At 50.8% G+C, this 68,989-nt stretch overlaps 5 protein-coding genes and 2 long non-coding RNA genes across 14 annotated transcripts in view; 3 read left to right on the forward strand and 4 right to left on the reverse strand.

Annotated features, from left to right (window-relative positions):
* A1BG (alpha-1-B glycoprotein) overlaps positions 1-2,043 on the reverse strand; it is a 6,681-nt gene extending 4,638 nt beyond the window's left edge. Inside the window, exons 1-4 of one of the 2 annotated variants that reach the window (XM_081031888.1) lie at positions 1,629-2,043; positions 1,101-1,165; positions 608-724; positions 352-418 (exon numbers count right to left, since the gene is read on the reverse strand). The gene's annotated coding sequence lies outside the window, so the exon portion shown is untranslated. Of the gene's footprint in view, positions 38-351; positions 419-607; positions 725-1,100; positions 1,166-1,628 lie in introns of those variants that run through there. The other variant, XM_081031887.1, reaches the window with a different exon arrangement.
* A 3,327-nt stretch (positions 2,044-5,370) lies between these two features.
* Positions 5,371-18,557, reverse strand: LOC308490288. Its single transcript, XR_013992189.1, has 3 exons — positions 16,473-18,557; positions 5,873-5,998; positions 5,371-5,533 (listed from the first exon to the last, which is right to left on the reverse strand). It is a non-coding gene; the product is annotated as an uncharacterized lncRNA (long non-coding RNA).
* Positions 18,558-18,789: 232 nt separating this feature from the next.
* On the forward strand, positions 18,790-22,875 carry RPS5 (ribosomal protein S5). Its single transcript, XM_081032282.1, has 6 exons — positions 18,790-18,878; positions 19,663-19,771; positions 21,432-21,641; positions 21,763-21,891; positions 22,579-22,677; positions 22,754-22,875. Exons 2-6 carry the CDS (start codon positions 19,664-19,666, stop codon positions 22,820-22,822), a joined length of 615 nt encoding a protein of 204 aa, XP_080888408.1. The 5' UTR covers positions 18,790-18,878; position 19,663; the 3' UTR covers positions 22,823-22,875.
* Positions 22,876-24,266: 1,391 nt separating this feature from the next.
* RNF225 (ring finger protein 225) lies at positions 24,267-25,241 on the forward strand (the record flags this gene model as incomplete). Its single annotated transcript, XM_081032276.1, has 1 exon — positions 24,267-25,241. One exon carries the CDS (start codon positions 24,267-24,269, stop codon positions 25,239-25,241), a length of 975 nt encoding a protein of 324 aa, XP_080888402.1.
* A 6,641-nt stretch (positions 25,242-31,882) lies between these two features.
* Positions 31,883-39,775, forward strand: LOC308490287. Of its 2 annotated transcripts, none has more exons than XR_013992187.1 (4): positions 31,883-31,989; positions 35,140-35,208; positions 36,488-36,573; positions 37,527-39,775. It is a non-coding gene; the product is annotated as an uncharacterized lncRNA (long non-coding RNA). The 2 variants fall into 2 exon arrangements; XR_013992188.1 differs by having other exon boundaries at positions 31,946-32,350; positions 37,527-39,774.
* Positions 39,776-41,908: 2,133 nt separating this feature from the next.
* Positions 41,909-48,157, reverse strand: LOC308490276 (uncharacterized protein). The gene is made up of 3 exons (XM_081032262.1): positions 47,651-48,157; positions 45,955-46,123; positions 41,909-44,559 (listed from the first exon to the last, which is right to left on the reverse strand). The coding sequence occupies exons 1-3, from the start codon at positions 47,714-47,716 to the stop codon at positions 43,202-43,204; spliced, it is 1,593 nt and encodes a 530-aa protein (XP_080888388.1). The 5' UTR covers positions 47,717-48,157; the 3' UTR covers positions 41,909-43,201.
* A 4,450-nt stretch (positions 48,158-52,607) lies between these two features.
* LOC308490274 (uncharacterized protein) lies at positions 52,608-58,563 on the reverse strand. Of its 6 annotated transcripts, none has more exons than XM_081032257.1 (5): positions 58,492-58,563; positions 58,101-58,393; positions 56,581-56,707; positions 55,476-55,598; positions 52,608-54,836 (listed from the first exon to the last, which is right to left on the reverse strand). In XM_081032257.1, the coding sequence occupies exons 2-5, from the start codon at positions 58,134-58,136 to the stop codon at positions 53,260-53,262; spliced, it is 1,863 nt and encodes a 620-aa protein (XP_080888383.1). In that variant the 5' UTR covers positions 58,137-58,393; positions 58,492-58,563; the 3' UTR covers positions 52,608-53,259. The 6 variants fall into 6 exon arrangements, with proteins under 6 accessions (XP_080888383.1, XP_080888384.1, XP_080888385.1 ...); XM_081032258.1 differs by having other exon boundaries at positions 56,581-56,665; positions 58,492-58,516; XM_081032259.1 differs by lacking the exon at positions 58,492-58,563 and adding an exon at positions 56,081-56,164 and having other exon boundaries at positions 58,101-58,485.
* Between the last annotated feature and the right edge of the window lie 10,426 nt (positions 58,564-68,989).

Below are 68,989 nucleotides of genomic sequence, written 5' to 3' on the forward strand. Positions count from 1 at the left end.
ATAAATAGTAAAATGATTTAAATGAAAAAATGAAAAGTACAACTTAAAAAATAAAATAAATATTAGAACAAATAATGTAATAACATAAATTGAAATAAATAAAATATAATGGAATAATAAACACAATAAGTAAAATCATTAAAGTGAAAAGGTAACACTAAATATTAAAAATAAATAATACAATAAATGAAACAAATTAATAACAAAATACTAAATATTAAAAATAAATGACATAATGAATATGTTAAATAATAAGTGAATATTAAAATTAATGGCTTTCTTATGGATAATAATTAATAATGATAAGATGACAAGCAATGAATAAAAATAACTGATACAATTCCAACGTACCTTCTGCCACATGTCCGCCATGTTCTGGATGGACAGACTTAGGGAGTAAGTGGTGTGGCCATCACACCTGTGTTAGATGGGAAGGAAATGAGGCCCGGTATGCGCCTTCTTTGCATACTCCCTCATCTCCTGAACAGCGCTGGGACCCTTTGTCCAAGGAGACTCTGAGCCCCACAAGTCACGGGGTGGCTGAGGTCACATGGGCAGAGAGCCCACCTCATTCATATCTCACATGTAACAGCCAAGTGGGATTCACCTAGTCTGGGTTTCCTATAGTTGGCATGTCACAGCTTTCTGGAGGTGTATCCTGGCCCTTCTGGGAGCTGTAGTTCCTTCTTCTCCATCACTGGTTAGTTCTGCACTGTGTGACCCGCTGTGGATTTGTAGTCGATTTTGCACCCAGGATACTCAGTTCAGACCTGTGCTTCTGGCCCTGACACTGGACAAGCGCTCAGGCTGTGGACAGTGGCTGAGTTGCCTGTGATCACTTGTGTAGGTGTAGCCTTGGGGAGAGGCCAGGCCTCCTCTCACCCTGGCCTCCCCTTCTTGCTATCTAACCATGGCCTCCTCATCTCCCAAAAGCACAGCCCAATAGGATACAATGGGAGGGGTGAAAACATGGTTTCCTCACACTGGACCCCTGAGGAAGCCCTGTCATCCCACCCCTGAAGGTCTGGTTTCCACCATGGGTGTCTAGGCTCCAGCTCTCCAGCCAGGTCCAGGGCCCGTGGAAACTTCCCAGCTCTCACCTCCCACCTGAACTTCCTAGTTGCCCAGTCATTCCACAAGCATTTATTAAGCATCTCCTGTGTGCCTGAAACAGAGAAGACAGTAGGACAGTGTCAACCCAGCCCTGCCCACATGTAGCCCAGACTGGTCGGGGAGATGGAGAAAGCAGAGGGTCTGCATTGGGAGGAACACAAATCCCCAGGACATGGGGCTGAGGGGCCAATGTGGCATTGGAGGGCCAGGGAAGGCATCTCAGGAAGCAGAGAGCTGAGGAGGCAAGGAGGATGAGCCCTGTGGATAACTGGGGGAGGAGCATTCGGGCAGAAGCATTCGGCCAGTGCAAAGGGTGTGGGGCAGGATGCTGGGACTGGGGGAGGCAAGGGACAGAGGGCAGGAAGAGAGCTGAGATATGTAATGGAGAGCAGTCACATTGGGCTTGGTAGGCACGGCAGGGCCTTTGGCTCTGCTGAGTGAGACAGGGATCAGGAAGACTTCCGATAATGTCTGGTTTCCTTTCCACATTTGCTAAGCACCTGCTGCACACTCACCAACCACAGCTCTGAGCCAGTGCCTAGAAGAAGGCTGCATGTTCCAGGCAGGAGCTGAGGAAGTCAAGGGCATTCCTTGCAGAAGGGACCACTGAGTGCCAAGGCCTGAGGCACCCAGACAAGGACTGGTGGCCAGGCCAGAGTAGCAGAGCGGAGACCATCAAACACTGGCTGAAACTCAGGCCGTGGGCACAGGACCGCTCAGGTGGGTAGGGCGTGGGCAGGTCAGAGGTTTGCAGAGATGAGGCTGGTCGCCGAGAGCGGGAGCCTGTGAGTTTCTTTCAGCGCTCCCAACACCAGCCTCGCTGCACACTCCTGTTGGCCTCTTGATTCTGGTGTCACCACGTCTTCCCTTGGGGTCCCCCTTATGGGTGGCGGGGACTCCCTGAAAGGATTGATCTCTGAGTTTCAGCAACATCTCACATCTTCTGAGCCTTGCAAATCCTGCATAACCAACTCCCTGACTTAGTCCTGTTTGAAATATCTAGTGCAGTTTGTTTCCTGCCTAGACCCCAACTGATGTAATGCTTGGTGTCAAGAGGGATTCCAAGAAACAGACCCTCAAAGTTGGGATTCTGGGTTTGACTTGGTTCTGGAGCACAGCACTGAACTCCTTGCCAACAGAATGGGGTGCTGGCAATCCATGGTAGGTGGGGGTGTCATTTAATTAAACTGTCACCTGTGGTGGCTTGAAATGAAGTGTCAGTTGAAGCCTGTGCCTTGAGAAACCGAGTGGCCACTGCACGGGGGAGTTGATGGCAGCATGGATGACTTCATGACTGCTGCAGAAATTACAGAAAGAAAATGGCATGTTCAGGGCTCTAAATCCTTAGCAGGGAGAATCAGAGAGCTTCTAGACCCTAAAAGAACTTATGACTGATTGTAGCCAAAGGGAATACCTAGCTGAAACTTAAATACAAAATTTAATTGCACGTATTTCAGAATTACAACCTGGATTACATCGAATTGTCATATATGAAAATTAGGGCACTTCGGGGAAAGGAAGGGAACCCTGAGGCTTGGAACAGGGTTGACTAGGTGGATCAGATGAAGCCTGATACCTTATGACACTTGTACCCGGAACTGAATTGACTTGCCAGATGACATATGAGGTACAGCTCAACATCTGGAATCGGCACCTAGTAAACTTACGCTAACCCACTGTCCATGCTCCAGGGCCCGCCGACCTTCTGCGCAGGCGGAGCAGGAGGGTTGACTGACGGGGGTACAGTGGGAATCACTACCTCTGTGGCTTTCCGGTCCTCGATGGGGGCACTGATCTCTGCAGCTCTCCCGGGGATGTGGTGTTGCGTCTGCTTTGCCATCTTGGCAGGGAGGGAATGTTCCAAGGGGCTTCTGCTTGGTCCTTCCTACCTTAAGGATCCTCGCAGAGCCGCTGTGGGGATTCTGCCATTGCAGAATATGTCTCTTCCAATTATTTACCCAGGAACTGGGGACATGACCACATGGGTGTGCACAGGGAGACAACGAGCCCAAACTCACTTTGTCATCTGACCACAATGCAACCCTGCTCTGTCCAGTGAACCACAAAGTGCTTGAGGATTAGCCTCAAGACACCAAGTCTCTCTCCATCCCTGATATGGGTATTTCCTCCCCCCACGAAAAATGGCACAGGCCCTTTGAGGAAAGCCTGTTTATCCTTGTGGCAGGGCTGGTCCTTCCTTAAGGTCTCCCTTCAGTACAGAGACATTGCATCTGGAAACAACCTAGGTCTGGAATCTGGGTGACAAAATGAATGTTTATTGTCACATTTCAAGTCAGGCTTCTGAACACCAGATCTGGACAATTTGCCACGTAGGTCAAATAGCTTTTTAGTAAGTTGACCATCAGTTTCATTGCTAAGGACATCCTGATTAGTCGGCCACCACTTGGAGACATGTCTGTGCAGGGATGCACCGCTCTCAGGACAGCGAACCGCCTCCCGGCCACACCTGTCCCCAGCATGGCCCGGGGTCACCAGCGGGACTGCCATCGGAGGAAGTTTCTCCAGCCGTGGTCCTCTGCACCGGTTGTAGTGGCCCCTGCGCTCCCAGCACGTGCAGCCCCCGAGGGGCCGGGTCCTAAGCCCATCGCCTCCCAATACAACCTCTCACTCAGGGGCGTCCCCAGGTCAGGGCACAGTAGGATGCCCCTTCTGGTGCTGGTTGAGGTTAGAGCACTCGCTGAAGGCGCGGCTGTACTGGGAGAGCGTGTAGGGCCACTCGCTGGTGTGTGTGCGCCAGTGGCACACAAGGATGCAGTTGCGCACGAAGGCTTTGTCGCACTTGTCACACATGTACAGCCGCTGGGACAAGGACCCGAGGCCAGGCCGCATGGAGGACACACCAAGGGGCCCTCACCCATCTGCTGCTGCTCGTCAAGGCCTAGGGGCTCCTCTGCTGCCTGCCCCAGGTCCTGCGGAGCCAGCGGGGCCCTCCAAGCAAAGGCCTCACTACACCGTCCGGCGCCAACTACACCATCCCGCGCCAGACAGCCCTACCAGGGGGCTCTGCTGGAGGACAGTCGGATGCAGGTCCTCGGGAATCTCTGGGCTCCTGTGCCCTGTTTGCCAGATGGATAGTCTGTGTAGACCTGGCACAGGTGAGCCCAGGAGCAGCTCAAGAGCAGCACCTGGCCCCAGATTGGTCACACATGGGAGGCTTCTCCCCAGGGGGTGCTCTGTGATGCTGAGCCCAGCAAGAACTATGGCTGGAAGCCCTGGCACCCGCTGGGCTCCGCAGGGGCCCTTCCCAGCCTTCCGCCCCTAGGGGGTGACCAGGTAAGGTTCCTGAGAGGAGGTGGAGCCATGTCGCTCCTGCATGATGGGTCCAGCTCCTGCAGTCTGATGGGTTTCTGAGCTGGGACTCACACCAAGGCCCCAGCTCCCGGAGCCCCCACCTGGGGAACTCATCCTGCCGCCTGCTGTTCTTCCACGCAGGTCTCCCTCCTGAGAGAGGCGTCTCTTAGCTAGGTCCTCTGCCAGAGGCTTCAGCTGTGTCTTGAGTCTCTCCTCTTGGCCCCTGGGTATCTGCCTTGGGAATGCCTCCCTGCCCAGAGTTCTGAGCCCAAGTCTCCATCCTGGGGCCAGCCCCCAACATGGTGTCCTGCTGTAGGATCTGGCAGAGCAGAGAAAGGGAGGTAGACAGTTCCCAGAAGGGGAGAGGTGGAGAACTGGGCCAAAGAATGAGGACCCCAGGACCGATGCTTGCTGGGTGACCCCCAGCTCTCCACAACCTAGGGAAAGGGAGAAGGAATGAAACCAGGAGATGGGAACCCTGGAGCCTCCAACCCCTAGTCTCGGGTTGGCCATGCCCGAAACTGCCACCAAGGCACCAGCTTCCCTGCCTCTTTCTGGTCACCAGCATCATCCCTCCTCTTCACCAGCTGCTGAACCACCATCACCCCTCGCTTGGGACTTCAGCAGTCCCCTCTTTCAAGCAACAGGGACATCCCAGTTACTCAGCCACGCACCCCCAAAATCCCCCTCCACTGCTGACCTCCAGCCTCCTGAAAGCGTGCTCTTCTGGGAGGTGAGCCAGATCCACCCCTTCCTACCTGTGCCCAGGAACCTGGGCTCTCAGGTCTGGTGACCTCACTGCAAATGCAAACAGCTGAGTGTGGGGCCCTGATCATTCCAGCGAGAGCCAACACCAGTAAGGCCTGATAGCTACCAGCTCAATTTCCATATTTCACTGTGACTGTTAGTTTCCTATAGCTGCTATAACAAACTACCACAACTTTAGCGGCTTAAAGCAATGCAAGTTTACTGTCTTACAGCACTGGAGCTGAGTCCTAAACCAAGGTTTCAGCAGCATCGCTTCCTTCTGGAGGCAGGACCCACATCTGCCAGCTTTAGATGCCACCTCTTTTCCTTGTCTCCTGGCCCAGTCTTCCATCTTTGAAGCCTGCAGCAAAACATCAAATCTATTACTCTCTGCGTCTTTGTCACATCTCCTTGGACTGAGCCTCCTCCCTCTTCTTGTATGGACCCTGGGATTACACAGCGCCATCATGACTAACCCAGGATGACTTCCCACATTGAGATCCTTAATCATACCACATAACCCCTTTTGCCATGTGAGGTGACATACACACAGGGCTGGGGATAAGGGGAAGGGTGGGTACTACTCTGCCTGCCACAGTGGCTTTTTCTGGCTTGTTGGGAAAACAAATTATGTGTGCCAAGATACCATTTAGGTGAAACAAAACTATAAATATTCAGCCTGGGATTGTGAAGGACATACATTCGGCTCAGAATCGTTCCTTCTGGGTGGGGCTTGCTCGGTGGGGGACGGCTGTACCACGCAGACCAGGGACAGTGATTCTCATGTGTAATCAACACACATGCAGGCGTCAGACAGAAGGCCCGCCTAGTGGTAGGAAAATGGAAAGGAAGAAGAAGACAGAACTTGCATGTGAGTCACGTTACTGATCAGTGACAGTCATTGATTTCAGAGAGCTGACCTACCATGTTTCCCCAAAAATAAGACCAAGCCGGACAATCAGCTCTAATGCTTCTTTTGGAGCGAAAATTAATATAAGACCCGGTCTTATGTTAGATAAGACCGGGTCTTATAATAAGTAAAATAAGACCAGATCTTATACTAATTTTTGCTCCAAAGATGCATTAGAGCTGGTTGTCCAGCTAGGTCTTATTTTTGGGGAAACACGGTATTAAGGGGATCATGGGTAAGAATGAGAATTTTCCCTTGGTTCTTGTTACTTCCAGAGCGAAGTTGGATCTGTCCAGCACAGCCTGTGGGACATGAATATGCGACCACAGAAAATCACCATCTCACTGAGCACAAGGGTGCAGGTTCTACTCCTTCTCTGTACAGACAGATATCCTTTTATAAAAAAATTCCACAAATCTGGGCATATTTAGTGAAATTGCTTGCTCCAAATCTCCCGACTCATTGTCCCTTGTCCGTCAGTTTTGCAAATTTCTAATAAACAGTTCCCCTGGATCCCAAGTGGCCTGAAATAACATGACCAGGAACTAAAAGAATCAGGAAGCATTTAACCAAGACCCTCTACACGTTTTCAGCAAGGACACTTCAGAGCAGGTGGACGGGGTGCTTTCCAAGTTGCTGCTACTAACCATCTCTGGTGGATTCTTTTACCCTTGGACATCACAACCACAATGGCAGAAATGCACCAATGGTCAGTGCTCTGGGGGCAAATGTTTTTGAGTGGAAATGAGACACACTGGATTGTTTAAAGGTGAAATGCAAAGGTAGACACGATCCACAGATTGTGACAAGCCATAGAAGCAGCTCAGCTGTTGCTGCCATACTCTTAGAAGGCTGTTTTTCTGAGTGTGGGAGGTGAGGCTGTGACCTGAGGTTTCTCAAACAGCTCTCACTCCAGTCACACATGTGATAATTGCACAACCTGCCTGTCCCCTCCGAGCCCGCGGGAAGCTGGCCTTCAACTATGGCAGGTGCGGCCCGCCCTCCCCACCCCACCCCCACCCCACCTGCACCTCAAAGTCGCTCTCAGGGTCTGGGTTGACTAAGACTTCATGGAGCCACGAGGGTATGGGTCCCTGCTGGCTCCTTCCCTGTGGGTGGCACTGATCAGGACTTACTCCTTGAAAAGCCAACCCCTTCCCACACTGTGGCAATGGCCACTTTGTGCCTTGGTTTCTCCACCTGACAAATTAGCAGCTGGAGCTTAAGACCCAAGGAGAGGGGTGCTTAGAGCCACTAGAGTTAGGAACTTCTCCCAGCAAGTGTGAGCACATCTGAGTGACAATGAACACTAGCATGTCAACCGATGCCAGACTGTCCACGGGACCCTTAGAGAGTGACCCATCACTGTGTGGGCCTGTGGGAGGATACGAGAGAGAAGCAAACATTGTGGATTAGAGTTCAAGGACATTCTTTCCAAGTAGGAAGTGGGCTGGCTGCTATCCTCACCTGTTTGTTTGCTGTCCACCCTGAGGTGCTGACGGTGCAGCTTCCGAGAACAGGGGTGGGGATGACAGGGTGTACTGGGTAGCTAGCAGCTGAGGGCCCCACCCCTACCAAAGCTGGCCAGCCCAATAGTAGGTGTATATAAATCTAACCTACAGTGGAAATCATGCCCAGGGCTGATGGGCAGGCTCAGGGGCATGACTCCTGAGGGGTCCTCGTGAGCCACACCTGGCGGAGGTCAAAGGAGGTGTTTGCTCTAGAATATGGGGCATGGCAATTCCATTCCTAGGTTCTACCCAAGAGAAATGAAATTTGAGCAAAACTTGTACACAAATTTTCGTAGCAGCCGTTTTTATAATGGCCAAAAATGTGGAAACAACACAAATGTCCATCAACGATGAACAGATAAACAGAATGTGGTCCATCCATATAATGGACTACTTACTCAGCAAAAAAAAAGGAATGAAGTACTGATACATGGTTTGACCTCAGAAAACATATTCAATGAAAGAAACCAGACACAAAAAGACCACATATTGTATAATTCCATTTATATGAGAAATCTAGAATAGGCAAATCCAAAAACAAAGAGTGGATTAGTGGTTGCCAGGGGCTGAGAGGGGAGGAAGAATGGGGAATAACTGTTTAGTGAGTACGGAGTTTAATTTTGGGGTGCTGAAAATGTTCTGGAATTAGATAATGGTTATGGTTGTACACTTAGTAAATATATTAAAACTAAAAAAATACACTAAGAGCTGACCTGAATTGTACACTTTAAAATGGTTCATTTATGTTATGTGAATTGTACCTTTAAAAAAAATGGGATGCAGCCATGGCACAGAGTTCCTGCCATAAGCGTGCCCTGGTGTGTGTCCTAGGGCAGCCTGGGTGAGCCCATCCAGGATGTCATGTGGTCCCCGGCCACAGCAACAGCACTGCTAGGGTGAACGGGTGTGTGTGTGTGTGTGTGTGTGTGTGTGTGTGTGTGTGAACAACACTTTCATAATAAGAAAAACACGGTCTTTAAAAATGCTAGGTAAAAATAAAACATTATCTTGGCCAAGAGGACTGCACACCAACCAAGCAGAGTTTTCACATCAGAAGCTTAAACTCTAGGTTGACAGCATTCTCCCCCCAGGACACAGACTTTTCTTCAACCAGGTATCTCTTAAACCACTCATCTCAAGAAGGAAACTCTTCATAGGGAGCTGGACACGCCTACTGGGAATAACAGGCAGCATGCAGGGGCACAGGGCGATACCTTACAGTGTCCCGAGCCCCAGGGCACTGCTAGTACTGACTTACAGATAGGAAGCTGTGACTTGGCAAGGGCAAGACTCAGGCAGGACACGGGGCGTGGGTACTCATGCCCCATTCCGTGTGACCATGGAACCCTGTCCTCCACCCTCAGGTTGCCCACTGGTTCCACAGAGAGCTGTGCAGAACAGGCCCATCCCACACACCTCCCCAGTCTGCCCTGCACCCCAAGCCTCTGCTTCTGGGCATGGGAGGTTTTGCAGAGGCCAGGCTGACCCTGCGGGGGGGGGGCAACTGCAGAGCTGCTGGGGAGACCCCCACAACTCTCTACTAAGGGGATCAGTCCAGGGACACGACCAGGCTGGGATCCAAGATCCCCACACATGGAAAGGGGCTCCCTAGCCATGAGCACTGATGTGGGGATTCTGTCACTCCCTTCCTCCTTGTATAACTGTAACTCCAGGGCAAATTCGGGCCCCTCACACAGAGGAAGGGGCCCCACAGTGAGTGCTAAGCAGTAGGACAGCAGGCACCCGGGTTTCTGTGCATCATCCCTAGGGAAGGAGCAGGGCTTCTACAGTTGTGCATCCCAGAAGCCCCACAGTTGGGATCCGGGTCCCTCTGAGAGCACACAGGGTGCTCTGTGCCAGGTGTGAGGGACAATGGAACCTGGGTGCCTGCCATGCTCCTGTCCCAGGGCTTCTTGTGAATGCAGGGTCATGGCTGCTGGCCTCATGCCCTGGTTTGCATAGTAGTTGGCAGCCAGAGCAGGGCCCCAGGCCAACACTCAGCATGACCTCCTGGACCCCTAGGGGTCTGGAGGCCAAGGACTTGTCGGGGTGGGAGAAGACACCCAGGATGGCCAATCACCATGGACTCTGAGGACGGGCCACAGGATGGTGTTCTGGGCATGAGGTCACCCACAATTGAGCAGGCTCCTCTGAAGGAGGTGGTAGTGGCTTGAGTGGTACCCCCACCCCTCAAAAGATACCTACACACCCTAATCTCCAGAACCTTTGAATGTGACCCCATTTGGGACAAGTTTGTAGATGTAAGTAAGGATCTTGACCTGAGGTCTTCCTGAATTCCCCGGTGGGCCCTAAATCCAATGACAGGTATGTTTATAAAAGGGAGGCAGAGACGAGGAGGAAGCAAGGACTGGAGGGCAGCAGCCATACGCCACGGAACACCTGGAACCACCTGAAGTTAGGACACGGCATGCTTTCTGCCTCAGAGCTTCAGAGTGTCACCCTGTCAACACCATCATTGCAGATCTGGCCTCCAGAGCTGAGAGAATCCATTTCTGTTATTTTAAGCCACCCAGTTGGTAGTAATTTGTTACAGCAGCCACCAGAAAGTGAGGAAGAGACTGGTCCAGACACTCAACAGGATGGTTTGGTTGAGAGGGACCTCCTGGGCCCTGGTGAGGTGGAGACAGATGCCTAGGCAGAGTGTCAGAGAAGACTGGACAGTCCCAGGAAGAAAAACCAGCCCCCACCTGGCAGGAAGCGATAGGGCCGAGGGATAACCGTTAGCTATGTACACAGGGCATCTCCAGAACTGTCACCAGACACCGCATGCCCACAGGGAGCTCCTCTGCTCATCTGCTGGGACAAAAACCTGCCTCCCAGCACTAGACACAGCAGGTGGAAGCCTCCAATGATGGCTGCGGCTCTGTCCCTCCCCCACCCCGCCCCAGCCTGCTTCCAACCTGCACAGTCACACTACCTACCTGTACCTGGATGATCTGGAGCCATTGGAGCAGAGCATGGCAAGGGACCCCGAGGGCATGTCCCAACCCTGCACTGCATCTGTCCCAGGTGTTCTGACAGTGACCTCTCATCTGCTCTGTACCCTGAGCGTTCACCCAGGCTTTCTAAGTGCTGCCCGGGCTGCTAGGAATGGGACACAGAGCAGCCACCTTCCAGCAGACAGGAGGGCTGAGAAGTTAACGTGTCCCGGACTGCGCCCTGCAGAACCACAGGGCAACAGCACACAGGAAAGCGGCCAGTGAGGCTGACCGTCCTCATAGCTTGGACTCAGCCTGCTGAAGCTGATAAGAGGATGTTGGCCGAGGTCAACATAGGCAGCTTTGAGGTGTGGAGGATGGACTCCATGCCAAGCCCAGGGTGGCTCCACCTCTCTGGGTCACAGACCAACCTTCACCCCCACTGACAGCCCCAGGCGACACAGACCCTAGCCGGTCTGTCCTCTTTTACAGTAGGACACGCAGTAGGGCAGGAGTGCCCTGAGTGCCGGCACAACTCCTTTCTGTGGCTGTCCTCCCCATGGTGCCTCCTCCCGCGTGGGCCCATCTGACGAGCTTCAGCAGTCGCAGGACGTCGACTGTGTCAGGGTTGGTCAGGGTCGGGCGACACAGCGGAGCCAAACCAGGCGCTTACAGGGAGTGACTAAGATAAGCACAGGCAAGAGAGGAACAGGAGAAAATTAAAGAAAGTGATGTGAGAGCATGAGAGAGGGAGGCAGCGGCTTCTTCGGCCTCTTCGAGGAGGGGACATTGGGACTGAGGAGGAGTCACCGGGTCTGGAGACAAGGGAATGGCAAGTGCAAAGGCCGGGAGGCCAAACGAGAGGCAGCGGGGAGGCCAGTGTCAGCCACAGGAGAAGATGGTCTTGATTCCGAGAGTCGCCACGAGGGGTCCTGGGCCTGGTGCCTCCCATCGTGGGCCTCATCTCCACACTCAAGATGCGGGACATGGGAGCCAGAACCAGAGCGATCACACCCGCCCGACGCGCCACGGCCAGCCGGAACCCTGAGCATGAGGACCGGAGTGCGCGCGCGTCAGGCCTGGGCTCCGGTCCCCGAGCGAGCGCGGGGCTGGGGAGGGAACGAGCGGACGCGCCCAACGGGCTGGGGTCGCGGGTCAAGCAGAACGCCACTTACTCGCCGGGGGCGGCCGTACGTGTCCTGGTCCCCGCCCCTCAGGCCACGCGGAGCCTTCCTCGCTCCTCCTCCCAGCTGCCGCCGCACTGATTTGGTCCCGCCTCAAGCGTAGGCGGCAGCCCTCGCCCGGACTGCTGGGAAGCGCAGTCCCTTTGCGCTCCGAAATCCTGTCAAGGCCACTGAGGCAGTCTACACCCAATTTACGAGGCACAAACCTGTGTCATCGCCAAGGAGACGGATGAGGACAGTCCCGCCCACCGGGAGCCTGGCAAACCGGGTGATTGGCCATTACGATGATTGCTAGCCCTTGCTTCCAGTCAGACTTCTGGGAGATTCGGCCCTTCTCAGCCTCGCTGGGGTGGAAAAAACCTGGAGGGCTTGGAAATGTCCCGGCGAGCATGTTACTTGCCACACCGCTGGGAGTGGAGCTCAAGCATCTCGGTGTCAAAGCTCCACTGTTGATTCTGATATCCCTGTTTGAGAACTACAGCCCCCCACCCCAAAGTGATGTTAACTACGTTTGTTCATCTGGGTAGAATAAGCTGGTCAGGTTTCCCACCCACTTATCTTGTGCCCATCTATTCCTTGGCTCCTGCCCCACATAGACACACTGAGTTTTGTTAGCCAGTTTAGCTCAGCAACCCAGTGTGTGACACCACCCAACTGCTCCCATTGTATGTCTCAGAGGCGCTGGGACTGTCCGGCTCCCTCTCTTGATTGAATGCTCTGTCTTGGGGTTTGTCTCCCTGTCCAAGGACAAAGTAAGGGCTTGGTTTGAAACTCTTGAGTGGAGCTTGCCATGCTCAATGAGGTTGGAGGGAGTGGTGGCTGAAGGGCACTCAGAAGGCCGCTTGCCCGTGTGCCTACCCTGGTGGCTAATGAGGGCCTTGCCACAGTTGCCGCAGAGAAACGAATGCAAATTGCTGGCTCTCAGTGTGGGTGTGTGGCATGCAGGTGGTCCCGCTCCCCGCACAAGAACGCAGGATACGGTGATGCCAAAAAGGGACACCAATGGAGCCACGGATAGAGGGTTCATGCCACTACTTCTCGCTGGCAGCTGGGTTGGAGACACAGGAAGTAGGAGCCACACAATCCACAATCTGTCATCCACTTCTCTGCCAACCAACCAACCAACCTGTTGGTGTAGCCACGGCAGTTATATCAGTGGCTAATGGCTAACCAGTAACAGCTGATGGCCCTCTACTACCCGAGCCAGCACCTTTTCACGTGAGGCCAACAGCCTGGAAACTGCTCTCTGGGACTCTGTCCCCACACTCCACCCCTCCAGGGTCTTGCCTCACAATCTATATGACAAGAGTCTTCCGCAACAGGCCCTGTATCACTAACCCAGCTCATGAGAAAAAGTTTCAGTCCACTTCAAGTAATGTCTCAGGGAGTGTCTCTCGATGTCCACCTACTTTCTGGGCACAGCCAGGGTTCTCAGGGTACCACCAGACTTCCTGGGCACAGTAAGGGTTTCTCAGGGTACTGTGCTGGAACAATAGTGGCTCACAGCCAAGGTGTTTACATATTTTCGATGGCAGCCAGTTGCAAACATCCTCCTGCACCCCAACAAGGGGTCTTCCTGCACCACAGTCTTGCTGACAGCCAGGTGAAACACAGGAAGAAAACATCCGCCAGTTCCACTACATGATGGTATGTTCCCAAACAATCAAGTGGTCCATCAAATCAGGGATGGAAGGCAATTCCCCACAGTCCACAGTTATTTACAAAGGCTGTGCATTGGCCTCACAGTGTGTGCCCTATCCACAGGATGAGGGCTCCAAGTCCTCCCCAACCTGGGGTGAGGGACTACCTTGACCTCACCCGCATCCTCCACCGAGGACTCAGCAAGCATTTATTCCTGGGACTACAAGTCCCGCATCCGAGCTGCCTCAGCAAGCACTTCCCAGCCCACAGGGCCGCAACGACCTTTGCTTTCTCCAGCCTATACTGGCTGGAGAACCATCCACATCTTCCCACTCCTCTACGGGGGTCCAGCTCATGAGAACAGCGGCCACCGGGCACCACACACTGTGTGGGGGCCACAAGTCCTCCTGGCCAGGGGCAGATGACTCCGTTACCTGACCAAGAGAACCCTGCTCACTGTGCCATGTGTCATGCAGGGACTCTGGTACCACTCCCTGCACGAGAACGCAGGATATGGTAAGGTCAAAAAGGAACAACAACAGAGCCATCGATAGGAGAGTCATACCACTATTCTCGATGGTGGCTAGTCGAGACACAAAAGCAAACATCGGCCAGTAACCCAACAAGAGGTCTTCCTGCACCCCATTCTCGCTGGTGGCTGGGCAAGACATAGGAAGTAGGATCAACACGATCCGCAATCCACAATCCGCTTCTCTGCCAACCAACCAACTCCCTAGCGTAGCCATGGCAGTTATATTAGTGGCTAAGGGCTAACTGGTAACAGCTGATGGCCAGCTAGTGACAGCTGATGGCCATCTACTACCCAAGCCAGCACCTTTCCACGTGAGGTCGAGAGCCCGGAAACTGCTATCTGGGACCCTGTACCCACAGTGTGCCAGCATGTGAGTAGGTTCCACCACTGGCTGAAGGTTCAGTGTACTACCTGGGGCTTCTCACTGCTGGGTCCTCTGGTGCACAAGGCTCACCAAAACTGGCACTTCTCATGCCTGTGCGTGCCCTGCTGCTGGAGAAGCACTGAGCTCTTCCAAAAGGAAGAGCTCTCTGGGTGCATACAAGGGGCCTCTCCCTGGAGTGAATTATCTGGTGCTGCCACAGGGCTGCCCACTACACAAAAGCCTTATTCTGTCCAGGCAGGCGTGAGGTTGCTTGCACTCAAGGAGGTTGGAGGTCCAATTGAAGGCAGGCACTGGTGTGGGGGACATGTCTGGGTGGGGGCTGGCTGCAAGGTCTGTGGAAGGTCTGCATACCCTCCCCACTTTTATTGAAGTCTGTTCACTAAGTGGATCCTCCTCCCTCCCCAAGGCTAATGCTGGGAGCAGCAACAAAAACACCCCCACTATACTCACTGGTCACACACAGGGGGCTTCAGGAGTGAAACCCTTGGTCACACACGTACTGGAAAGGAAGTGGGGCTCTCACATGAGGAATCCAGCTCCTGCAAATTGTCAGGTACCTGGACTGGAGCTCATGCCAAGGCCACAACCCTGGATGCCTGTGCCCTGGGGAAGTTGTCCTGCTGCCTGCTGTCCCTCCACACAGGTCCCCCTCCTGAGAGGGGGGTTTCCCAGCTCTGTCCTCTGTGGAGGGTGCTCAGTTCCACCTCAGGCCTCTCCTGAGGGCAAAGGACAACTCAGTGGGAATCAGCCTAGGTACTCTTCCGTGGTCAGCGTCCTGGGCTGCTGGAACTTCGAAGTTGAGGCTGGCCTCCAACTCAGAGAACTGGTTGCAGGATCTGGACAAGCTGAGTAAAAATAGAGAGGCCAGTAGTTTCCAGGAGGGGAAAAGGTAGCAGGAGCCATGAAAGCAAACCCCAGCAGCTGAGGCATTCTGGATGGCTTAGCCAAATTTGCTCAAGAGTCTTGAAAGCTGTAAAAAGGGCAGAGGCATAAAGGAATTTCAGCAGGAACTGAAGGCAGCCAGCTAGCTCAGTGGGTGAGGTGGTCAGGGAGTGACCTCCTTGCCTCTCCAGGTTTGGTTCCTCCCCTCTCCTCTACTGTCCTCTACCATACTGTCCTCTATCATCTGGAGTGGGGCAGGGGTTTAGGACAAAGTCCAACACTTGACCTTGCTGTTGAATGTGGCTCTGAGTCTGGCTGCATGGATTCAGCCTGGGATGCATGGTTTTCCTGCCTACACCTGTTTCCCCACCTGTAAAGTGGGGAAACATGGGCAACCATCTCATGAGGGGGTTGTGAGCTCTAGTTCTTTCCAGGTGGCCCCAATCTGCATTTGAAGCCCTGCAGTGTCTCTGGGCGGTAAAATGTTCAGATTCCTGAAGATCTGAAGGCTTCCTCTCTTTGAACCCTCATTCCCCATCTGTAAAATGGACAGGATGCTGCCACCTTCCTAGACTTGGAGTGAGGACAAAATGAATCAATCTGTTTAACAGTCTTGACCCCGGGCTGGATAGTGCCTAGCAGGCACTCAGAAAACTGTAGCTGCTTTTAGCTAATGTATAAAATGGTTGTCCATTGAGCAGGCATTTATGGAAAGCTACTGTGTGCCAAGGCTCCAGACACTGCCTCAGCCATCTCCAGCTTTTGGAGATACCCCAGCTGATTCTCTTGTGAGTGTAGAGCTTTCTACAAATCCTGATCTCTGCACACTGGGCCGCGAAAGCGGCCTCGAACCGGAGGTCCATACACAGCAAGTGTCCCAGGCCCGTCGCCCCCTCTAAACCGCTGCCCATCCCAGGCCAGCCATAGTCCTACCCCCCTCCTCGGATCCAAAACAACTCCTCCCGAACCTGAAGTGCAGGGGCCCAGCCGCTCGCTCAATAGCGTCACCCCTAGTGTGCTGCTCTGGAGGAGGACTTCGTCTCACTGGTTCTCCAGTGGTTCTCGGTGGTTCCTCGGCACGGTGTCCAGGGTACCTTTCCACCCCCTCCACCCCACCAAGAGACCTCCAGAGGAAGCCAGGATGCAGACTTCCTCCCGCCTTCTTTCAGGCCTAAAGGAACCTGTAGCAAAGGCTTGTAGGAGCCAGCTCAGAGGCTTGAGGGAAATGTAGTTCCGCCTGGAAGCCGATGCAGTGGAAAAACGGACAGAAAAATAATGAGCAAACTTGTCCAGGCATGACTGAGCACCATGCTTACCGTGGCGACCGCCAAGCCTACCGGGAAGGGTGGAGACGTCCGCTTCGGAGGAAAACTGGAGGTTTCCTGCGACTCGCTGTTGCCTTGGAGACGCCTCACATCATTCCGCCAATTACTTGCATGCTGGTGATTGGTCACTCCCAGAGGAGGGGCAGGACTTCCAGCCTGGGTCCACTGGTCTGCACGTCCCTTGGGCGGGAGTGAGGAGTGCCTGAGTGCTCCGCGAAGATTTAGGCCGTGTCCTTAGACTCCCCCCTCCCAAATCCCGAAGGTCGGGTCCTCCCGGCTCTGTGACCTATAATTTTCTAAATTCCCATCTCAGGTTACGCCAAATTCTGATGCCTGGTTCTTCCCCAATATTCGTCTCTAGTCGTTCTCCAATTCCTGCCTCTGGGTCTTCCCAAATCCAGGTCCCTGCTTTTCCAGTTAAGGCCTTAGATTTTCCCCTCAAGTCTAGGTCCCCGTTGTCCCCCAATTTGTGGCTTGTACCCCCAAATCGCAGCCATCATTAATCTGTGAGACTGTTCTAAATTCATATCCCTCCAAAGCACGGCGGGTCACCTTGTGATGTCTATAAAGATGTCCATTATCAAGTGACCACCAATGGCCAGGCCACAAGCTCCAAACTAACCTTGTCTGATTCCGTTCTCATTTCCATGCTGAAGGGAGAAACTGAGGTTCAGAGGGGTGGGTCCCTGTTAGCTTTTGAAGAGAAAGAAGCAGGAGGAGCCCTTCTGGATCCTGTTCAGTGTGAGGGTAAATGGTGCCACTAACTTTGCCCAGCCTTCCTGCTTTCCCCGAGTCAGCACCTCCCGGAGGGGCAGCCCCCAGGAAGAGGCAGGGCCCCCAACGATCAGAGAGGATCCCTCCAGGACCAGGAAGGAACCCATTTATCCCCTCTCCATCCCCACAAACCCCAGTGGGAGGCCCAAGGCTGCTGCTCTGCATATACCACGGTGGAGAGCAGAGGTAAGGGCCTCGGCTTCTGGGAGCAGCTCCTGTGGCCCTGCCAGAGCCTGAGGTCTAACCCCCAAACCAGGCCAGCTTCAGGGCCTGAGTCCTCCTGAGCTGTTACTAATGGCATTCCTGTTATTAATGACAGTCCAAAGGTACCCAGTCCCTGGTCTGAGACGCTCCTGGAATTGGGATAGGGCTGGTGCGAACCCTTACAATCCGTCAGTAAACAAACAATGCGGCTGAGCACCCGCTATGTGTATACCCAGGGGTGGGCAAGTGGGGTTGGTAGGGACAAATGGACGCCCTCCTAAGTCAATTTGCAGGGCCCCTTGGTGTCTGGCACCCCTTTGGAGGCTCAGGTGGGCACCGGGAGGTGGGGAGCCCCATAGTCCGCCAGATACAGCCCCATGCCATCTTGCCGGCCAGCATGAGTGTATAGCTATTGTGGTCGCTGCCTCTGAGAAGCCCACCAGGATGGAGTCCACGTTCCAGCTCAGATAGTGTCTAGGTTTGGAAGGTGCCAAACAGGCAGGGCGTGTGTGTGTGTGTGTGTGTGTGTGTGTGTGTGTGTGTGTAAGGGCTGGCATGTGCTCTTCATTCTGGCCTCCGGGGTCAATGGGGATGGCTGCAGAGTGGGCAGTGCACCCACCAAGGAGAGTGGGGGCTGTCCCTCAGGCCATCTGCTGGGCAAAGCCCTAGGCCCCTCGTCCAGCGATCCTCCCCGACCTCGGCCCGCACGCGATGAATGCGGATCGAGGAGACAATAGGGGGGAAATCAACATGGGGTGAAGGGAAGGGTCAAGCCAGAAAATGTCCCTTCACCAAGACTCATGCCCGCTGCGGCCCCGAGCGCACCATTGTGGGAGAGGGCGGACTCATGAGTGATGCGCACGTGGGGACCGGAACCAGCGGGGGGCAGTCGTGGCCCCCGGACCCACTCCGCAGCCCGAGACCGCGGCGCGCGCTGCCTGAGAAGCTGTCGTGACCGGACCGAGAATTGTGGAGGCTCCGAACGGGCTACCCGCGCTCGAAACCTGCGGTAGGTGGGATGTGAAGACAATGGCCGAACAAAGCGGCGAGCCCGAGCCGGACTTCATTAGACAAGGCGGCGCTGGCCTCATGGAGTCCTCCGCGCTTGTGCTGCGGTCCCCAAGTCCGGACAAATACTGGATGTCAGACTTCCGCCAGGCACGCTGGTGGGGACACTTTTGCAAATGCTCATGCGCTCTGCATTTAAGTATTCCGTCTGGCGCAGAGGACGTTCTTACATTCTTGTTCCAGATTGGTCCATGAATACACTGTACCTATTGCGCGCGGGTAGCCTCTCTGACCCGGAAGTTTTCGCTCCCGTTAAAAGCGTAGGCGGGCAGACGGCGGCCTTTTCCTGTCTGTGCCCAGACGGCGCGTGGTGCACTCCGAGTGGTAGAGACGCACCCTCTGCGCGCTGAGGTGAGGCCGCCGTAGGGTCGGGGATCTGAGGGACGATCCGGAATCTTACAGGGAGCCCTGTGGTGGGTCCCGAAGCCCCGGACTTCCCCTGTGGGGCCTCACCTCTCCCTCCGGAAAACGCGCCGAGGAACCAGGTGGAGACGCAGGGTGTGTGCGTCTTGCCGCGTTGCTGGTTCCCGGCTGCCTCCGTAGCTCTGTCCGAAGCGGAGTTCCGGATTGTGGGTTTTTCCTCTGTAACTGCACATTGAGATAGGAAGTTTGCGTTGTTCTGAGATGCACGATACACTCTCGGCTTGTGCAGTTTTTCCCTGAATAACAACCCCGAGTGCCTCGTTGGTATCAGCCACGAACCGCAGCCTTTGCCTTGATAACATGCAGAGTTCGTGCAATAGTCTTTGATGGCCGGTAACGTTTCTGTATTCCTGAGGAAGATGAGTCCAAAGCCGTTAGTTGGCTTTGCCAGCGTCGCAGACAGAGCTCGTTAATGACATGCCCGGGATTTGAACTCCAGTGGAATGCCTTTTCAGGGCATTTGGCATCACCTGTCCAGCTGTGGTCCATGCTATCGCTGTGGACCCGATGCCTGCCAGTTCTTGGCCCCAGGGGTCCTGGGGGAGAGACAGGTGCATCTTGCTGACAGCTAAGTGGTTTCTCTAGGGCTCAGAAAAGTGGACCCAGAATTTCACAGCCGCTTTGGTTCCTCAACATCCGAATTCACGGTATGTGGACAGGTTTTGGAGTCAGTGGTCGGGGTGCCTGGGCTCTTAACAATTGCTATCCCTAGGATGACGGAGTGGGAGACTGCTGCACCTGCAGTAGCAGAGACCCCTGACATCAAGCTCTTTGGGAAGTGGAGCACCGATGATGTGCAGATCAATGACATTTCCCTGCAGGTGAGGAGGGATGTGGTGGTTGTACTTACCACCTGGGGGTGGGAACACTTGAAACTTGTAGCTGTCCTACTAAGTCAGGAGTTGAAGACATGACAGGAGAAAGGGTGATCCCTGGACCACCACGTCCATTTTTCCTCGTGTCCTATTCAGAGGTTGCTACAGTTTTTGTCACAAGATGGTTCTTTAGGAGCATCACATCTCATGGGTTGTTTTTTGTTTTGTAGCAACATACACATAAAATCACGATTGTTAACACTTTAAAGTGTAAGGGTCCAACATCATTTTTTTGCATGTAAAATCCAGTTGCCCAGCACCGTCTCGTTTTGTTTTTGTTTTGATCTTTTACACTTGTCCTTATTAGCACTTTCGTGGGCCCTTTATAAACCAACAGTTATATTTTGTGACTGTATTAGTACAAAGATGAATAAAATTAAGGTTGGATTATATTCATTGTTGTCCCTTTTTTGTTATAGAAGAAATTAAAACATTTCGTTGCTTCTCAGAGCAGAGAGACTGAGTACCCTGAGACTGTCATTAGTAACAGCCCTGTTTTTCACTCTCAATGTCTTGTAGACATTCATGGGTTTGTTGGGGGTTCTGCAACTTAAAGCACCACACGGTAAATGTTTTAGTTTTTGTGGATCACATGTAGTTTTTGTCATATATATGTTTACTTCCTGGTTTTCTCTTTTTGTACAACCCTTGAAAAATGTAAAAACTATTTTTCACTTTTCCTTAGTGCTGTCTTAGGGGCTGGGGAAGCAGAAGTCCGCAGTACCAGTGGTCTCCCTGTTTTGAAAGCTGTGCAGGGCTCTAGTGTGGGACAGACAGTTGGTGCTTGCATTTTTTTCCTGCATGAAAACTCATGGCTTACTTGCCTGTTTGTGCAGGTGGTTCTCTAGCATAGGTAACAGTCAATCCAGTATCAGAATCTCCTGTCCTTTTCCTGTTGTTGGTTGTATTTCTAGCAAAACGTGGCTTGTATATATCCTCACGTGTAAATAATAGGATGACCTTGGGTATGTTTCATAGTGGACTATCCTTTAAACATACACATAGTTCCTCTGATCCACCCCCCACCATCACCATTTTGGTGTTTTCCAAACATTTTCTTAAGAAATGTATGTATGTGTAGGAAGAATTGTTGTATGATTCTTTTAAAAAACAAGTGTTCTCTGGAGTGATTCCTGCCCCACCCCTGATCCCTGTGGGACATTTGGCAATGTCAGTGACATTTTTCGGTGTCCAAACTGAGGGGTGTTCCTGGCATACTGCGTGCTGTTAAATATCTTGCAGTGCACAGGACAGCCCGCCCACCCTCCACCCCTCCCCAATGATCTAAGACATCCATTGTGTGGAGTTTGAGGAACCCAGTAGTTCTCGAGCCCACTCCCATTAAGAAGGAAGTGCTGGGGTGGCCAGTTAGCTCAGTTGGTTGGAGCGTGGTGCTGATAACATCAAGGTTGCCCATTTAATCCCCACATGGTCCACTGAGCTGTGCCCTTTTTTAAAAAAATAAACAAAAACCTCTTTTTAGTGATTGTCACTTGTTTAACTCTTATTTTTTCATGATAGCAGAGGCTCACAGCTAAGCCCACACAGGTGGGTGGGGACTGCCCTGAGTGGGTGCTCCTGACCGCAGTCCTCTCTCTTGCCCCAGGATTATATCGCGGTGAAGGAAAAGTATGCCAAATACCTGCCCCACAGTGCAGGGCGCTATGCAGCCAAGCGCTTCCGCAAGGCACAGTGCCCCATTGTGGAGCGCCTCACCAACTCCATGATGATGCATGGCCGCAACAACGGCAAGAAGCTCATGACCGTGCGCATCGTCAAGCATGCCTTTGAGATCATCCACCTGCTCACCGGCGAGGTAGGCCCGAAGTCCTGGGGGCCGAGCACCCCAGTGCATGCTGGGTTCCTCCAGATCACAGGGCTGAGCAGCGGCAGGGATGCGGGCTGGCTGTCAGGCTTATGGCCGTCCTGTCTCCTAGAATCCCCTGCAGGTCCTGGTGAATGCCATCATCAATAGTGGCCCTCGGGAGGACTCCACCCGCATTGGGCGAGCTGGAACAGTGAGGCGACAGGCTGTGGATGTGTCTCCTCTGCGCCGTGTAAATCAGGTGGGCTTAGGGCTTTGGGCATATGCGGCTGGGTTGGAGCAGCAATCAGGCCCTGGTGGAGTCCTTCCCAGGCCAGAGCTGGCAAGTGGGAAGGCTCATCCCTGTCTGCATGTTTTACCTGGAGTGTCATTTCCTCCAGGAAGCCTTCCTGGATTCCCATTAGTGCAGGGCAGGTCTTAGCTCTAAGCCTTTTTCTGGGTCATATTGGCTGAGGTGCAGTTTCATTTGGGTATGTATTTTTACACACACTGTGTGTGTGTGTGTGTGTGTGTTTCTTGGACCATTTGAGAATCAATTGCAGACATTATAACCATTTCCCCCCGAACACTTCGTGGGTGTCTCTAGGAACATGGATGTTTTATCCTCACCATCACTCCCTCCTGAGGAATTTAATAGCAGTCAAATAGCCAGTATTCCCTCAGTGTCCCATTTATGCAGCTGTCTCCAGCATACCCTTTGCAACTGTTCGTTTTCAGTCAAGGGTCCAGGCCAAGAGCACTATCATGGCAGGTCTCAAGTCTGTCATCGGGCACCTAACCTCAGCCTCTGTATCTACACTTATTTTTGAGGGCTCCGGCTGTGCCTTGTCTCAGTAGGCAACAGCATGGTAGCCGACATTTGTTGGGAGCCCTGCCTGGTTTGGGGACATCCCCTGCCCCAGGCTTAGCTGAGTCCTGTACTCCCTAGGCCATCTGGCTGCTGTGCACAGGTGCTCGTGAGGCTGCCTTCCGGAACATCAAGACCATCGCTGAGTGCCTGGCAGATGAGCTCATTAATGCGGCCAAGGTAGGTGACGACACGGCCAGAAGTCGGGGTGGGGGATTCCTCCAGTACCCAGCACTGACTGTGTGCTTCCTTGCAGGGCTCCTCCAACTCCTACGCTATCAAGAAGAAAGACGAGCTGGAGCGTGTGGCCAAGTCCAACCGCTGATCGCCTGGCTATAGCCCCAATAAATCTGTTTGCCCTTTGGGGTAGTGCCACCCGCCAGTGCCACTGTCTGTCCTTGAGGGGCTCGGAGCTGGGAAGGGGGGCAAGATGGCCCTGGTGTCCTGAGGACCTGCTCACATTCCTGGCATGTCTTGGCCTGTGGAGACCTGGATTCCCCGGGGAGCACAACTGACTCGGAACCATGGCACTCTGGGGTACAGGCCTATCCACCTAGAGTGTTCCAGCAGGTGTTGGAAATGAGCGGGGTGGGATCATCCTGCTGGAGATGTCACTCTGGCCTGGGGAGGGTACCCATGTGGCAGTTCACCATCTTGAGAGGCCTGTTACATAGAAGCCAAGGGAGAGGAAGCCAAGACCTGGGGTCTAGGCCATGACTGGTTCCTGCCCCTTTGTTGGCTGGCAGGGGCCAGCCCTGTTCAGTCCACGGTGGGGTCTGCCCACCCTCCGTCCCAAGGACTACGTAAGTCCCACCCATTCTGGTCACTGGACAGTTTGGCCAGGGATGGAGGCTGCCTCCCCAGCCACTTTGTGTGGTTTTAGCTATATATAGCCTAGCCCCCTTCGTCCCCCACCAGGTTCTTCAGTGGCTACCAGATGGAAAGGTGTTGAATGAGGGGGGACTCACCGGAGGCACCTGGGCTGTCAGTGCTCTGCCAATCTATGCTATCATCTTCACACCACCCCCGACATCCGGCTTGGTGTTCACCATCCTGGTGGGTGGGACAAGCAGTCAGACCAGTCTGCCAGGAACCTGGGACCTGAATGAAGTGGCCCCACCATAGGCACCCTCCCACAGGGAGGGGCACTTAGTGTCCAGCTGCCAGTAGGCCATGGATTTGGGTCAGAACTGGCAGGGACGTGCCAGCTAGAGGGAGGAGGCACCAACAGGTAAGAGCCCAGTGGCCAGCTGGGGTCTGTCATTGGTGGGGAACCTCTGATCCCTGTTAGGGGTTTCCATGCTTGGTCTGCTGGGCACCTGAGGCTTGGGTGTCTGTCCCTCCCTGGAGTCCTGCAGGGTCACTGCCCCTTTCCTGGGAGTCTCTGTCTTTGCTCCTGCCCGTGCCTGCCTGGGGTCCTACCTAGAGCCACTCAATTCCTCTCAGGGTCCCCCTGCTCTGGGACCTCCCAAGTCTAGGTCATCTGTGCTACCCACTGGGTTCATCTCTTATCCATCCCAGGTTCCCTCCCTGTCCCTAATCCCCTTCAGGTCCCCTGTCTTGCCATTCGCTCACCTCCCCCCAAGTCCAAACCTGCCTCTATACCCCACGTTGGACACCTACAACTACCCCATCCAGTCTGCTCCTGGGCACTGCTCTACGATGGGTAATGCCCTCCAGAGTCCAGCCCATGACCCTCTCCAGACTACCCTGTACCCTTCTGACGCCTCTGTCCCGACCTGACCACCTCTCCTGGCAGGTCCGGTCCGATGCCCTGCCCTCGGCTGCCCTGGCTCCGCCCCCGGGCCCCTCAGGGCACGGGCCCCAGCTCCCCGGGCTCGCTCTCTGCGCTCCGCTCCGCCAGCGGGGGGACAGACGAAAATGAGGACGAGGAAGAGGGGGACGGCAGCCAGGGCTTGGGTCCCATTCTGCCTCCCGCGTCCCCCGTGGAGTGCCTCATCTGTGTGTCACCCTTCGACGGCGTGTTCAAGCTGCCTAAGCGCCTGAACTGCGGCCACGTCTTCTGCCTCGAATGCCTGGCTCGCCTGTCTCTGGCCACGGCGGGCGGCGGCGATGCGGTGGCCTGCCCAGTGTGCCGAGCGCCCACACGCCTAACCCAGCGCGGGGGGCTGCCCGCACTGCCCACGCAACCCAGCCTGCTGCCCCCCGACGCGCGTGCGCCCTCAGCGCGTCAGGGCTCCGTGCGCTTCGACCGGCGCCGTGGGCTGCTCTACCTGCGCCCACCGGCCACACCCGGGCCGCGCAAGGCCCGCAGTGCGCGCCCTTCGGAACCACCGCCGCTGCGCCTCGGCCGCCCGCTGTCGCGCCGCCTGTCGCTGAACAGCCCGACCTGGGCCTTCAACGCGGCAGTGGCATTGGCCGTGCTGGTGGCCGCAGGTCTTGTCGTCTCCGGCGTCTACATCTTCTTCCTCATCCCGCGTGCCGCCTCCTCTGGCCCCGCGCGGCCCCAGCTCGTGGCACTCGCCCCGGCGCCCGGCTTCTCCTGGTTCCCGCCACGGCCCATGCTCGGGACACCCTGGACCCCCTCTTGGACGCCGCACCCCACGGATGGTGACCTGGACGCCGCCCTGCCAGGGGCTGCGGAGGACACGCTGGAGCCCAAGGGGAGCCCCGAAGATCCAGCAGAGGCCGAGGGGACAATGGACAGGCCCTCGGAAGGCATGTTGGGGACAGAGGGTGGCCCAGTCTGGGCCCCACGGGCACGGGGCAGGAGAAGGGTGTGAGGGCCACAGTAAACTCATCTGTGCTGCAGGCGCTGTCTTCAGGCCTGGGGACCTCTGCGTCATGCTGGTGGGGCCCTGCCAGGACCACTTGCCATGATCCCCTGAGGCTTAGCAAGGCGCAATAGCAGGCACCCATTTCTCCATAGGGAAGCCTGGCAAGATCATCGCTAGGAGCTTCTCAGGAAGTAATGCCTACTGTCATTCTCACAGGGATGCTCTGGAAGCATCCCAGTCCCAATCTCTGGCGGCATCCAGCTGAGGGAGCCCTGACCCCATCATTGTAAAGGTTTTGCTGGGAGATGCTCCTAAACCTGGTTTCCATGAGGGTCCAGTGGGAATCTCCTAATCCCCACCCCTCATGGGGAGGGCCTGCTAGGGGCACCCCAGCCCTGACCCTCACAAAGGTCCTACTGAGTACACCCCCAGGCATTATAAGAGCCGAGCCCTGGGGGAGCATCCTCAGTGGCACCAGGGGCTGAAGGCTCTGAAAACCCCTGCAGGTGTTTGGGGGACCCCCATCCTTAGAGGGCAAAGCTGCTGCTGCTGTTATATCCGAGCCAAGCCCCGTGACCGGGCCATTGTAGAGCCAATAGTCCCCAGGACATGGAATTTGTTTTCTACTCTGCTGCCCGCAGGCTGGACCCTGGTGGGATTCAGCTGTCTCCATGCTGGTACTAGGTTGCCACCCTACACCCCTGGCTGGGGCTTGGGCTTGGAGGGGCAGGGGTGGCCTGCCCAGGGCTGGGGAGGGACAGGTAGGGTTTGAGCCTCAAAGACTGTCTCCCACCTGGTTGTTGAGTACCAACTTGCCATGGGAGCCTTGACTTCCCCTACGGGTCCTGGCTTCTGGGATCCTCCTGATAAACTATGGGACAGCTGTGGTCACAGGTTCAAAGAGGCTAAGGTTGTCCTCTGGGTCAGACAGAGTCATGTGATTTGGGAGTTTGCTCTTGGATATCCCTGGCCTGCCCAAGGGGTACTGGACCCTCTTACTCCTGTCTCTACTCACTGATTTCTCAGGGCTAATTACCTCCTCTCCGGGGCTCCCTCAGCGTTTCATGGCACCCCTGTTGTGCCCCCAGGTGAAGCCTCAGTCCTCTCTGTGGGCAGCAGCCTCCAGGGAGAGCCGCTCTTGGGTTCCTGCCTTCTTCTCAGAAGCTTTCTCAGAAGCCTGGGTTAGTCACAGCACAGTAGATGGCAGCCACGCTCTGCACAAACTGAACATGAATCATCTCCCCTGTCCCCAGCCGTGGGCCCCCCCATCCTGCCTCACTTCACCCAGGGTTGGGATGCTCTGCATCCAGTGGGCATCAGCATTTTCCAATGTGGCTTCTATGTGGCTGCAGGGTCCTGTTTGGTTTATTTACATGTGTGTCCTCTGCGCCTGGTATAGTGTGTGCCAAATGGTTTTCAGAGGAGTGACTGCATTGCAGGTGACCAGAAGGCAGCCTGGGAATGCCTATAGGCACCCTGGGCTCACCCGGTTGCCAGTCACCCTGACCTGGGAAGTCAGCAGAGCGCCTTCTGATGCCAGCTGTTGCTTCCAAGTGGGAAACTGAGCAGGAACAGCAGGGTGTCTGAGAGAATGTATTCCCAGACGAGTTCTCATCCCACACCCATGTGCCGATGTCACCTACAACCCAGCCCCACAGGGAGAGGACCCAATCAGGCAGGTGTAGGCTTGGCGACCTGTATTGGTTTTCTCTGGCTGCTGTGATAAATTTCCACCAACTCAGTTGCTTAGAAAGGCACGGTTCGGGGTGGCCAGTTAGCTCAGTTGGTTAGAGCGTGGTGCTGATAACACCAAGGTTGCCGGTTCAGTCCCCACATGGGCTACAGTGAGCTGTGCCCTCCTTAAAAAAAGGAAAGACACAGTTCTGCAGGCAAGTCTTGTGACCAGTCTCCATGGGCTGAAATCCAGGTGTCCTCAGGACTTGTTCCTTCTGGAGGCTCTAGTAGAGAATGGGTCTCTGTTAGCTTCTCCAGCTTCTAAGGCTGCATTTCTTGGCTTCCTCCTTCGTCTTCAAAGCAGCAGCATAGCATCTGCAAATCTCTCTCCCCCTTTCCTGCCTCCACCTCCCTCTTTCACTTATACAGACATTGTGATGACATTGACCCCCCCCCCAGATAACCCAGGAATCACCCCAGCTCAACAGCCTTAACTTAATCATACCTGCAAAGTCCATCTTGCCATGCAAGGTAACAGACTCAGATTCCAGGGATTTGGATCTGGGTACCTTTGGGGGCCATTATTCATTTTACATAGGGTCTCCAATATCTCCTCTTCATCCTTTCCCTCCTGCACTCCAGGCTGGAGGGGGGTGGGTGGTGGCAAAAGACCTGGCAGGGATGGGACCAGCCAGGGGGGTCAGAAAGGGGCCCTTGGCTGGTGGTGCATAGAAGAGAAGAGGGAGATACAATACCCTCTGCCTAAGGGTGTTCAGGGAAGGCTGCCTGGAAAAAGAGACCTCAGAGCTGTATCTTCAAGGATACTCAGGGGAAATGACAGCTGGTATTGACTCAGGGACCTGGAACAGTGAGGTGGTGGCTGAGGGCAGTGGGCAGGGCTGGCCCCTTCCTCCCTGTCCTAACCAGCTTCCTCCTGGGGGCTACAAGGAAGCTGGGCTTCCCCACCCTCCCAGCTGGGAGCCAGAGGCCTCAGTTTCTCCTCCTGTAAAATGAGGCCAATGACAGAGCCCGGGAGTCGCTGAGCATCCCTGTCTGATTACTACCTCGATGCCTGCCTGCCCACTACCCAGGAACAAAGGGGCTGCCCGACACCACCCAAGGGGCCAGGATCATGAGGGACTCCTCTCCATCCTTGCTTATTCTCTGTGGCCACCTGGAGCTATGCCCTCCCATCCCCTCCCCCTGCCTATTCCATCCTTGCTGGACCCCGACTCTAGGTCCTGCAAACACAGGGCGGTCAGCCTCAGTGCCTAGCATGGTGCCAGAGAGGCCTATACCTGCCAACTTTTGGTTCTCTCTTCTGTAAAACAGGCAACAATAAACACCCTACTTGCAGGGAGAATTGATTAATCCACAAGTATTTATTGAGCACCTGCTGTGTACTGGGGGCACCTCAGGCACGAGGGACCTCATGTGACAGATGATGTCCAGAGGGTTTAGAGGAGCCTCCATCTTGGCCATACTGCCTCCCCCGCCGCCCTCTTGGGGTCCCAACTCCCCAAACCTTTCCTGGGTCCTCCTACAGGTCTCTTCCCATTGTCCCCAAAGGGCACACCTGTTCCGGGGCATCTTCTTGTGTTCAGGCCGAGGGAACAATGGCCATGGGGGACCTCACTGGACCCTGGGAGCAGTAGTGTTTATATTAACAGACGGGGAAACTGAGGCTGACAGGCTGGGCAGGGCGTGGATTCAAACGGGAACCAGAGAGCTTTCTGCAAAATACCTTCCCTCAACTCCACGCCCTGGTCCGACCTGGCAACTCGGTTTTGCATCCCGCCCCCACTCCACCTGTCCCCGCAGTTGCAGTTCTCTCCTCTGCCTTAGCTCTCCTTGCTAACACCTGCAGGGAAAGCGAGGTTGTCAGACACCGGGGACCAATCTGAGGCCACATTCCGGGCTGGGGGCATGACTTGTTGCTATAGTAACTCGGCTCTCCTTCATGCGGCTGTGCTGTAGCTGCGAGCGCATGGTAGTACCCCTCCACAGAGCCTGCTGGGAGAAGCAAGGAAGGTGCGCCAGAACTGATGGCCAATTCTTCTCTATCTCATACTTTCAGCTAATTGCAAAATGCAACACAGAGGCAGAGGGGTCATAGTTTAGATGGTCAGGGTGACCCCAGTTTGTATCTGGGTTCCCAGGTGACTGTGGTTACAATGCCTCACCTATCTTCGTTCCGTCCCTTGTCTATCAAATGGGGAAATTACAACCTCAGCCCCTGGTGGGTAGGAACAGTAACATCTAACTGCTCCTACAGGAAGTTCAGCATCACTGCTCAGGCCCTCTACAGCTGTGTGGACACTCCCACCTCTGGTCACACTGCACAGCCCTTCACACCTAGCTGGCAGGTAGCATCTCCCAAATGCCATCAGCTTCCCATGCTGTACTGATCCCGACCTTTTCCGGTGTCCGCCTGCAACCCAAACTTCACCCTCCTCCTGCCACTCTTCAGGCAGCCAGCCCTAGTCCCCTCCCCAGGAAGACTCCATTATCTCATTACCTGACCTTGTAGTGCCTAAGAAGCACTAAACCTAAAACCTGAAAAATGAAACTGTCACCAGAGAGGGCCAGCGAGATGCCCAGGCTGGGCTATCACACCAGTGGTCGAACCCAGTGGAGTCTGGGCTAGCTTCCACACCAGGGGTCGAACCCAGTCCTCAGGGAGCAAAACTGGGAAACTTAGCTGATATGTTACTAGAGGATGGGCCTTCCTTGGCACGGTGTCCAGGTTCTTGGCATCTCGAGCAAAGAATTGAACGAGACACAGAGGTAAAGTGATGAGAGTTTATTAAAAAAGATGGTATACTCCAAAGAATTAGGAGCAGGCCAAGCACAAAGAAAAGTGGCTCAAGACTCATTATTAGAAGAAAAAGTACACTTCAAAGAGTTTGGAGCGGGCCCTGAGCAAAAGAAGCTGCTCAAAAGGCAGCTGCTCACAGGAGCCTGGGGGTTTTATCTTTCTTTTTCAGGGATTGGCTGTTCCCCTCTGGGCATGGGGGACCACGTAATTGACACTTGTGATTGATAAGGGGCCATTACCTCACCCTCTTAGATTGCACTAGTCCCTTCCCAGAGTTCAGTCTGTTACAATGATATTAATGAACTTCTGGGCATATGTATGATATTATAATGACAGTATAATGATGCTAGGGTGAGATGGAGGTTGTGGTGGCCTCTACCAGTGGTTAGTGCTTAGGGAAAACAAGGGAAGAATTTGGGAGGTCTCCAGGCAGTGCTCCCCCTAGATTGTGTTGGATGTGCAGGAATGCAGAGACCCAATTACCTGTCTCTAATTGCCTGCCTTATTTTCCCTGGGAGACATGGTCCCCATAAATCTCTGTGGGGAGTTGAGGGGCAGGGCTCTCTTCTTCTGTATCTGCTTCAAGCTGAGAAGGGGGTAGAGCTGTCCCTACCTAATGGGAATTCACAAAACTCTCACCCTATCTTATCTTAAATAATAAAAAGGGGTCTCTTCTTCTTTGGCCAGGGTGCAGTGTGGGGGGTGGGGGAAAAAGCATGTGGCAACTTAAGTCTGAGACCTTTGGGGGTCAAAATGTAGTGCTGCCTCCTACAACTATGACCCAGAGTAAGCACTGGGCCTGTCGGAGCTGTGTCAACCACGCCTCTGGCCACACCCATGGAAGGGAACAGCCTGGCCCTTAGAGGAATGGGCTTTCTAGATATGTTTAAAGATATGTATCAGCCCAGGACATGTTAAGAGGTGGCCAATGTTAGAGACACAGCTCAGGTACAGGCATGAGAACAGTCTCACCCCAGGGCCACTCCTACCCATTTGTAATCTCCATGGCTGAGCCTCTTCTGGACCTCTCATGCCTCCCTGGTTTCAAGTCTACCTGGTCCATCAATCAGTGCTCCTTGACTGCACTCCAATTGAGTGACGTTGTGGGGTGTGAAGGTGACAATCACGTAGGGAATAAATAGGGCTGGATAATCCACCCGATGACAGTCCATGGCTACCGACGACGGGAATGTACCCTGTGCTGAAGGGAGTCTCACCTGTGCGTGCCTTCTTGGAGAAAACATGCAGGCATCACTGAGGAACAGGGCTACAAGAACTGTTTGAGGACATGTGACCAACTCAGGACATGTTACGGGATGAGATTGCACAGCTGGAGACAGCTGTGGGATAGAGAGTGGGCGCATGGCTAGGGGACTGGAGTTGGGTTGTTGACAAGTGGATGAAAAACCAGTAGAGGGTAAGGGATGCACTGAGACCTAAGAGGGCCTGGGCCAGGCACCGGTGTGAGAACACAGGGAATGTGGAAACTACCAGAGGTTTATGAGAGTCCAGCCCAGGAGAAGCCAGCCCACCTGCTACACCAAGGAGGACACTGAATTTCGCAAACTGAATGTCTAGGAAAGATCTACAAGGCAGAGCCCAGTGTCCCCACGAACAACGACCACATCAGTATGCATCTCAGAGAAAGTGACTGAGCTAAACACGACCTGCTGTGAAGATTTACACTTGTGACCGCCATCTCGGCCACTCGTCGCCCCTGGGTAGAATGTGGGCGGGCTGCTCGCGAGGCAGCCAGGGCGAGGAGGTAACGTGGTCTGGGCGCAGCCAATTCCGAGCAGAGGGAAACGAGGGAAACGGGCAGAGAAAGCCCCCAAAGGGGCCGCCTCTCTGCGGCTGGGTACAACCGAGGCTGGGTTGAGGAGGGGCACTTGTCACACTCACGGCACGTACAGGACGTGGTGGGACCTCCCCGATTCTCGTCCTTACCTCGCTCGCCCGTCAGTGGGCCAGGGTACGGCCTGGACGCCGTCAGCCGCCCCCCGCCCGGAAACGTCCCTGTCCTGGGCCGTCATCAGTTACGTCGCTACGGACGCCCTGCGAGGTCCCTTATGGGAAATGTAGTTCGCGTGCGTCCAGCAGCAGCTGGTAAGCGCCATCCCGTGGGCAACGAGCCAGGGGCGCCGCGGGGGCAGCTGGGAAATGAAGTGAACAATCTGAGGCAGGCACGGAGTCAGTGGAGGCGCAGGCGAGCACCCGCGGGGCGGGGCTTCCGGCGTCGCTCGCTCGCTCGCTCGGCCGCGGGTGGGTCCCTGCTGGTTCTTGGGGCGCACCGCGCGGGCGGGGCGACTCCCCTCGAGCCCCGCCAGCCGAGGAGGAGGGCGGGAACCCTGGCCGCGCTTTTGCATGCGCCGTGGCCCCCGGGGCGTCTCCTACTTCCTAAGGCTCGCGTGTCCCGCGCCCCCGGATGCGGCTCCCCAGTCCTCGGCACGTAGTCCCCAGGGGAGACCGAACTTAGAAGTTTCCACGCCGGCTGGAGGTTGCTGCGCCCGGGGCGGGGGTCGGGTCCAGATTTCGGCTGACTCCGCCGAGTCGATGCTCGTCCTGGTCAGTCCCGGTGGCGCCCACGCTGGGCCCGCGGGTTCCGATGGCGGAGGAGGCGCAGGCGAGTGGAAGGGATCCGGGTTCAGAGCACGGGAGTAAGGAAAGTTGTGGCAGGGGAGGGGACAGCCATGCAAAGCCAGGCGGACGAGGGCCAGGTCTCAGAGATGCGTGTGTAGTTCCGGGTTGAAGCTGGGAACGGAACCTGGAGGGAGGGAGGTTCAGTGCAGAGCTGGGGGAGGACGCCAGTGAGGTATGGGGCTGGGCTGGTTTAGGATGGGATTGTGGGTGCTCTCCGTGGTGTCACTCTGGAGACACCATGTGCAGAACTGGCACGTGGGGAGTCCAGCGAGTTGCCAGTGGGATGAACTAGTGAGGTTGTGCACGGGGTGTGGCGTTGTGACATGCTGTGGTACAAAGACTTACATGCCTGCTGGGCAGAAAGGCAAACGGAAGGGCCCTGGGACCAGGTACTTGTGCCTGAGAGGAAAGTGGTTGTCTCTGAGAGGTGATCTGTGGCACACGGATTTGGTTGGCAGGGGCTAGGGTGAGTCCTGTGTGCCCAACCAGGTACATGGATGGTGTCTGTCTGGTCAGCAGCCTGTTGTGGGCTGGGTGCAGAATCCAGTAGTGACAAGAGGAGAGAGGCACCAGTGATGCTGAGGGGCCGGGTGAACCTCTGAGGCAGGGGCCCTAGGAGGAAGAAGGTATGTGTGAAATGGGGGTGGGGGTGGAGTAGGCAGGGCTCAAATAGAAAGATGTCAGCGAGAGATGTGCCAGACACTGAGCCACGGGTCAAGGGACTGGATGTGTTCCTCTATATTTTGGATGGCTTCTCTGTCCACTGTTGACCTTAAGGCTCAGCTGAATCCATCATTTGAGGACCTGGTGACTTTTGAGGATGCGGCTGTGTATTTCTCCCCGGAGGAGTGGTGTCTCCTTAATTTGACACAGGGGAGCCTGTACAGGGATGTGATGCTGGAGAACTTTGCACTCACTATCTCGCTGGGTATGTCTCTCACACGCTCCCCCAGCAAACTGACCCAAACTGACCGTCTCTGCCTTTTCCCAGATGGAAGTTCTGTCCATTCTAAAGCCCCACCACAGAGGCAGGTTTCTTCCCAGGTTCCCTGTGGTTGGTGCTCTGAGCACCGGGACTAGGCTGTGTGCTCTTCCCGCCTCATGGGGCAGCGTTCTTAGCCTCAACACCTGTTGCCCCAACAGTCTTCTGGAGTAGGACTTGGGGTTCATCTATTTACAGTTTTCCCAACAAATCCCACCAGCTCTGCCTCTCTCTGGCCCTGTGACTCCGCTGAAGCCATTGCCTCTCCGTGCTCTGGGTTTTGCCTTCTTCCTCCAAAAGAAATTTGATAGGGCCCTCCCTGTGCCAGGCTTGAGCCATGAATTCGAATCAGATCAGTTTGGGGAGTCTTGCCATCTTAATCTCTTTCAATTCATGAACGTGACATGTCTTTCCACTTATTTAGCTCTTCTTTAATTTTTTTCGACAGTGGTTTGTAGTTTTCAGTGTACAAGGCCAAATTTATTTTAATCTTAAGGATTTTATTCTTTTGATGCTATGTTAGATGGAATTGTTTTCTTAATTTCATGTAGATTGTTCATTGCTCGTATATAGAAATATAATTGATTTTCGCATGCTATCTTGTATCCTGCAATCTTGCTCTACTCAGTTCTTAGTTCTAACAGGTTTTTTAAAAATTTTAGTGGGTTTCTCAGTGTTTTCCATATATATATATGTAGGTGTCATGTCATCTACAAATACTTTTATTTCTTCCTTTGCCTAACTAACCTGGGTAGAACATCCAATACTTTATTGGATAGAGTTGGTAAGAGGAGACATCCTTGTTTTGTTCCCAATCTTATGGGGAAAGCTTTCAATCTTTCACTAGCAAGTATGATATTAGCTGTAGGTTTTTTGCAGATGCCCTTTTCAGGTGAGGAAGTTCCCTTCTTTTCCTAGTTTGTTGAATGCATTTGTCGTGGAAGTTCCTTAGATTGTGTCTAAGGCTTTCCCATGTACATCGGAATGATTGTAATTTTTGTCCTCCATTCTGTTAACAGGATGTATCACAGTAATTGGTTTTCATATGTTTAACCTTGCTTTACTAGGATAAATCCCACTCTGTCATGGCTTATAATCCTTTTTATAGAATTCTGGATTTAGTTTGCTAGTATTTTGTTAATGAGTTTTGTATCTCTATTCATAAGAGTTATCAATGGTGTAGTTTTCTCATAATGTCTTTGGATTGAGTATGAGGGTAATTTTGGCTTAAATGGATGGGAAATGGTCCCTTCTCTTCTGTTTTCTGGAAGAGTTGTGAAGTATTGGTGTTAATTCTTATTTCAGTGTTAATATTCACCAGTGAAACCACCTGGACCTAGGTGTTGTTATTTTTTTTCTGTGCAGGGATTTTTTAAATTTTTTTTTAAACCTATCCAGATTTTCTATTTTTTCTTGAGTCAGCTTTGGTAATTTGTCCATTTTATCTAAATTATTTAACATGTGGGCATGCAGTTGTTCGTAGAACTTCCTCAAATCTTTTGTATCTTTGTAAGATCGTTAGTGATACCTTTTTTCATTCCTGTTTGAAATAAATTGAGTCTTCTATTTTTTTCTTGTCAGTGTAACAGTGTGTCAATTTTGCTGATCTTTTCCATCTCTATTTCATTTATCTCTGCTCTTTATTATTTCCTTTTTTTACCTTTGGATGTAGTTGCTTTTCTGTTTCCTGTTACTTAAGGTATAAAGTTAGGATTTTGGTTTGAGATCTTTTTTAATATGGGTGTTATGACATAATATGAAATATGTTTATATTTTGTCTTTGTTTCCAGGTCCTGGCACACAGCTCCTAAAACTCTTGGAATCTCTGGAGTGATGAGAGTGTCTTTTGTATGCTAATGGTATGACTGGTGGTGGGGACCAGTAGATAGCTTCAGGATGGGGTTTGGTCACCAGAAAGACCAAGCTATGATTGGAAGTTTGGATTTTCAGCCATCCCTTCCCGAAACCTTCCCACCCATCTCCCACCCCCTACCCCCAACCCATAGAGAGGAGAGGGGCTGGAGATTGAGCCAATCACCAGTCACCAGTGATTTAATCAATCATGCCTAGCAGTGAAATGTCCATAAGAATTTTAAAACAACGATGTTTGGAGAGATTCTGCGTTGGTGAAGACATTGAGGTGCTGGGAGTGTAGTGCCACCAAATCTAAGTAAACTTTTCCTGAGTCCTGTGAGCCTACATTCTAGCAAATTATTGAACCTGAGGAGGGATCAATAATTATGGGAATCCCTGACTCATAGCCCAGTGGGTCAGAAGTACCGGAGGCCTAGGATTTTCAATTGATGTCTGAAGTGGGGGCAGTCTTGTAGGACTGAGCCCTTAACCAGTAAGGTCTGTCACTAATTCTGGGTACTTAGTGTCAGAGTGTTGGAGAAGTTGGAGAAACGCCCCACACATTGGGTGTCAGAAGTGATGTAAGTAAAACTGCATGGAGGTGTTCATAGCTATAATTTTCCCTCTAAGTGCTGCTGTTTCCCATAACTTTTATATGATGCATTTTCATTTTAATTTATCTCCAAGGGCTTTGTCATTTTCTTTGTGGTTACTTGAGTGTTTTATTTAAAGTCCATAAATTTGTGAGTTTCCCAGATTACTTCCTGTCGTCGATTTCTATTTTTAATTCTTTTGTAGTCAGAGAACATATTTTGTATGTTGTCATTCCTCCAAAATCCACTGAGGCTTGTTTTATGTCCCAGCAAATGGTCTGTTCTGGAGAATGCACATGAGAATGTGAGAAGAATGTGTATCTGCTGTCATTGGGTGGCATGTTTTAGTGATGTCTCTTAGGTTTAATTGATACTTGGTGTTATTCAAGTCTATGTCCTTGTTCACTTTCTGCCTATCCATTATTGAAAGTTAGAAATTAACGTCACCAACTGTTATTTATTTCTTACTTATGTCAGTTTTCCTTCATAGGAGGTTATTTTTTTTTTTAAATTGTGATAAAACATGTAACACGAGATATGTCCTCTCAACAAATTTTTAAATGTACACTGGAGGTTCGTTTTCTGATACTGTTTCCTTCCTGGTTGCCATGATGACACGCACTTCCTGTGGTGTGCAGGGGGCTGGGTCAGCATTGGCTTGGGCTGGCCTCTCATACTTTTTCTCTCCTAGGATTTACACCTTTGAGATCACATGTGATTGCCCAACTGGAGGGTGAAGCAGAGCCCTGGGTGCCCAGCATAATGGACATGACTCTGGTCAGCAGAGCAGAGGCCACGAGAGGTCCCGGTTTGATGAGTGGGGCTGGGGGATGTCTTGGTTTCAGTGATGGATTCATAGTCCACTGGGTGTGCTGGTATTTTGGCGCTGAGGCCAGTGACCACACCTTCCCACCTCGCCTGTCCCTTCTGGACACCCTGTGTGGTCTTGTGATCTATATCATGACTCGGGCCCTGGATGACGCACCTCTGGCCTGTGCCCTGTCCTTTCCCCTTCTCTATGCAATGCAGAGATGTCCAGGAGTGACCTAGTTTGCATGTGACTTGAGATGCGCACATATCCTTAAATAATACTTGAACACTAGCTACTCTGTCATCAGAGTACACACATCCTCTTCACAATGCAGCTAAGGCTCTGCTTGAAACCTGTCGCAGGGGAGTATCGTGGAGGCCCCAACTCTCACCCTGCACTGCTCCTATCTTTGTGTCCTCATCCCTGTTGAGGTGTTCCCTATCCTGTGATCTGGCAGACCCTGTTGTGCTGGGCCACTCTTTCCTCCCAGACCTGTCCCAGATACCTCCTGGTCATTCTGTGGTCCCCTTTCTGGGTGTGCCCACTGGATGCTGGTGGTGAAGGTGCCCCGCCCCCCGATCCAGCTCTGGGTAACTGACTGCTCTGGTTCAGGTCGTGTGGGTGGGGCAGTGAGGAGGCCCCTCCCTGGCGGGTGGTGAGCTGCAGTGGCTACCTGTCAGACAAGCACCCTCTGTGTGGGGAGTCTGGGAAGAACATGCCTGCCACCCTGGGCCAGCCCCGCAGTGAGGGGAAGCCACACAGGAGCCCGGGCACGGGGAAACCGCCCATACAGCCCCCCGCCCCCGTCAGCAGCAGCAGGGAATCCATGCTGTACAGAAGCCCCTCAAGTGTGGCATCTGTGGGAAGGCCTTCCTGAAGGCCCTCATGCTCCTCAACCAACTGCTGACTCACTCCACAGGGACACCCTTCAGCTGCTCAGCAGGTGGGAATACCCTCACAGAGAATGCAACCCTTGTTCGTCACCGAAAAGTTCACATTGGAGACGTACCATACGTGTGCAAGGCCTGCAGGAAGGCCTTCAGCCACCCATCTAAGCTGAGGACGCACCAGGAGGTTCACACAGGCATAAAACCTTTCAAACGTGCTGAATGTGGGAAGGCCTTCACCTGCAAAGACACACTTGTCCTGCACCAGAGAGTCCACACTGGAAAGTGGCCATACCCCTGCAGCCAGTGTGGGAAATCCTTCAGGGTGCTGTCTACCCTCATTTGGAAGGTCCACAGTGGGGAGAGGTTGTACATGTACCGAGAACGTGGGAAGTTCTTTAAATACAATCACAGCTGCGTGCTGCACCAGAGAGTCCATACTGGAGAGCGGGCTGTACACCTGCAGCCAGTGTGGGAAGGCACACGTGACCCGCTCCGGCCTATACCAGCACTGGAAGGTCCACACCGGAAAGCGGTCCTATGCATGCAGCCTATGTGGGAAGGCTTTCACCACCAGGTCCTACCATAACTGGCACCAGCAGTTCCACACCAAAGGCAGGCCCTACGAGTGTGTAAAGTGTGGGAAGTCCTTCAAACATAGCTCCACCCTCCTCCAGCACCAGTAAGTCCACTGCTCCGAAGAGCAGCTGTAGGACGGGGTGTGGGCGCACAAGGTCTCACTCTAGACAGGAGGCTGAGGGGAGGAGCTATGTAAAGGTGCACTGGGCACACCCCAGCACCCACGTTGGGAGGGGGGTGCCAGGTCTGTGGGAAACTTTTTGGAGCTGTGTTGCACTCTGAGCTTCCCAGGCTGTAACAGAAGCCATCCCACCTCTACCACCTGGCAGGTCTCCATGATGTGCGTCCATCACCCCAATGTGCTTAGGGACATTTAATATTGGGCAGACATTCATGCTCTCTGCTTTACATAGGAGAGAATCATGAGTAGTGGAGCCCATGTTGGTCCTCTTTTCTCCTAAGTGGTTTAGGTGTGGATATTACCTGGCTCTGGCCAGGAGTAGCTGAGCAGTGTCTACTGGGGGCTTCCAGAGAAGGTTAACTATTTTCAAGGACATGTTGATGCTACACTTGGTACCTGTTGTGTATTTCTCCAACCCTGGAACTGTCTCACACTGCTCTGGGATGCACAGCAATAAAGACTTTGTTATTTAAGCCACCTTTAACCCTGGGGGTTCTGATCCCTGTGTGAGGGAATAGAAAAAAAACGGCTGCTGAATAGAGGGAAAGTCTTCTATGGGAGTCCCTAACTTTTGTCTGCCTCAGTGGGAACAGCAGGATGGCAAAGAACAGCCCCAGTCAAGGTGGGCCTAATTTGCATTGGTGTCTGAGACTTCCAGGGAGAGACTGAAGGGCTCTGTGGATGAATCCTGTACCCTGGACATCAGGTTTATTTCGGGTTCCAAGCTCACCCTTAAGAATGGGAGAGTTGGTATAAGGTCCTATGTGTCTAGGGACAATGTGAGCTGGAGCCCTTGTTCCCAGGGGATGTTCCTCAACCTCTAGCATTGGTCAAAGTCAGCTCAGAAGCTGTGTTCTGAAATCTGGGACGTGGAGGTAAGTTCTGGACTGAACGTAAGACCCACAGGGGCCTGTTGGAAAGCAAGTGGGCACAGAAACACTGAATGAAGTGATAGGACTGAGGAGTCTGCTGTGCTACTGTGTTTCCCCAAAAATAAGATGTAACCGGAAAATAAGCCATAGCATGATTTTTCAGGACGCTCGTAATATAAAGTAAGTTCTAATGCGTCTTTTGGAGCAAGAATTAATGTAAGACCCGGTCTTATTTTCAGGGAAATATAATAGGGCTTATTTTATATTATGAGCATCCTGAAAAATCATTCTAGGGCTTATTTTCTGGTTGGGTCTTATTTTTTTGGAAACATTGTAGAGGTCAGAGCTGATTCTAAAGAGGCAAGATAATTTACAGGTCTTCTGGATTCTGCTCATCTTCCTGGGCATGTTTACCACATGGCTGTCACCCTGGGACTGAGAAAGAAGATGCTGTGGCCCTGGGGCGTGGCCATGCTTCCTGGTGTCTGCACACCATGGCATTCACTGGTTTTGCTGCCACTGTCCCCGGGCTCAAGGGAGAGAAGTGGCTGAATCAATATGTGGATTGGCATCTGTTTCATGGGGCCTTGATTTTTAAAAATGTTGGAAGCTCTTTTTTCTAAAAAGTAAATAAAATTTCAGTTCAGCAAAATTGGTATGTTTGGCTGTAGCTGTGTCCCTGGTCCTGAAACTGCTTCCTGTCAAGAGAATGTCAGTGGGAGGTGTGATTAGAGAACTGGTGAACCTGGACTTGAAGGGCTCGGCCACAGTGCTCAGCCAGTGCCACGTTTTGGGGCTGGAAACCACTGCTGCCTCCTCTAATTGGGGTGGTTCCTCGTTCACCCTCCTGAAGGTGGGCGGGGTGCTGACCACACAGGGTGGAACCACAGGAACGCTTGCAATTGGGTCTTCAGCCAGTCTGCTGTTTCCCTCCAGCACCGTGAAGTTTAATGCCTACCTCCAGGTCTGCTCCGGCCCTCCTCCCTGGCGGTGTTAACTGCCTCCAACATAGGGCTCTGTGTGTGGGCAGACTTAGAGTCAGCGCTCAGAGCTCCAAGCAAATGGGGGTCTGTAGATATTGGGCATTACCGCTCTCCCCTCCATGCCCTGTATGGGTGGCCTGGGCTAGATCTCAGGATGGCTCCCGGCATGTGGGTGAAATCCTCTACACTTGCCCTGAACCAGTCTTCTGGTCTCCTGCTGAGGGTCTGTACACAGCTGATGTGTTAGGGGAGCAGACGGAGGGTAAAATTTCCCTGGAGATGCTGGGACATCTGGAACAAAGCCTGGTGGCTCTGACCCTTTGACCTGCTCAGGGTACCAGTTTGGGCTGGACTCACTCATTCCATCACTTTAGCGCAAACCTCCCATGGCAAGCCAGCGCCAGCAGCCAGCCCATGGTTGCACGTGCTATCTTGGTTGCCCTGAGATTGTCCTCTCTCCAGCCAGTGGTGGCTCTCCTCTGGAATCCACCAGAAGTTTCTAGCTTCTGGACAGTGTTTTGTGCCCTCCCATCCTTTCTGAATCTCCTAGTAACACCCTTTCAACCACTATGCTATGATATCCCCTCTTCATGAGGCTTCTCACTCATTGTCCCATTTTGAGTTACTTTCTCCCTCTCTCTGTCCTCCATGCCTTGACGCCAGGACAGACATCAACCCTCTGCTACCAGTTTGTCCTCATGGACATGAAATCAAGAGATACATTTGTGTTTTGAAGACTTAGCAACATAAACATACCAGGGACCAAGGCTTCGGTGATACTGGGGGCTAGTGACAGCATGTTTCTTGCCTTTTAAAGTTCATCTACAGGGCGGACGGGTGGCTCAGTTGGTGAGAGCACAAGCTCTGGGCAACAGGGCTGCCGGTTCGATTCCCACATGGGCCAGCAAGCTGCGCCCTCCGCAACTAGAATGATGACGCGCTGCAGCTGGACACGTGCTCTCAACCACAAAGTTGCCGGTTCAACTCCCACAAGAGATGGTGGGCTGCTGTGCCCCCTGCAACTAAGATTGAACACGGCACCTTGAGCTGAGCTCCCAGGTGGCTGGATGGCTCAATTGGTTGGAGCATCAACTACAAGGTTTCCGGTTCGACTCCCACAAGGAATGGTGAGCTGCGCCCCCTGCAACTAACAACTCCATCCAAGTCCAGTTGGCGACTGGACTTGGAGCTGAGCTGCACCCTCTACAACTAAGATTTAAAGGACAACAACTTCACTTAGATGGAGCTAATGGGTCCTGGGAAAAAAACACAGCTCCCCAATGAAAAGTCCTGGAAATACACACTGTTCCCTTTCCCCAATAAAATCTTAAAAAAAAAAAAAAAGTTAATCTACAGAGGCAAAGTGCTTCACTGTGGTGTGTGACATATTTGGACCCCCATGTCAGCAGGGCAGTGTCAGTTTATTTTCTTACAGTCAACGAAAAATTTAGTGACCGTTATGAACAAACATGCATGTCTCCATAGTAATTAAAGAGAGCAGGACTGAAAGTCTGAACATCCTCAGTTTGACACCTGGTCTTATAAGACTGCCAACACCATTTTTGCTTTGTAGAATCCTGTGAGAGGGACTTCCTCATCTCTTAGTGTCTCAGTCTGTTCCAGCTGCTGAAACAAAATAACACAGACTGGGCAGCTTAAACAACAGAGATTTCTCAGTTTTAGAGGCTGGAAGTTCAGGATCCAGGTGTTGGCCAATTTCAATCCCGGTTTCATGATGAGAACTCTCTTCCTGGATTGTAGATGGCCATTTTTGTTTTTGTTTTTTGTTTGTTTGTTTTGCTGTCCTAATATGGTGGGGAGAAAGGATGCTCTGGGATCTCTTCGTTTCTTATAAGGAAACTAATCCCATCACAGTCCCCACCCTCATGACCTCACCTGAACTTCGTATTACTGTCACATATGGGGCTGGGACTTTTGACATATGAATTTGGGGGCATGCAAGCATCCAGTCTATAACATCATGTAAGGAAGCAAACTAATTCTTTGTGACTCTGGTACATAAAGAACTTAAGTCTTCACAGTGACAGGACACAATGTCAGTTTTATAAAATAAAACAAATTGGTGACAGTTGTGAATATTAACACCAGAATAACAACACTGGAACTATTGGGAACATTTTCAATTTAATACCATCCATCCATGAGGAACATGCATCTTCCCAAGAAGACCAAACTGGACATCCCTCAAGGGCCTTCAACCAGTATGGGTTCAGTTCATTCCCTAACCCTCTCAGAGGCAATGGGAATGAAGCCATTCTAATGGGGCCAGGACAATCCTGATTCCCTCCAGGAAATGGGAAGGAAGGCACAGGGAGCTTTCTCCATGCATATGCAGATAACTGCTACAAATATTTGGATCCAAACAGTCTAGAAAGAGGACTATGCTCCGATGGGGAGGCAACTCTGCCCAGGTTCCTGGGCTGCTCAGAAAGTCGTTTTCACACCAGTGGTACATGCAGATAATTTCTCTATGGGAATTCTGGGGCATTAAGTCTTGACTTGGCTGAAGATTTTCTCACAATGCTATTTCCATAAGGCTCCACTCAGATATGAATTTTTTTATGCTGAGCAAGGTTGCAGAGGCGGCTGAAGATTTTCCCACAGTGGCCACACTCGTAAGTCCTTTCTCTGGTGTGAACTATCTGGTGTCGCACAAGGGTGGACCTTTTACTGAAAGCTTTCCCATACTGGCTGCACTTGTACGGCCTTTCTTGTGTGTGAACTCTCTGGTGACAAACCAGGTGAGAGTTATTGCTGAAGGCTCTTCTGCACTCACTGCACTCATAAGGCCTTTCTCCAGTGTGAACTCTCCAGTGATAAATGAGGCTGGACTTTCGGCTAAAGAATTTCCCACTCACTGCACTCATAAAGCCTTTCTCCAGTGTGAACCTTCTGGTGTTTAATGAGAATGGAGTTTTGGCTAAAGAATTTCCCACATTCATTGCACTCATAAGGCCTTTCCCTTGTGTGAATTCTCCAGTGCTCAATGAGACTGGAACTGTGAGCAAAGGATTTTCCACACTCACTGCAGTCATAAGGCCTTTCTCCGGTGTGAATCTTCCAGTGTTGAATTAGGCTGGAGCTGCGGCTGAAGGCTTTCCCACACTCACTGCACTCGTAAGGCTTTTGTCCAGTGTGAACTTTCTGGTGCTGAATGAGGGTGGTGCTATTGCTGAAGTATTTCCCACATTCACTGCACACAAAAGGCCGTTCTCCAGTGTGAACTTTCTGATGTTGCAAGAGGTGGGAGCTTTGGCTGAAGTCTCTCCCACACACACTACATTCGAAAGGTCATTCTCCAGTGTGAACTTTCTGGTGTTGTATGAGGGTGGAGCTATTGCTGAAGGATTTCCCACATTCGCTGCATTCAGAAGGCTGTTCCCCAGTGTGTACTCTCCAGTGCTGAATGAGAGCAGAGCTGCGGCTGAAGCACATTGAGTGCATTCATATGGTGTTACTTGGGTGTGAACTTTCTGATGTCTAAGGAAATTGGAGCTTTGGCTGAAGGCTCTTCCACATTTGCTGCACTGAAAAGCCCTTTCTCCAGTGTTAACTTTCTCATGTCGAGTGAGGTGTGACCTGTTATTGAAGGTTTTCCCACACTCACTGCACTCGTAAGGCCTTTCTCCTGTGTGAACTCTCTGATGATGAATAAGTGTGATTTTGTGGCTGAAAGTTTTCCCATAGTTGCTACTCTGATAGTATTTTACTCCACTGTGAAATTTCTTGTGCTTCCTCAGTTTAGATGGGTGACTAAAGGCCTTCCCACACTCCTTACACACATGAGATGCTTCTCCAGTGTGAAACTTTTGGTAATTGTCAAGGGTTGATTTCTCCTCTAAGGAATTTCCAATAATAAGACATCTAAACAGTATCTCTTCAGAGTGCATTTTCAGGTGGTTTAGGAGGGCGGAGCTCTTCTGGAAGTCTGTGCCACAGTCACTGTACTTGAGGAGCTGCACAGGATGAGAACTGTGTGGGAAGGCCCCCCTGCACTCTATGCTTCTATGTGGCTTCCCACTGTTGTCGATGGCCGAGTGCCAGAGGAGGTCATGGCTGTCTGAGACATCCTTACTACCTTGCCTGCAAGTGAAGGGCTTCTCTGACAGACAGACTACAGTACTCTTCACAAACGCATCCCCGTCCTTGTTCCATCTGAAGTGGTTGTCTCTGCTGTGTTCCTTCTGGTACTGGGGAAGGCTTGCACTTAACCCAGATTCTCTTCCACATGTGTAGGGGGTCTCCTCAGGATGTGCTCCTTGCTGCCCATCTAGGTGCAAAATGTCTTTCAGGAATGGGCCACATGTGTCACAGATATCAGTCTTCTGGGAGAAAGTATGTGCACTGGGGATCCTGACCTGTGACACCCCTTCTACAGAAGCATTCTGCTTGGAACAGGCCTCCTCATCTTCCACTCCATGCCAACAACCTGAAAGCAGAGAAATTTACAGTTAATGGAGTGTCCCATTTGATGGAAAGGTGACTTCATTAGAAATGTGTAACTGACATGCAGGAATGGCTCCAAGGGATTACTGACAGGCCAAGGGGCCAGAATAAGAATGAAGGGCCTGCTGTGCAGAACAGTGCACAGCCAAACCACAGAACAGAGAACTCACCAGAGGTAAGGACTGTTATGGGGCAAAGGACTTGAATGAACATTCCTCAAAAAAAAGATACACAGCTGGCTAATAGACATTTGAAAAGATGTTCAACATCATTAGTGATTAGAAAAATATAAATCCAACCCGAGTGAGTTACCATTTCACAACCACTAGGTTGACTGTAAGAATAAGTGTTGATGAAGTAGGAAATTGGAATGTTCACACTCTGCAGTGGGAATGTAAAATGGTGCTGCCAGTTAGGAAAACAGTTTGGCAATTGCACTCCTATGTACCCATCCAAGAGAAATGAAAATATAGCCACACGAAAACTTGCATGTGAGTGTTCATAGCAGCATTTTTAATAATAGCCAAAAAGTAGAAACAAGCCAAATGCCCATCAACTGATGAATGCTTAAACAAACTAGTATTTCCATAGAATGGAATATTTTTCAGCCATAAAAAGGAATGAAGTACTGGTATGAGCTAGAACATGGATGAACCTCAAAAACACTACGCTAAGTGAAAGCCAGTCACAAAAAAACATATATTTTGTAAATCCACTTACATGAAATGTCCAGAATAAGCAAATCTATATATAATGAAACAGGAGGCTGCCCGACACTGGGGGGAAAGGGATGAGGGAGGATGGGGAATGACTGCTAATGGGTACAAAGTTTCCCTTCACATGATGAAAATGTTCTAAAATTACATTTTGATATTTATACAACTGTACAAACATACACTTATTTTTGTTTTTTAAGATTTTCATTTTACAGGTATTACAATGATAAAATTTGGTTTGCTTTAATTTCAGGTCATTCTTTTTCATTTTTCCTCTGATAGTGTAAATAAAACATACACTTTAAAACGGTGAACTTTATAGTATATCTCAATAAAGCTGTTTTAAAAAAAGTCTCATGGGGGAGGGGCAGGACCTGGGTATGGCCCCACACTGGGTCAAGCTCAGTGGGATCTGTTAGGCCAACTGGAGATGCCTGAATCCGAACCTCTGCTCCCACAATGCCCCTGGGCATCAACTATTAGGATTGCTCATGAGGCTGCTCAGAGACAAAGCCTGGTCCCAGCACCCACAGCACCTACAACAGGAAACCTAGGAAAGACGCATCATCCATGGTCTGGCTTTGGGACAAACAGAACTTTCTATGGGAAAAAGCCTGGGCAGAAGTTGGTTACCACAGTGGAGCAGGGCATAAGGACCTTACCAAGAGAGGTCATGAGCTCAAAGTTCTCCAGCATCACATCGTGGTACAGGTGCCTCTGGGCTACATCAAGGAGGCCCCACTCTTCATTGGAGAAGTACACGGCCACATTCTCAAAGGTCACCGGGCTCTGCAATGATGGGACAGCTGAGTCAGGGTGCCAACAGATGAGCTGAAAAACAAAGAAACAAAATAGTCAAATGGACTCGTCCAGGCCCTTGACCTGTGACTCAGAATTCAGCCACATTTACCACTGGCATCTCCTTGTAACCCCTCAGTCCATCCTCCCCTTCCCCACCTGCAACGGATCCTCCTTCTCAGGCCCCCACTTTAGAGGAGGTAACAGGTCCTGGTACCATTGGTATCCCTCTCCCCTTGTAGTCCCACTGGTAACTGTTTCCAGGCCAATCCAACCTACAGGAACAAAAGGCAGGTGGGCATGCTGTCTGAGCTCTGGACTGGCATGCAGCTCCCCTCCCCTCACTGGCCAATTTCCAGATATGAGAAAATTGGGGCTATCCTTTCTCCCTTAAGCCTCTAGTACAAGGGCCCATTAGTTCACATTCCCTAACCTTGTGCACATTACGCTTTGGACCAGCTCAGCTCCAGGTCCAGCTGAGCTATTTCCAGGTCCATCCTGCTATTTCCACCCACACCCACCCCTTGACCACACCACAGGTATCTCCCGAGAGTCCCCACATCCCACTATGCACATGGCACACCAGAGAAAGACAACCAGGATGCAATACTGAACTTGACCTCCCCCAGATCCCCAACATCCCCACTGACAGAGACAGTCATTACCCTCTAGTTAATGCCTCCCTCCTTGCCCAGCTGTTTCAACATTCAGCTCCCTGGAACCATGAGTATATCTTAAACACCCCTGGCTCTCTTCCACCTCTGCCCTTGTACATATTGTCCCCTGCCCAGTCAGAGCTGTCCTCCCTCTTCCTAATACACAAATCCCAGACACACAGGCCCCCACCCTTGGCTTGGGGACTCAGCTTGGCCTGACTCTTTCTGTCCCTGCTACTCCACCAGACGGACAAAATCCCCAGGCCCCAAAAACCTGATGAGCTGTAGAAAGGTAAACCAATCTAATCTCAGGCCCCACTGTCATCCTACCTCTGTTGCTTCTATTCTTCATTTTGTAAAAATTCCAGGTCTACTCTCTGCTCAGAGGCTTGGTCACCATCCTGAACCCAAGTCACTGCTGCACACAGTGTCCACACCCAAGCCTCCACTCCTTGGATGTCTCCAGCCTGGACATGTTATAAAGCACACTTGTACCTCAATTTGGCAGTCTCTGGGACATCTCAAATACAATATGGTCAAAACTCAATGCTTTATCTTCCCTGTGAAATCTCCTCACACCAACTTTCACATCTGAAAAACCTAGCAGCGTCAACCCTGATATCTCACTGCCCCACATAAGGAAATCTAGTGCACCCTCTTTAAACTTATACTCACCTGCAAGCAATTTGCACACACTGGTCCTTGTGCGTGGACACTCCTCCAGACCTTTTCCCATGGGATTCCAGAAACCTGAAACCCACCATATAACCTCTGGCCTGGACTCAGGATGCTAGGGAAAAGTAATGATCAAGGCCCCGGATTCATGTGTAGGCGGAGGTCCAGAACACAACCAGTTGCTAAACCGGGGATCCCTCGGGTGAGGGTCTGAGGCACCTCCACTCACCTGCGGCGCGTCATCAGCGGCGAGTCCATCAGCGACGGCCGGCCTGGCCGGAACCTGCGGGCTCATCCGAACCCCACACACCACTGGGCTGGGCGGCTGCAGGTTGACAGTAGCACTCAAGGCGAGGACACAAAGCGTCAGTTCCACATCCGGGAAAACCGAGACTCAAGAAGGATGAACCATTAGCGGCGAGTGAAAGCGCGTGCAAAGGTGCGGCGAAGGTCCCGGAACTTCCCTGCTTCCTTCTGCTCGGGTTCCAGCAGCCGCCTGTGCAGCGACCCACCGGGAGAAAAAAGAAGACAGCAGTGGCGACGACGGAAGTCCCGTCTAGTCCGCTGCTTCCACCACGGAAACGCTCCCACTCGGAGCCTGATTGGCTCAAGGCCAGCAGCGGACTATGACACTTTTCCTTGAGTCAATCGCGGCTTGATCCTTGCCTAGGTGACCAACAAGGAGGCACCTCGCATGTCTGCTCACGATACTCGAACTACATTACCCAGAAAGCCCCCCACCGTGCGTTGCAACAGTGCTGACCAATGAGAGCTCAGAAGAGGGGCATTTCTGGACGGACCGCACGTACTCTGGCCAATGATAGCCTAGGAGTGGATGTTTTGGAAATCGCCACGCTGGCGGGAGTGGGACTTCCAGTGTCCGACAGTTGTTTGGCGTCTCCCTATTATATCCGCACAGGGCTGACGCACCATATTGCCGGGCTGTGGGCGGTGCCCGAGAGGCTTCCCGGGAGCGGAGAAGGCCCAAGAGTCTGGAGGTCCCGCCTCTGTTCCCTGTACGTCCCCGTAACCCAGCGATTATCGGGCCTCCGCGAGCCCTCGTGTCCCGAGCCGTAGTGGGGCGGCCCCGGGCCCTCTGGCCGCACCAGACTGGGGTGTCCGCCAGGGCCTCCGCCAAAGCTCGTACGTATCCTCAGCGTTGTGTGCGCTTTACCGAGCGGGGGACGGAGGCACAACAGTCACCCGTGAGGATCCAGCATATGGCTGGACTGCGAACGTGACCAGTGAGCTGATCGACTAGGCACAGACAGGTGAGGAAGTGTCTCCTGGCCCCCACCCACCTGGACTCCAACCCCCGTGTCTTAAGTTCCCCACTGAGTCTCAGGCCTCGGCGTTCAGTACCGTGGAGCGTTCACAGGTGGGGACCTCCATTTCAGAATTCAGTATGGTAAGATGTAGGGGATACAGGCAGATCTGCACGTGCAATGAATGGCTCGCTGTGAGACCGAGAGCGTTTGGAAAAGTCCTCGTGTCCCCACTGCAGGGAACCAAGCGGCTGAGAAGAGGAGTCCTGCCTCTGTTGGCGGGCTGAATAGAAAATTTTGAATAGAAGAAGGATGGCCATGATCTAGGGTAGGATTTTGAAAGTATCCCAATGGATAGTGAGTGAACACACTACACTGGTGGGAGAAGGGTTGCAGAGGGGCTGAGAATAAGGAGATTCATGAGGATGCTGCTGCAATATTCTTCAGGACGGTTATAATGGTGGGCTGTCTGGATTAGTAGTAGCAGAAGTGAGATAAATTACCAGATTCCGGATCGATTTTCAGATGGAGTTGATGGGGTTTCTTACTGTACTTGGGGAGTGAATGTAATTGAGGGATGAAGGGCCATCCCACATATTTAGGAAGAATGAAGATGGAGGTTGGCAGGAGGAGAATGTTTTGGGGAAGATTAGCAATTGGATTTTGTAGGTATAGAGTCTGAATTGTCTGGAGACCTCTGAGTGGAGGTGACACATGCGCCGGTGAACACACAGGGAGTTCCAGTTTGGCTGCCGGGTGTCGAGGTTTCAGTGCATTGGTGGCTGAGACCAGAGAAGGGGCTGAGAATGGGATTTTGGAAGGCGAGTCGTAGGCTGTGATTACAGATGGGCCATGAGGTGAGTGTGGGGTGTCCAGTCTAAGGACGAGTGACTGGGTGGAAGAGGTGGGTGCAGAAAAGAGAAGCACTGTCCCAAGACCAGTAGATCTTGGGAAAGTGCACATGCAGGAAGAGGGCCGATTCTCTCAGATACCTCAGAGGTCAGGGTTTGGGAGACATAATGGGAGGTGGCTGGTAGGACAGAGACTGGGGTACCAGGTCCCGTGCCCAGTGCTTAGTTCACATCTACCTGCTCCACAACCTGGTGTTGTAGGGACCAGTGACCTTCCAGGACAAGGTCATATTCCTCTTTCAGAAAAAGAGGAGCTCATTAGTGAAGTCCAGTGCGGCTCCTACTGTGACATGATTCTGCCCTCACCAGGTCAGGCTGCTGTGCTCCCTGTGGGAGGTGCTGTTGGCCCTGGAGCTGGCCCACCTCCTACTACCTCTTTTCCGAGACTGCTGTGTAAACAACCCCAACACCTTTTGCCTTGGGTTCTTGACAACCATGGTCCAGGGTCAAAAGTATAACTCAAGTAGCAGATCACATCCAGTTCAATGATTTTCTGGCCAGGTGACCCAGACAGGGTCTGTGGCTTTTCTGCCCCCTCTATCACACTTCTTCAGTCCAGCAGAAATTTTCTGCCAGCTACCCCTTGTCAGCCCCCATATGGCATCATGGGTACTGACATGACCATTGATTGTGGGGCCACTGAGCTTTTCCAGTGAGATCTTCCCTGGCTATTCATTTTGTGAGGTTCAGTTCTCCCAGAGGCATACGTGATCCTTACCCACCTTGGTCTGTCATGGGGTAAATCACCCTATCCTGGGGCTGACCTCTCACAAACCACTAGATCCCCTATAAGAATTACTTCCTCCATCCCCCACAGCGTGGTCACCCAACTCGAATACTGCAAGGAGTCCCGGCTGGTGGACATGGCAGCTCGAATCAGTCCATGACCAGAGAGGCCCACAGAAGACTAGTCCTGGTGAGTGCAAGGCCGCTGTGGGAGGGCCTGGTCTTTGATCTGGCACCTGACCTGTGACCTCTGTTCCCTTACTATCAAAATGAGTAGCCATGCCTCTTTTCTGTCTTTCTGACCCATTCTAACACTTCATCCTACTACCCCGACTCCTGTTCCCTCATTGACCCCTCTCTGTCCTCTGCCTCTCAGCCTTTCTCCTTCTCCCCTCTAGGGCTAGGTCCTCCACCATTGGCATGTCCTCTCCATAACATGTGCTGAGCTGATACTTATCTTTAAATAGTTCTTTAAACCTGCTCCTTTGTTTGGTAAACTCTGGCATAACCAGGGAAATACTAAGATTCCGATAAGCTGGTGGTGTGTTCAGAGCCCTGGTGGGGAGAGCAGAAGGCAGGTTCAAGACACCACCCAAGTACTGCAGGCAGCCATAGCCACACAGGTACAAGGAGCTGTGCTTCTGAATATCCATGTCTACCCTGAGGCCCCAAGTTTCACTTGGACTTTAACTCTGATCTCAAAACCTCCATGTTAATAGAAGACAATTATTATACCCAGAAGAGACAGCCTGAGTCAAAGGGTGTCCTCACACCTAGGGATGCTGGGGAGAGCTGAGGCCAACTTGCCACATGCTTGGCTGACCACAAGCCTGCCTGGGATGCTATCCCTTATGTGGTCAGCTTCAGGGAATGGGGGAAGAGAGTCACCCTGAGTGTGGTGGCTGCAATGCCACTACCCATGCTACATGCTATGGGGTAAACTCTGTGGGCCCACAGCCTTCATGTCTGGAGGCCTGGTTTGCTTATTTTCTGAGAGTCACAAATGTTGGCCCAGGAACACATGTGCAGCATATATACCTTTAAACTTTGTATAAAAGTTTTTGGGAAATCGTTCTCAATATTTATACAATCAAAAGGCTCCACATAAAAATATGGATCTCTCACTCCTCTAAGAAAACCAGAAAATGGGGAAACAACCCTATGTTGATTCCACTATCTCTGACCCCTATACCCAAGGACAGCCCTGCCTCATTGGCAGCAAAAACCAGAATGTGATGAAGACTATAGCCACCACACTCACCTGCAGGGCCACAGCAATCCTGGACTACTGGGTCGCTTCTCAGTCCCTTGTTCCGGCCTGTGCAGTGATGGTCTTGCAGTGAACAGCCCAGGGAGGCTGTAGGAGTCCTCTATTGGATTCTTCGCTCGGGGAGTGAGCAGCACACTGCTGGCCGTGCCTGTTCTAAAGGGGCACCCACACTTGTTTCAGAGGACAAGATGAGAGTGTGCAGGACTTCCCAAGACCTGCAGAGCTGAGTCTCTTCTGTGGCCAAAGTCACTATCAGCAAATTGTGCACACTGCAAATCAGGTTTTCCCAGGGGTTTGAGATTTTATTGCAGAGAGCTATTGCTTGCTAATTTTTATGGTATAAATTCCACTATGGCTGATTTCAAGCTACCCATGTTATGTCATTAAATGTGGACTCGAGCACAAACAGCTCCTGTGAGTGGCTGTGATGTGGCCCAGGCACGCCCTGACCATACCTCCTCCATTTGCCACAATCTCCAGTTCCCGGACCTTAGAGCCACTGTTTCTGCACCCACTTATGGTCCCACCTGGCCCTGCAGATCTTACACCTACCTACAGATTCTGAACTCCAGGGTCCTTACTCATGGGCAGGTCCCAGGAGCCAGTCAGAAATTTCTGACAGGAAAGGGGGACAAAGAGTGGTGTGCACAAGCCCAGGAAATCCAGCTGCAACTTGACAGTACTGGGCCCCTTGACAATACTAGGCAATGTGGGACATTCCCAGGAATAAGGGAATCCTGCCAAGAAAGTACTAGAAATTGCCATATCAAAGACCCAATTTCCAAAAAACTCTGGGCCCAACAGGTAGTCCTGGCTTCCAGACACAAGACTTAGCCCAGAGACCTTCAGTCTATCCCAGGAGGCCTTGCGCCACAAGGCAAATTAGGTTAAGCTATTCCTTGACATCCTGCTGTCAAAGTTGGGCCCCCTACAAAAGCCCTTCCCTGTTTTTGCTCTGCTAAAGCCCAGGTCTACTCTCAGTCTCGCCCACAACAAGAATGGAGCCCCAGTATTAAAGCTGGCTTCAACAATAAGGCTTTATTATCACACTCAAGGCAGGCAGTTCCAGGGCTGGGGGATTTGGAGGCTGGACAGACCTACTGTAGGCATCATCTATAGATTCAACCATGCCTACAAAGAAGGGAAACCTAGTCAAGAAATCCTCAGACTCCAGTCCAGATCCTGCTGGAAATAGGCCAGGACAAAGCCTGACCTACTGGGGACAGAAGGGAGGTGGAAATGAGGCCACACCAAAGGGCTCCCCTCACTCACGGCTCCTTCCAGGGAATCAGAGAGCACAGGTCTGCCTTCCCTGAGTATGCTGAGATGACAGGCACATGCTGTGGGGACCTGCCAGCTGGTAGAGGTGAGATGGCATCTGGCAGTGACACTATCTGGCAAATGACCTGGACAGATTAGAAAGTGCAGTATAGCCCTCACATATCTGGAAGTAAAGCTTCACACGTATCTGGCACTCATGCAATCTCCCAATAGGGGTGTGGGGATGTGCAAGTTTCCATTTTTGGCTGATGGCTTCCTCACAGAGGTTTCTTTCAGTTTTCTCAGGAGCAAGTCCTTTTATGGTAAACAAGGAGAAAGCCCAGGGTCATGGTTTTCCACATTTGCCATACTTCTAAGGCCTTTCTTTGTTGTGACCCCTCTGGTGCTAAGTGAGGCTGGAGCTCTGGCTAAAGGCATTCCTGTGTCTTCTGCACTCCAAAGGCTCTTTTCCAGTGTGACCCTTCTGATGTTTAGAGAGGTTTGAGCTGTAGCGGAAAGCTTTTCCGCATTTGTTGCACTTGTAAGGCTTTTCTCCAGTGTGAACTCTCTGGTGCTGACTGAGGATGGAACTTTCACTAAAGGCCTTCCCACACTGGCTGCACTCATAAGGCCTTTTTCCAGTGTGGACTTTGCGGTGCTTAACAAGGTTAGAGCTGTAGCTGAAGGCTTTCCCGCACTCACTGCATTCATAGGGTCTTTCTCTGGTGTGAACCTTCTGGTGTTGAATGAGGGCAGAGCTTTGACTGAAGGCTTTCCCACATTCGGAACACTCATAAGGCTTTTCTCCAGTGTGAATTCGCTGGTGTGGGATGAGGTTGGAGGGGCAGCTAAAGGCTTTCCCACACTGGCTACACTTATAAGGCCTTTCTCCGGTGTGACTCCTCTGATGCAGAATAAGCTTAGAGGTCTGTCGGAAGGCTTTCCCACATTTACTGCACGCAAAAGGCCTTTCTGTATTGTGCACTTTCTGGTGCCGGAGCAGATGAGAGCTGTTAACGAAGGCTTTCCCACACTCACTGCACTGGTAAGGCCGTTCCCCAGAGTGGATTTTCTGATGCTCAACAAAGTTGGAGATACAGCTGAAGACTCGCCGGCACTGTCTACATTCATAAGGCCGGTCTGTGTTGTGCACTTTCTGGTGCCGAACCACATGGAAGCTGCGAGTGAAAGCCTTCCCGCATTGTGCACACTCATATGGCCGCTCTCCAGTGTGGACTCTCTGATGCTGGACCAGCGAGTGTTTGCGGGTGAAGGCCTTCCCACACTCATTGCAACTGTAATGTGTTTTTCCAGCATGAACCTTCTGGTGCATCCTCAGCTTCGATGGGTGGCTAAAGGCCTTCCCGCAGGCCTTGCACACGTGTGGTGCTTCTCCAGTGTGAACTTTTCGGTGATGAACAAGGGTCGCATTCTCTGCAGGGGCATTTCGACCTATTGGGCAGCTGAAGGGTGTCCCTGTGGAGTGAGTCAGCAGGTGGTCAAGGAGCATGAGGGCCTTCAGGAAGGCCTTTCCACAGCCGCCACACTTGAGGGGCTTCTGTACAGCATGGATCCCCTGCTGCTGGTGACGGGGGCTGGGTTGGGGGTATTCCCCGTGCCCTGGGCTCCTGTGTGGCTCCCCCTCACTGTGGGAGGCCTGGTGCTGGAGGAGATAGTGGCTATCCACGATGCCCTTACCACACTCCCTGCATGTGATGAGTTTCTCCTCACAGTGCTCCTGGTGCTGGCGAGAGTTTGCACTGAGTAGGAAGCCTTTCCTGCACACCTCAAACTTGTATGGTTTGTGCCTAGGGTGTGTTCCCTGGTGCTCAGCCATATGCAATATGCCTTTCAAGACCAGGCCACACATGTCACAGGGATTGACCTTCTGGGTGGAAAGACCTGCCTCAGGGGTCCTGAACTGGAGCACTCCTTGTATAGAAACACCTTGCTCAAGACGGGTTTCCTCTGCTCCACACCAACCTGAAAGCAGAGAAATGCTGGTGATGTTTATATCCTACATTTGTTGAGAGGGGGAAGCCCCTTCACAGATGTGTGTCTAACACATTCAGAAATGAGTCTGTAGGATGAAGTCAGGGTGAAGTATAGCCAGCAGTGCAGGATGGGGCTCAGGAAGGCCACAGAAGGCAAGGCCTCAGCACGTGTGACAATGCAGGGTTGGGGTTCAGGCTGGGAGCAGAGGCAGGGACTCCAACTCATTCCTCAGCTCTTAGCAGACACAGTACAGGCAAACCCCAGGAAATTTCTGACAGGAAAGGGGGACAAAGAGCGGTGTGCACAAGCCTAGGAAATCCAGCTGCAACTGGGCATCTGGTGCTCAAGTCTATGAAGATAGGTGCACATTCCTGATACATTGACTGTAGGCAAATGTGGGATGGCCCTACAAAGGGACTGGAGGAGGAAAATGGGGGACATGTGGAAATCAGAGCAGTGGGTCATCTGTCATCCAGGACCCAGGGACAAACTAGAAATAGCAAGAAGGTAGTGTCCTAGAAGGTGTGGCTCCTGGCCCCAGCAACATACACTAGTGGACACAGGGCAAATGCCAAGTACAATGTGAGCCCAGCCCTGATGTCACCTCTGCCCCCAGCTCCCACTCACCAGAGCCAGGCCCCCTCCTGGCCTCTCTTGCAGTGGCTGGAGACGTGTCCATCCAAATGGGCACCCAGGGCTCTTTGCCCTGTTCCAAGTGGGCAACCACACAGGACTTGGAAGATGCAAGTCCTAGGAGAAAGACAGGGGGGTAAGTGGCTGGCCCAGCTCAGGGCAACCCACTCTGTGACAGACCAAAGGGAGCTCGTGCCATTTTTCCAACTGGGAAGAAAACAATATTAAAAAATAAGCCTCTGAGGAGTGTCTCACAGGAACAGCCCAATCAACGGTCAGTGTCTGCAGTCCATGGCACAGCCATGGCTCCTGGAAATGTCTGACAGAAAAAGGGCGCAGTTAGGGCGGACAGGTGGCTCAGTTGGTTAGAGTGCAAGCTCTGGGCAACACGGCTGCTGGTTCGATTCCCACATGGGCCAGTGAGCTGCACCCTCCACAACTAGAATGAAGTCAATGAGCTGCCACTCAGCTCCTAAATGGCCAGGTGGCTCAGTTGGTTGGAGCACAGGTCTCTCAACCACAAGGTTGCTGGTTCGACTCCTCGATTCCTTCAAGGGATGGTGGGCTCCACCCTCCACAACTAAGATTGAACATGGCACCTTGAGCTGAGCTGCTGCTGAGCTCCTGGATGGCTCAGTTGGGTGGAGCACGTCCTCTCAACCACAAGGTTGCTGGTTCGACTCCTGCAAGGAATGGTGGGTTGCGCCCCCTGCAACTAACAACGGCAACTGGAGCTGAGCTGCACCCTCCACAACTAAGACTGAAAGGACAACTTGACTTGGAAAAAGTCCCGGAAGTATACACTGTTCCCGAATAAATTCCTGTTCCCCTTCCCCAATAATAATAATAAGGGGGGGGCAGAAACTGGGCACAGGGGTCCCACCAATTTGGACAGACTCAGACAGCCAGACTAAGGCTCCCAGCTGGGGAAGACTTCAGAAGCAGGTGTTGGGGCTCCTCTGGCCCAGCTCTGCACACACAGTAGACAGTCCAGGGGAGAAAGCAGTGTCTGTGCTCAGCTGTGGGAAGACAGCTGCTCCTGGAAGAAGAGGAAGGGCAGCGCCTAGAACAGGAGTCTGGGCAGGTAGGAGGGCCTTACCCAGCGAGGCCACAAGTGCCAGGTTCTCCAGCATCACATTGTGGTACAAGCATCTTTCAGCCTCATCCAGGAGCTCCCACTCCTCCTGAGAGAAGAACACAGCCACGTCCTCAAAGGTTCCCCAGCCCTGCCATGTTGAAGACAGCTAAGTCAACCAGACCAAAAGGCGGCAGAAAAATGAACAAAATAAACACATACAGATGAACCCATCCAGACCTGTGCCCATAAACCCACTCTCTCCACCTCTTGTGGGCAGTCTCGGATCCCCAAACCACGCCCCTAACACACTCGTAGATCACCCTCCTCCCCAAGCTCCAGTGCCATGAGTGTCACTGTCTCCTCATATTCCATTGATCACCATGTCCTTCAAACAGCAGGCAGGTGGGCAGTAGATGCCATCTAAGCTGTGAGGATCAAGAACAGCTGGTGAGCCCATAAGAGGCCCAGTCCCACAGGGGCTGAATAAGCACCAAGGCCAGTCCCACTGTCATTCTACCTCTACCTCCAATATGCTTCAACCTCCACCTCAGGGACCTTGGTCACCTTGTGGACCCTCCACTCCCACACACACCCTTCCCTCGTAGCTGCTCCTCCCTGCATCTTTGTGACATCCAGCCCCGCTGCCCAGGTACCCAGGCCAGCCACCCAGTCCTCAGCTGTCCTGTAGAGCATCCATTACCATGACCCAAAGATGCCCCCTCTTAAATCTGAACCAGAATTCCACCTCAGGTCACAGACCGGCTACTGCCAACTGGTTATCTCCAAGCCCAACCCCTCTGTACAACTTAGACCACGTTCAGCAACCATTCAATGATCAGGAGTCCCTGGGGCATCTCAACCTTAACATGGTCAAAACCCACGTGCTGATCTTCCCTGAAGCCTGCTCCACCCACCAACTTCCCCATCTCAGTTCATTCTCTTCTGCTTTCTTGTTGCTGAGGCCAAAATCCAGGGGGATGCCCCTACCTCCTCTGCTTCTCTCTCACCCTCCACATCATAAAATCTGGCTAGCTTAAGTTAAAAGATCCAAAATCCAACCCCTCCTGACTCCAGTCACAGCTCTAGTCCAACAGCCACCATACCCCTTTTTCCTCCATCTGTTTTCCATTCTGCAGCCAGAGGAAACCTGTGAACACCTAAGTCAAATCACCTCCCTCCTCTGATCCAAACCTTCCAGAGCTCCCACCCCTCTCACATTCCAAGCCTGACTCCACCAGTCATAAGGGAGACCTGCAGTTCCCTGAACACTCCCAGCTCAGCCTGGCTTACAAACATTTGCACATTCGGGTCCCTATGTCTGAAACAGCTTTCCACACCTTATTCCACTGGACTCCAGAAACAAACTTTTCCACCTAACCCCTGGCCAGGACTCAGGACCTTGGGCTTGGGGTGACTCTAGGGTCTCCAGTAGCACAGGAAGGGGTGGAGGAGAAGAGTCCAGGGACATCCCTCTCCCCTCTATCTGGGGTCCTGGGCCATGTGGGTAGGGGTCCGAGTGAGGGTCGCGGGGCGCCACTCACCCGCGCCGGGTCCATCAGCGCCGCCACTGCCGCCATTGGACCCTGACTGGACCTGTGGTGTCGGCCAACCCCACACCTGCACTGGACTAGGTGCCCGCCCACCGCCCGTCACACTCGGGGACTCAGTCTCCACGGTATAAACGCGCAGAGTCCGAGGGCGCCGTCTCCAGGGGCCGCGGGGATCCAGAGCGGGTGCAGCGGACGCCACGTTACAGAAGGTCATCTCCTAGAGTGCGAGGGGTTCGGTCCCATCCTGCTCTCTGTCTGGTGCCGAGGAGACACCTGAAAAGCAGCTGGGACCCAGCGTTAGGGTCCCCAAGGGCGGCATAAAACGACCTGTAAAGAGCAAAAAGAACGTCCGCAGGGGCGCTACCGGAAGTCCCGCACCCACCTGCTAGAACCACAGGAAATAGCTCTTCTTGTAGACTGGCTGTGATTGCTCCAGGGGCCGCCGCCATCCCCCGGAGCCTTCTGGTCAATGTAGTTCGGCCCCAGCGGCTCCGCGAGGGTCGCTGGGAAAAGGAGTCCCGACAAGGAGAATGGCAAAGTCGTGTTTTGGCTTCTTAAAGGGGCCGCTCCTGGATTTTCTCCTTCAGAGACGTCCAGCAAGCGACCCGTGTTCTAGGCGTGGGGTTACCAGTCCTGAAGGGGCCACTTTTCTCCAAGGATGTGAAATGATAATGTCTCCCTCACGGAGACTGCTCTGTAACATTAAATGTTTCTAATTCATAGGTCCCCAGCTGTGGTCAATGAGTCAGTAGCATCAGCATCACTGGGGAACTTGCTAGAAATGTAAGTTCTTGCCGCCACCCCTACTGAATCTCAAACTAAGGTGAGCCCCAGCACTGTGCCTTGACAAGCCTTACTGGGGATTCTGATGCTTACTCAGAATCAGCTCTACTTCAGAGTCCAGTGAGAAAATTTGGAAAATAATAACTTTGCTTCTGAGTGGTGACATGAAAGTTTATAGCACAGGGCCAGGCACGTAGTGCTAAATATATGAGAGCTATCAGTGCTCTCAGGATCATCATCCTGGTACCAAGGCTCACACACATTGCTCGGAAGGGGAAATTGGAGATGCCTCTATAGAATCACAAAGTCCTTAAAACTGGAAGAGGAAAGCAGTGGAGACAGAGAGAGAGTCGAAGTGATACAATGTGAGGAAGACTAAAGTCACCATTGCTGGTTTTGAAGATGGAAAGAGCCACAAGCCAAGAGATCCTGGCAACCTCTAGAGTCTGGAATAGGCAAGACAACAGATTCTTCCCTAGAACCTCTGAAGGGAACACAGCACTGCTGACACCTTGATTTTTAAAGCAGTTGACACAAGTGTCAGACTTCTGACCTCCAGAACTATTTATTTTTTTTATAATTTGGGTTGTGTTTCTTTACTCTCAAAGGCTCATGTGATTACATTGGACTCACTCAGATAATCCTGAATAACCTTCCCATCTCATGATCCTTAACTTAATCACACCTGTAAAGTCCACCACGTGAGGTAACATATTAGCACATTCTGGACATTATTGAGGAACCCTGATTCTGCTTACCACACTGAATTCACATGGCTATTAGATAGTTTAAAACAGGTGTCAAAATTATAAAAGCAGAAATTTCCACAAAGAAATCTGAAGCTGTAGCTCCTCCAGACACACGATTTGGCAACCACCTTGAAATTTCCTGCCTTCCTTCCCTTCTCCATCCCTGGATTGGGCCAACCATGCCTCAGTGGCCGTGAGACTGGACAGCATGAAGGTCACATTTTCTTACGTCACCAGGAACCCAGTGTGGACAACAGAAGCCACTTGGTTCCTGCTGGAGGGGTTATGGCTATCAAGAAGACTCCTCAGAAGAATACAGGATGCAGGACAAATTTATTTCCTCATGCAATGACTTTGACTGTGGTAGATACAAGCTCAGTCCCTGTAGGTCTCACAAGCAGTGACCTTGCCTACTGGGCTCTGGTATCCCCATTATCTATGATTTACACCCACCACTGTCCATTGACACACAGTTCTGACCTGCCCCTGCAGGTTTGCCGCTGAGCTGGTTTTCTTGCCCAGGCACAGAAAGACAGCTTCATCTCAAGCTTGTGGCTGAGACATGCCTGGAATGAGGAACCTGCTTCCTCATTTTCTCAGACCACTGTACCTCTAAGATCATCTATTTGCTCCTCAGGTGAGCCCTGGGCACACAGGTAACTATGAAATCCAGATCACAAGTTCTTTCTGCAAAGTCCTTAGTCTCTCCCTGGAGGCCTTGAGGCAGCAAAGCATCTTGAACCACAATAAGACAGAGTAACACCCCCTTGTCCTCCCCCTTGTCCTGCCCCATCTCAGAGGCAGATGTTGTCACCACCGAGAATCCTATCCCTCTACTCACAGGCAGTGACCAATTCATGTACCCTGCCTCCCCAACCATACCCCTGACTCAAAGGTGAGATAATCAACCTGGCTTTTATTGTCAGAGTCTGAAGCAGTCCCAGGTGTGGATGGAAAGGAACGCTCAGGAGATTGAAAATAACCACATAGGATGGCGTGAGCATAAAAAATTTTATAACTAAGTGGGACATGGCGGGAAGTCACATCTTTAGCTTCCTTCATAAAGTTAATCTGTGCCTTTAAGTGGGCCTATTGTCATTTTGCACCTATGATAACAATGTTGGAATGTCAGTAATCCTTTTTCCGAGGACAAGGGCTAGAAACTGCAAAATTCTTCAATATTATGCTTGTCTCCTGATTACCATCTCCATATGCTGTAAAAAACGAACAGTTAACTATCCTGTACCCACCTATGTAAAAGAAGTACCTATCTCTCCAACTTACTTTTATCCAATCCCAGAGATTCCCCCTTGTCTCCCACCCCCTTAATCTATGACCGATAGATTTCATGTAACCTTCCTCCTTTGATTTTATGTATAAAATAAGCTGCAAACCGCCATTTCGCTGAGCATTTTCTCAATCCATTGAGATTTTGCTTCCCAGGAATTGTCGTTCAGTTTGGCTCAGATAAACTCTTATAAGCTTTCTTTTAGGTTGGATGTTTTTTGTCAACGTTACTTGGTATAGTTGGCAGGATTCCAAAGAAGCCCACCCAGGACCACCCTGTGGACCCAGATTTGGTGCTAGGTACCAGGAAGGGCCCATTGTGCCCCACTGGCTCCCTGCTTCACATCGGGTGAATTTGAGTGAGTTTTTCTGGAATCCTGGATCTCCCTGTTTTAAGGTAGGAGGACCTGACTTTATTTGAGCTGTTTGTTTGTTTATAAGTTTATAAATCCTGGAGGTGGCGTTAAAGATTAAGGGTTGAGGTAACCCAGGCTAAGGACAAAAGTTAAAGATAGCGCAAGGACAGAAGGAAAAATATGGGTGGCTGGTTTTAATTTTGGCTTTTCAATTGGAATTGCTTATTGAGAGTCTGAACAAAATTTTTTGCTAGATAAATGAAAGTCTGAATTTGTTCAACTCCGAAATTAAGTAGCCTTTACTCCCTCCATCTTGAATTTCGGGTATTTTTATGTGACTAAGAATCTTTGTGAAAAAAAAAAAAGAAAAAAAAATCTTTGTGGAGGTGTTTAAGGGTACTCCTCAAAGTGTGCAGTGGCCCCGTAGGGAATTCCAACACAACTGTAATTAAATATTTGACTTGTCCGGGGACGCGCACATAAAGGCTGGTTACCTAGCACTCCAAGTCCTCATGGTTCTACTAGACAACCAGGGAGAGAAACCGAGGCACTTAAGAGGGGTGAAGCGACTTGGGAGGTGACAGCTCCTTGGAGTTCAACCCATAGCAGCACACTTCAACCCACTACATAATATCATTAGAAATTTGTTCAGACTTTGCAGATCTCCAAAAAAACAAAAACAAAAACAAACCCTAAAAATTAACATGGGAAATTGTGCCTCAAAGACCAACAAGCTCCCCGACCCCAGCCCCATTAATACTCCTGCTGATGTACAGTTCCTAGGAGTCTTGAAAGTACTTACAGAAATGGAAAGACTAGAAGTAATATCAACTTAAGATGGCCAAAATGGAGGTCTTTTAACATCTAAATTTTTGTGTGCACAATTAGAAAAGGCTTGCTTAAAAATCCAACAAATAGGGGTGGCCAGATGGCTCAGATGGTTAGAGTGCAAGCTCTGAACAACAGTGTTGCTGGTTCGATTCCCAGATGGGCCAGTGAGCTGCACCCTCCACAATTAGATTGAAGACGAGCTACCGCTGAGCTTCTGGAGGGGTGGCCAGATGGTTTAGTTGGTTATAGGGCAGGCTCTCAACAACAAGGTTGCTGGTTCGATTCCCGTATGGGATCGTGGGCTGCGCCCCCTGCAACTAAAAATTGAAAACGGCAACTGGACTTGGACCTGAGCTGCACCCTCCACAACTAGATTGAAGGACAATGATTTGGAACTGATGGACCCTGGAGAAACACACTGCTCCCCAATATTCCCCAATAAAATTTTTTACAAAATCCAACAAAGGGAATGGGAGGTTTACCTCAATTGGCAAATATTGGGAAATAGAAACCGCTGAAATGGCAGAGAGACCTTCTTCTTTCCAGGAAGTTAGTAAGAAAAGTTAGTAAGAACATTTTAGAGACTGTCTCTGAACTAAAGAAGGCTTCTGAAGCTGCTCAATGCCAACACCCCACTTTTCCCTCTTCAGCTATCTCACTGTGTGCTTTACTTTGTCTGGACTTGCTCTCATTTTCCTCTCTCTCTCTTCTGCAGCTCTGTTGCAGCTCCCTTCGGAGAGGAGCTGGTTTGGGGCGGTGGGGAATCCGTGGTTGTATGCAGGCAGAACTAAGAAATTACTAAAGATTCCCCCAACCCTCTCTAGGACCCTGATGAGTTCACAAAATACTTTGAACTGTTAGAACATATAATACTGGCTTTTGTGATTTATTCCAATTAATGCATCTACTGGTTTTTGAGAACCAAGCAACAGAATTATTAAAGGTTTGCTAGGGAAACTCCTGTAGAGGAATCTGCTTTTATTGTAAAAAGACAAGTCACCTAAAGGATTGTAGGAAAAATAGGATTTAGAAACAGAAAGGAAATAGAAACAAGCATAGGGCTGCTCCAAAGACTGTGAGGGCATTTTCCCTTCTTACTAACACTGGGGCTACGTTACCTCTTAACACCACCTGGCTAAGCTGCCCTCTTCCTTGGAGTAAACTTCTGTACAAATGGTAGGGACATCTAATCAACTAATGTCTGTTTAAATCAGAACCTATTCCTCTCCAGTTAGAAAATGTTAAGGGACAACATCTATTTTTACTACTGAAATTTGCCCCAATTCACCTGATAGTGTGAGACTTTCTAACCAATGATGCTCACATATCCTCCTAGAAGGGTGAAATGTATTTAGGACTAAATGAATCCAATTGGAAAAATAATGATTTTAAAAGAGACAAAAAGTAAGAGGAACTGGGAAAGTAATAGAAGGATTTTAAAGAAAAATCTTGAAAGAATTTTATGTATGGTTAAGCTAAATGTGATTAATTAAGTAAATTTAAATATCAAAAGTAAGCTGGTACAAAATTAGTTTTCTCTCTGCTAAGTTAGACAAAGTTTGTTACAAGACTTTTGTTCTACTACTGATATTATAAAAAAGTTTTCTGCCTGAAAAGCAAAATTTATGTGTCATCAAAATATTTTTCTATGTTTTATATTGTCTTAATTAGGTCTTTAGTTACTAAAAAAAACCCCACCTAAATCTAAGAACTAAGTTTTGCTAATATTTATGTAAACTTTTGTATTTTAGAACTGCTGGAGTTCATGTGCTCTCCTGGGGCGTCAGAGTATATGCCAGTGTAAGGAAACTTAGCCTCGTGGGTATTGTAATGGTTATGGCCCACTGTTACATCCCTGGTAAAGAGGCTCAGATCCTGAAAAAGACCAAGAAATTTGCTTAAATGTCTCTAACAACTGAGACAGGGAAAACAACAAAAAAGGAACAGTGAGACTGGAGACAAGGCCAGCGACAGGCTAGATTTTTGGCTAAAGTTAATAAATAGGCCAAGTCTAGGGCCACCTCAGGGTCACCCCACCAGCTCCAGAAGAATTGATACTGATGGAATGTTTATTACAGGATGTCCCAATACAATTTTAGGCTTTTTCCAGTACAATATTAAGTCAGCCACTCCTATTAAATTATTGACAATATTGACAATAATTATTGACAATACTGACAATAACTATTGACAATATTAAGTCAGCCACTCCTATTAAAATAACTATTGATAGTACTTTGCCTCTATCTAATATTTGCCAATATTTTTTGAGGCCTGATACACTAGTTGGAATTAGCTCATTGTACAAGATTACTTTTAAAAGAGGGCTTAAAATTCCATGTACGAGCACTTGTAATTCTCCCATCCTTCCAGTAAAGAAATCCAAAGAGAAAGGATAGAGATTTACACAAGATCTCAGAGCTATAAATAGATATACTGTGGTTCCAAATCCTATTATCAGCTATTCCTGTGTGTACTGCCAATATTTTTCAGTGATAGATTTATGTAATGCCTTTTTCAGCTTTTCTGTAAAATAAAAGACAGAAAATACCTCTTTACTTTTCCACCTGGGAAGATCAGAGTTTACTTGGACAGTAATGCCCCAGGGGTATACAGAGTCCCACCTATTTCTCTCAGATACTAAAAGCTGATTTGAATAATGTTGAATTTTTCTAGAAATTCTACTCTTATCCAATATGTGGATGATTTATTCTTATACTATGTGCAGTAACTATCATTGTAAACATAAATTTAAGTTTTTTATTTACTTGAATAAGATCAGCCCAACAAGCTGAATTAATTGATCTAACAGGAGCTTGTAAATGAGCCAAAGATCAAATAGCCAATATTTACACTGGTAATTGCTATACCTTTGGTGTAGCTCGTAACTTTTTGTGGAAGCAATGAGACTTCTTAACTTCCTTAGGGCAGTCCATAAGAATGGAAAATATGTTACAGAATTTAAATTAGATGTCATACAACAACTGAAACAATTGACAATTATCAAAATTCCAGGACATTCTAAGGCTGCCATCATAGAAGGAAAAGAAAATAATTTAGCTGATACTGCACCTAGACCGACAGTAATAAACAGCCAAATTATCCAGACTTGAGAATGTTTCTTCTCCCTATGAAATCAATAAAAGACTTTTACAATTCCAATAGGCAGCTGCAGAAGAAAAGAAAATATGGCAAAAGAGGGAATTTTGACCCAAACAGATATAGCTTAGCATGTACATGAGCTAATGCATTGGGGTCTTGGAAAGATGGTTTCATGGAGTAAATATTAAAAACCCATTACTATAGCTCATAAGATATATAACAGAAGTTCTATCTGTCCAAAATATAACCCTGGGAAGTCACTCCATGGGTCCCAAGGACATTTCCCATTTCCTTTAGGTCCACTTGAGGTATAGTAATTGGATTTTATCCAAATGTCACCATCTCCAAGACACAAATATGTATTAGTCATGATTTGTATGTTGTCTCACTGGGTTGAAATATTCCCTTTCAGGAGAGCAACAGCCTTAATGGTAAGGAAGTTATTTAAAATAATAATAAATAATCTTGGGCTGGCCCGGTGGCTCAGGTGATTGGAGCGCCATGCTCCTAATGCTGAGATCGCCAGTTCGATTCCCACATGGGCCAGTAAGCTGCACCTTCTACCGCTAAGATTGTGAACAACAGCTCTCCCTGGAGCTGGGCTGCTGTCAGCAGCGAGAGGTTGGTGTAGACGGCCCAGGCTGCTGAGTGCTGCCATGGCTGCTGTGCCGGCAACAGCTTGAACAGAACCAGAGTGAGGTGGGGTGGGGGAGGCAGAAGAGGGGAGAAATTTTTTTAAATAATAATTAAAAAATAAAATAATAAAATAATAATAATAATAATAATTAGTCCTTAATTAGAAAATTCCATGTGAGTTACATAGTAACTGAGGGACTTATTTTACAGAGCCAATGATCATCTATTTGTAATATTTGGCTCATTTTACAGCATTTTCATTGTGCTTATCACCCCAGTCCTCTGGATTGGTAGACTGTACAAATGGTAAATTAAAACCCAACTAGGTAAATTTTCAGAAGCTTTTAATCTCCCTTGGCCAAAAGCTCTTATTGTGCTTCTCAACCTGAGATATATTCCTTTTGGTAAACATGGTCTTTCTCTTCATTTGTCATTGTTCATCCTATGTGCAAGAACATATGAACCAACTTTACTAAAAAGAGACAATTCTAGTGCCGGCCCGGTGGCTCAGGCAGTTGGAGCTCCGTGCTCCTAACTCCGAAGGCTGCCAGTTCGATTTCCACATGGGCCAGTGGGCTCTCAGCCACAAGGTTGCCAGTTCAACTCCTCGAGTCCTGCAAGGGATGCTGGGCTTTGCCCCCTGCAACTAAGATTGAATATGGCACCTTGAGCTGAGCTGTCACTGGGCTCCCGGATGACTCAGTTGGTTGGAGCACAGGCTCTCTACCACAAGGTTTCCAGTTCGATTCCTCAGCACCTGCAAGGGATGGTGGGCTGCGCCCCCTGCAACGAGCAACGGCAACTGGACCTGGAGCTGAGCTGCGCCCTCCACAACTAAGATTGAAAGGACAACAACTTGACTTGGAATAAAGTCCTGGAAGTACACACTGTTCCCCAATAAAGTCCTGTTCCCCTTCCCCAATTTAAAAAAAAGAGAGACAATTCTACATTATTATCAAGGACTTAATCAACTATCTTAAATAAATAAATAGCTACTTCACTTCAGGGGGCTCCTGGGAGATGAAGACTTTAAAGACCATGACTCACAACTAGGAAATTTTGTCCATTTGACTCCAACCTTGTCAGAAGGGACCTATCAGTGGATAGCAAAGAGTCCTCAAGGATGAGAAGCTGCCGACATCCGGAATAGACAGCTAACCCAAGACATCGAGGCGGCCTGTATATTTACATAATTGATACTGAAGTTAAAATAACTATTTGTGTCTTTACCTGTCTGCTAATATTAATAATGATAATTATACTTGTTCTTTAGGTGTTTTTCAAACCCTGTGCTTATATAGCCCAACTGTTAATTGCTAAAGATATACAAGATAACTTCATTATCAATATTATATTTACAGTTTTGAAATTTAGAAGGAATGTTATAGAAAGAAGGGGCGTGTATTTTTGAGAGAAGTTTAAAAAAAGTAGTTTGTCCTGGTAAGTTATTTCTGGATGAGAAAAAGGAGACAAATTGAAAAGGACGAGTAAAGTTCTAGGAAGGTTACTGGAAAATATTGATACATTTTACATATATAAATATTAGAGGGCCAGCCCCGTGGCTCAGGCGGTTGGAATTCCGTGCTCTTAACACCAAAGGCTGCTGGTTCGATTCCCACATGGTCCAGTGGGCTCTCAACCACAAGGCTGCCGGTTCGACTCCCACAAGGGACGGTGGGCTCCGGCCCCTGCAACTAAGATTGAACACGGCACCTTGAGCTCAGCTGCTGCTGAGCTCCCAGGTGGCTCAGTTGGTTGGAGCGCGTCCTTTCAACCACAAGGTTGCTGGTTGACTTCCGCAAGGGATGGTGGGCTGCGCCCCCTGCAACTAACAACAGCAACTGGACCTGGAGCTGAGCTGCGCCCTCCACAACTAAGATTGAAATGACAACAACTTGACTTGGAAAAAATGGTGGAAGTACACACTGTTCTCCAATAAAGTCCTGTTCCCCTTCCGCAATAAAATCTTTTTTAAAAAAATATTAGAACCCAACTATGTTTACCTCCTAACTCAACATAGACTACTAACTATATTAGTTACGATAGAAGTTGAAGTAGATGTATATTCAAAAATTAGCTCTCTGTAATGACTGCTGAGGCACAAAAAAATTATGAAACTCTTACTGTCCTGGCCTCTAGAAATTTTTAGGTAATAATTGTAATTTACACCATTATGTCTTATAGCCTTGGCCCCTATTAAACCTTGAAGTTACAGTTCCCAGTTATACAACTAATAGAAATCAGATTAATAAATGCCAATTGAGTGTCATCCTTGCGCAGGGGCCATGCTAATCTTCTCTGTATCGTTCCAATTTTAGTATATGTGCTGCCAAAGCGAGCACTTAAATGCCAATTGAGTCCTTCAATATAAACTAGATAGGTCATATTAAATCAAAAAGGTAAATGGTTATATCGCCAATCTATATGGATTTCTGAATTCACCCAATCCTGACCTATCATATCCACCTCAACAAACTATATGTTGTATATGGGAAGGGGACGTTTTCATTGGGAAGAGTTAGAAAATTCTTGTCATATTAATTTCTATTGTAATGAAACCAGGTTTGTAGTAAATGCTATGAAAATAGGGTGTAATACTAAAAACATAGACAAGTTAACTTTGCCTGAGGTTAATGAAACCTATGATAATATTGATACTAAAAATCCAATGTATTGATAAAATGAACTTATCCTCCCCATGAAGTCATTTCTGTGGAAATTAATGGGCCAGAAAAAAATTAGAGCTTTTAGATCATGAAATAGTAGAAAGTCTTCATTCATCTGGCCAAACTTATCATAAGGTACAAATAATAGCAAACGAGGGAGGAAACATACTTTTAATAAAAAATTATAATAATGCATGTAAAGAGTTCTTTGGTGGTGTCATCTGGCCAAATAATTCTCCAGATAATCCACCAAAAGAAAATGGTTTGGGGGCAGCCTGGTGACTAAGGTGCTTGGAGCACCGTGGTCCTAACACTGAGGTCACCAGTTTGCTTCTCACATGGGCCAGTGAGCTGTGTCCTCTACAGCTAAGATTGTGAACAACGACTCTCCTAAGAGCCGGGCTGCTAGGAGCAGCTGGAGGTTGGCGTGGGATGCCGTGGGCTACAGTGTGCTGCCTTGAGCAGCCGGC

This window comes from Rhinolophus hipposideros (genome assembly GCF_964194185.1).
Source record: "Rhinolophus hipposideros genome assembly, chromosome: 21".
Lineage (NCBI taxonomy): Eukaryota > Metazoa > Chordata > Mammalia > Chiroptera > Rhinolophidae > Rhinolophus > Rhinolophus hipposideros.

Bases quoted from the DNA above. Each gene is read 5' to 3' on its own strand.
- RPS5 (XM_081032282.1), top strand. From the start codon at position 19,664: ATGACGGAGTGGGAGACTGCTGCACCTGCAGTAGCAGAGACCCCTGAC. The intron at 19,772-21,431 runs GTGAGGAGGGAT...CTCTTGCCCCAG, and splicing joins TCAATGACATTTCCCTGCAG to GATTATATCGCGGTGAAGGA. The intron at 22,678-22,753 runs GTAGGTGACGAC...GCTTCCTTGCAG, and splicing joins AGCTCATTAATGCGGCCAAG to GGCTCCTCCAACTCCTACGC.
- LOC308490276 (XM_081032262.1), bottom strand. From the start codon at position 47,716: ATGAGCCCGCAGGTTCCGGCCAGGCCGGCCGTCGCTGATGGACTCGCC. The intron at 46,124-47,650 runs GTGAGTGGAGGT...TTTGTTTTTCAG, and splicing joins CCGCTGATGACGCGCCGCAG to CTCATCTGTTGGCACCCTGA. The intron at 44,560-45,954 runs GTAAGGTCCTTA...CTCTGCTTTCAG, and splicing joins TGAGCTCATGACCTCTCTTG to GTTGTTGGCATGGAGTGGAA.
- LOC308490274 (XM_081032255.1), bottom strand. From the start codon at position 58,323: ATGACCTTCTGTAACGTGGCGTCCGCTGCACCCGCTCTGGATCCCCGC. The intron at 55,599-58,100 runs GTGAGTGGCGCC...TCTTTCTCCTAG, and splicing joins CGCTGATGGACCCGGCGCGG to GACTTGCATCTTCCAAGTCC. The intron at 54,837-55,475 runs GTGAGTGGGAGC...CTCTGCTTTCAG, and splicing joins CAGGAGGGGGCCTGGCTCTG to GTTGGTGTGGAGCAGAGGAA.